Raw genomic sequence first — 70,253 nt, 5'->3', positions numbered from 1 at the left:
TGGGCGGGGCCGCGCTGTCAAAATTAGATAATAAAGCACCGCGGCGCTGGCGGATAAATGCGTGTGAGAGGGCATCCATCTTGCAAGCGTGTTGCTGAGGAGGATGCTGCTAAATGACAGGGAGATGCGTGTGTGTGTGTGTGTGTGTGTGCACAAAATGGCTCTGGGGAACCAATGAGAAACCAACTTCTCTTTGCAGCTCTCAACTTGACCCTCTATAAAATCTCTAATACGGAAAAATGATTTAAATATTCATGCAGAAAGGAAGGAGGACAATAAAGTGAAAGAGGGAGGAAAACATGTAGAATTAGAGGGCCGAAGAGGTGGAAGAGGAGGAAAGCGAGAAGAGTGACATAGAGAGAGAGAGCGAGGAAGGAAATTAAATGTCGGCCGGGCACTTAACCTTTCCCTAATAATGTGTGGCCTGCTGAACCAGCAGAGTCCCTGATGTTTTATCAATACTCCTAATTAATGTGCAGCTGCCATATTTTTGACAGTATTTACACAATATGGCCGAGTAACATGATCAATATTATCCATATTAATATTCTATGTACCTCTCCCTTTAAAATGTACATTTAAATTTTCTAAATTCCTTAAAAAGATCAAAACCAACAATAAACCGAGCCGTTGTAAGACATACTTGGTTCCCCAGAAGAAGATAATAATGATCGGGCGGTGGGTTTCCAGGTGTCTTTTCTATCTAACGGGCTTCAGACGGTCTGCCGGCAGTATTTTAGGACACACGCCGCCCTGGCTCTGTCTTGTTGGGGCGACCATGTTGCTTGTAAAGCGCAGGGACAGATACGCCTCGTCATAGTTGATGTGAACGTAGCTTTGGTGGATGAAGGACAGTGGACAGAGGGGTTTGAGGTAGGGCTGGGCGGTGTACCGGTCGATCTGGTATGAGAATTCCGTACGGTATGAATTTCTCACGTACCCTTCATACCGGCGTTACGCCATAACAACTGACGTTGCTCTTCGGCAGGCGGCAGAATGTATTTTTACACCTCAACGGTGGCAACACTAGCAGCCAAGACAAAGCTAACATGCTAACTCGCCGGCCAGTTGCGAGCGAGCGGCGAAGAGCTGCTCGGGTAGCCGGCGGTCCTTTTCGGGTCAATGAATTAATGTGTTTACTTGAAAAAGCAATACCGTGATATGGATTTTTGGCCATACCGCCCTAGATGGAGGTGTATTGATAAAGAGTCGATGTTTTACACGCTTACGTTGCGCAGCAAGTATAGTTGGAGGAGTTCTATAGCACCGATTAAAGAGACGGATTTGTGCATTGTTGTTGGGGGGTTTTGTAGTGAGAGGATAGAATTGCCCCTCAGTTAATTGGCTATGAAAGTACTACATTGGTATTATGTTTCTCTTTCACCAAATAAAAGTAACAAAACAGACTAGACTTTTTTTGGGCGTAATTAGATTGAAGAATCTGTAAAAGCAGATAATTGAGTCTATTAAATATGGCCATTATAGCGGTTTTATTACTTCTTTTTATGTTTTAAGGCTTTCAATCATTTGAACCCTTCGAAATTGTTACCTTAGCTGCTTTTGCTCTAGAATTACACCAACACTAGACTACAAGAGTGACAGTGCTCCAATACCCCTAGTGGTAGTGGTAACCATGTACACAGCATGTATTTGCCAAATAGGGCCAATCCAAGGTTGTTTTTTTTGTGTAAACTCATTCATTCATTCGTTCATTCATTGACGCCAAAAAGCAGCTGAACCGCTGTTCACCGCTCGCTGACCAACTCGCTCGCAACTGGCCAGCGAGTTAACAGCTTGTTTGCTGTTGTAGCTGCTAGTGTTGGTGCTTCTCTGGTCTCTGGTTGATCCTCCTGCATCGCTCTTTTCCGTGTTTTCACGTAGCGACGGAGTTCCTTCTTGTTCTGATAGCGAGCTGTACCCAGCATGCACTTCGGCGGTGTAATTCTATAAAGGTACAATTATTGGTGTTACAAATTGTCTATGTGCCACAAACTGCTGTGTCGTGGTGTTTTACTCTGTTAAAGAGCGTTGGTTGTGGGTTATTCGTTGTTGCTATAAAGACAAGTAGCTCCGACCGCTGCGCCCTCAGCGGTGAACAATAGATAACAGTTGTTACGGCTATTCACCGGTGTGACGGTGTGTGAAAAATTCATATCGCAGGGAGATTTGATATCGGAACACCGGTTGAGCCCACCTGCTCTTGGCTTTTGTGGCGGTGCAAAGAAATACACATGCCCGTAGGGGCACGCACAAACACACACACAGCTAGAAACCTTATTAGCTTGCGTGTTTGTGCGTGTGCAAATGTGTGAGGGGATGGGTGGATGAAGTTGTGTGCATGTGTGAGGCACACACTGACAGGCGGAGGGGGAGAAAGATGGTACAGAGAATTGGGATTTCAAGTTTAAAAAAAAGCTAATTTCTTCACACACAAAACGCATACCTGTCGTCGACCAACTCTTTCTCTATTGGCTGTGTGTGTGTGTCCTCATCTGTGTGTGTTATTTAAATAACATATGGCTTGTTTAAGAAAATAACCTAGAAAAGAAAACCTTAAAAAGGACTTCTGTTGGGATCTGGCGCTATATGGAGAAAAAAAAAAACCTATTCTATGGCTCCTTCCTCCAATATAATCGTAGGGGAAATATTGGTTTACTCGAGTAGATACTAATAACTCTTGCTGTAGCAAATGCAATATTTCACAACTTTTGTCGACCAAGCAAAAAGGTAAATCTGCAGCCAGCCATCCTCGTCCACTGCAGGTAAGCAAACAAATAGGCTAGTAAACAAGAGCTATTTGCAAATGTATTTTTACGATTTTGTAACATCCTTTTTGAGAGAATACTAGCAGACGTACAAAAAATAAAGCAATGTTGATTATTTCCTTATACTTGAGAAGACCAACTTCAGTTAAACATTTCATTTTAGTGGTCCCAAAATCCCGATAAAGATGTATGCTTGATTACATTTGTCGAAATTGGAGACCGCTCCGTTGGACTGCTCCCCAGATTTCCTTCCCTGTGTAAATAGACCCCGTCCTTATGGTGCTACGCAGAGAGACACTTAGCGCACAAATAGCGATATCTCTCATCTAATCATACGTCGCTCCCTCTTCTCGGTGCGCACGCCGGCGCGAGCCGCGCCGCTGGTCCTTGATTAATGGCTTTTTCAGATAGGTAGTGCTAATGGCTCTTTAATTTGTTGCACTTCCTCTCCCGAGCTTCCCCGTGTTTCTGCCTCCTCACTGCAGGAAACAGGCGGTTTGTCCGGCTCGGTCGGGGAAAATCATTTTCCGCGGTGCCTCTGTCGGCCGGGTGTCCTCTCGTATTGCATGGAAGCGTTAAATAGCTCGTAAAGAGGCTCGTCGGGGGACATCGCACCGGAACCGGTCATCCCGGGCGAAGAGATCGCCGAATCGTACAGCTTTATGTAACACGGCCTCGCCGGAGAAGCACAGATGTATGTTTTTGTCAAACAATGAATGCCCCATTTGCACAGTGGAGGGATTCCTTTGGAGCGCTGCCCGTAGCCAGTGGGAACCCTCCACCTGTGCCCATGTTTAGGGGGGAATATGCCTTTATTTGTTTATCTTATCAGCTAAGTCCATTGCGGTCATAAAGCGGGGAGCACAGAGAATGCATCGCAGGGCATGGCGGCTATCTATCACCGCTACGCAGGCTTCATCTGAGGCCACCACCAAAGAAGTGACTGCAACAATGGAACCTGCCGGAACTGAGATGCACTGGTAACAAAGGGGTTACTAGAATGCACGGCGCTCAACATGCGGCATGCAGGCAGCAACAAAGAGGCAGGCGAAGAGCTACCAACAGGGGAGATCTGCTAAACTGATGTGGAATCAGGGGAGAATATAACGCAGCATGCTAATCTGCAGCTTTTGCGGCACGTGTAGCGGCGCGATTCGCCCTCGGCCTTCTGGTATCGATTGCCGCGTGGGGAAGTATTGGAAATCATTTTTATTGAGGCTTGCCGTAACAGGTGTATGAACAGGTTCTGCAAACAAGCTCAGCGAGCAATCCGACACGCGAGGGGCTCCGCGGTAATCTGGACAGAACTAATTAATAATGTTGTACCTTGTAAACCAAAGACAACATTTTATATTCCATGTCCAAGGACTCTTGATGCACTCACCCTCACAAATTCAGTCTTATTAACTTTTCCCTTCTGCTTCCACTATTACACTCATTTATTAAAAAAGATGTGCGACATTGTGTGTCAGGAAAACAGAGGACAGGCATGCTCATAATCTGAAATGATTTACGTGTCCATCTATGCATGTAAACATGTGTATAAATAAAAAAGATAAAACCCGGAGGTCCAGGCGGGCTGAATGGCTCCATAAGTGAGGAAACAAGTGAGCTGTGGTCCCGACTGGAACAGAGTCACACTAAAAGGAAAATAACTAATGGGTTATTCCCATATTCCTGTTGGCCTCGTCACCATTGATGAGAAGGCCAGTGTACCTGTATACAAGTACAAGTAGTACATCAAACTTAAAAAAACGTAAAAGCTCACATACTAAATGTTATCTTTATTAGAACAGAATTTCAGCAATGAAATACGGAATACAGCATGCAGACGCACACTTTCCAGGTAGGACACTCGTAATAGTACGGTTTACCACATAATTGTCCCGCTGGGGATGAAATGATTGTTGTTGGATTAATTTGAGTTGTAATATTCTACTTGACAGTATTCTAAACCACTGTGCACCTCACTGACGAATCAGTCAAACTGAACTTCCTAGGTTGTATTTTAAAGTCTCATACTTAGTAACACATCCTTTACAATATGGATGCTGACTTTAACAACACAATAATGAGAAATATTTACTGTTGATTAGGAATGACATCCAACGCCGGTTGGCACAAATCCACTGGAATAAGTGATACTAAATAGTTGTAAAAGATTTAAGTTTAAACAAAATAATATTTGTATGCATTTAGATATTGTGTGTTAGTAACACCTAAGCCCTATATCTCTTATTCGTGCAACATTTAAAAAGCAGTTTTGATCATCTGTTTTTAAAATATGTTTTTAAACCACCATCTGGAAGCCATAAGCAACAAACCCGTACTCTGTGTCCGACCTATACCTTGTAGAATAAGCAGAGCGGCCAATAAATCCTCTATTTTTCTACGGCTACGATGCCGGTGGTCGCTCATTTCTCCATTTCCATCTCTCTCTTTTTTTTTTAAACAGGGAAGGTTCGGGTGGGCATATCGTTAATAACGGAATAGTGATTCATCATTTAATTATGATTTGACAAATGCTCGCGCCTTCCCCGTTCTCGGCATCCTCCTCCCTTTCAATTCTCCGCTCTGCCAAACTGTCACGCACTCCCCCCGTGGGATTAATTCGAGCTGTCTGTCTTTGTGAGGCTGCCGGCGCTCTCGGGGCGGCGGGTGCACGACACTGTCAATGAACAGAGAGCCTGACACTTCCAGGGAGCCGCACACAGACGCACGCTCCCCGCTCCCCTTGTTATTGTTTTCACCTTAACCCCTTCCTGCCTGCATGCCTGCCTGCCCGGGTGTATGTGCGTGCACCTTCCTCCCCTCCCGTCTCGTCTCCTTCTCCTGCTTTTCTCGCCTGGTTTTCTTTGACCCCCCCAACCCCCCTCCTGCTCCTCCCGTCTCCCTTTTTTTCTTTCTATCTTCTCTCTCCTGTCTATCGCTCCCCATTCACCCTCCCGCCCAGGCGCTCTCCTCCTCTCGCAACCCTCGCAGAGAAGACGGCGGCATAGGGAGGGGAATATCACACAAAGGAAGCGGTGGTTGTAGCACCAGTGGAGAGGTGGTGTGAACGAAGATGGGGGGGAAGTAAAATCGATCATTTCAAACCTTCTCCTGCGTCAATGTAAAAGTTCAGAGAGAGGTGACACATTTGTAAAGACTTAATAACGAGCCACAGCGTGAAACTAAAAGCTCAATAGGGCGATTTTAAGCCTCGTCCGGACGCCTGGTGGCAGGGGATGCTAATGGGTGGCCATTAAGAAAAAAAGGAATTTGAGTTGAACCGGAGCGCCTGGGCAGCCAAATCCAGAGGGCCTTCGCTGGAGAGATAAGGTTTAATACCAGGCACAGGGCCCAGCCTTATCTCCCTTACTGATAGAGAGAGCACGGGGAAGAGGGGAGGGCAGGCGGGGGAGAAAACAAGAGGGACAAAAACAAGTGTCTTGCAGGGTCCCTGGCTGGCTGCCTTGCTGGCTGGCTGTGCGTCCTCCCACCGTTGGCATAGAAACTAATCCACATTCACATTTAGCACCTGACTTTTTTTTTCCCCCCACCTGTCTCTCCCCTCGACACTGGTGCAGTGGGAGTTGGGGGAGTAGAGGGGTTTTCCGAGAGCTTTCGCCCCCCTCATAATGATGCCCGTAGGAGGGAGGGATGGCGGGTGGAGGGGAGGAGGTACAGTGAGGGAGGGAAAGGGGAGCCGGCTGCCTGGCTGACACCCTCGGCCTGGAGGATCCAGCTGTGTCTCTCTGTGGGACACAAATATGCAGACAGACACACACGCGCGCGAGCGCGCAAATCCTCACTGCTGCCGTGGTTCCATGTCCTCTCGTTGCACCTGAAGGAGCGCAGACGTTATTGGAGACGCCATTGATTGAGCGGGCCAAACACACAGCGAGTAGCTGCGGGGAATCGTGAATTGGTTCTGTCCAGCGTTTGATTGTTCCGCGGCGGTTTGTAAAGCCGGACATGTCTCACAGTCATTACGACACTCAGCGGATGTTGTTACCTTAAAGCAGTCTGTCCTCAAAATCCTCACACGCACAAATAAACGGCTTCATTGTGAATAGCCAAAGTGTTTGCACTGTTCAAAGAAGCTGGGTTGTTCCAGTAAGCCGGGTTACAGATTAATGGAGGGATATCTGGTGCGTCTCAATGGCACCATAAAGAAACCATGAGTGGAATGGGGCGACTTCTTGGTCAAAGTTTCTCATCTTGATTTAAATGACAAGGCCACACGATAGCGTTGGTTGGAATATAAAACGCCCTTTCACCTTTCAGGCATGAAAACGGTTCCGGGGTGAAAAAGGTGAGAAGGGTATTACCCCTCTAGGGCAGGGGTTTTCAACTGGTTTTGTCCCAGAGTTTTTTTCCCGAGTCATTCGTTGACTGACTGATTGATTGATTGATTGATTGATAGAACGGTGGACCACTCTACCTTCTGCCTCGTCAGTCCCCTCACCTCAAAAACGACCTCCTCAAAAACGGAAGTGTTAGCTAATCATTTTCCACCCCAAAAATAAAACTCATCGAATCTACACGATTCACGTAGGTCACCTATTTTGGTTTCAAAACGGCGAATTTCGCCGAAAGGTGAGGGATTTTTATGCCTGACCTTTACGCTGACACAACTGGTGGTGGCGCTTCATTTTTCAAAACGGCACACTTGGCGCCTCGCTTACTTCCTCATCTTTGTGGAGTGGGCAGGCCCAGAATCAAGAAACATCTAGTTAAACCGGCTCAGACGGAGGCCTGCGCTCGAATAATTGATGTGTGCCGTCCTGAGAGTGAAAGATTTAGCAGCCATAAATAACATTGATCGACTCACAATGGACAATAGAAAAAAAAAAGAAACTAGAATTACCAACTGCGCCAACCGTTCTGGCCACGTCCGTCATCACTTTACAGCCTATTAGACGTTTCAAGTCGTCACCAACATATTCATCCTTGAATACTTCTCTTGCACGGCCACAGTGACCTTGAACTTTTGACTACAAAAATCCATTCTGTCCACACATTGGGCCGAGACATTGAGGAAGTGAGTTAGTAGGTATCTTGACCTTTGGCCCCCAACATCTAATCAGATCATCCTTGAGTGCTGTTGGAGATTTTAGCTAAATTTGAGGAGATAGCCTGCAGGCGCTCCTGGGATCTGGCGTTCAGGGGAGACGGATGAGACGGATGGACGGATGCATAAAAAAGAAAAAAAAAAGATAAAAATGGATCGAGTTGCAATTGATTTTGCCATTTTCAAGCTTGTGGTCTTCAGCCGCGACCAACTCCGATTTAAGTGACATCACTAGAGTGCTTTCTTCACCTTTAATCTTAAACACACCTGGCACATGCAATTAAATTGTGTCTGGGGATCTTAATTTATCTATTCATCTATCTCGTGCATCTAGAGAGGTTTCAGCTGGGAGGTCGTTTTTTTTACATTTTTTTTCCCAAATGTAAAAAACACATGGCAACTTTAATTTGTTTCCCATTTATTGTTTTGATAGTCCGTCACAGAGACAAATGAACCCGTCCGGAGCGCAACCTGACAAACAAAACAGCCGCACGTGACATTCGCGTAAACGGACCAATTTCCTGTTGTGCATTTATACAACCGCGAGCAGGCTCTCGTAAACACGCCGCCGCAGCCTGATGGGCTTAGCGAGGTGTTTATTTTCTTCCCCTGACGTTGGTTGGCTCTCTCACGTCACTCAGTTTTTTCTCCCCCCACTGGTGCAGCTCCCCCTCCCCCGTCTCTCCCTGTGACATCAGTCAATGAGCTGGAAGACGGAAGAGACGAGAAGAAAGAAAAAAAAAAGAGGCTGCCGGAGCGCCATCTCCCTTCTACCCCCTGCTCCACCCACCTCGATTTCATATTTGTGCGCGCGTGAGTGTGTGCGTGCGCATGTGCGCTCGAACGATCGCTCAATAGTCTCTTAAGGCTTTTGGAGGACGCCGTATGAGAGGAGGCTGAGAAGCTTTCCCGCGGCCGTCCTTCAACTCCCCCACTTACCTCTCAGAAGAGCTCCCTGCCTCAGCGCTGCCCGTGTCACAGCCATTGTCCCTAATTAGGGATTCTGGAGCGGAGCCCGTTCGATTAACGGGCAGCTACAATGCACTACAGATTCACCCTGCTCTTCACCCTTTCACCCCCCCTAACCCTAAAACCCCAACCCTTCCCAACCGCTTTCAGCACAGAAGCACAGTTTAGAGGGGCTGAAAAGGACATCAGACTACAGGAATGATTTCTTGTGAATTCGGAGGAACACAGTAGAGCGAGTTTAGCAAAAATCTGATGTTAAATCAGATGAAAAACTAATAATAGTAAATATACACGTCGTTATTGGTGCTCAAAAGGGTTACAGAGTAAATCACTAAATATCCTACTCCACCTGAAGGATAATGGCTTTTTTTGCATTCCTCAGACTACATCATGATACAATAATGAAGAGGTCATACTGTGTTTGCATAATGGCGACAACAGGACACGCTGGTAGTGCAAAAGTTGAAGACAAAGGGGCTCGTTTCCAACATTCCCAGTTTATTTCCAGGGCGATGAGGAGGAGAAAGTGTCTGAGCATTTGGGGCTTATGGCAAGACCTTCAGCAGCTCAGGGGCCGACAGACAAACGTGTTTTGAAGGAGGCAGCACAAGACTATGGACGTGAACTCGTCCTTCCCCTCTAGATATCCAGGTGAAGAAAATTCAAATATGAAAGTAGAAACTCATAAAAAAATTCCCTTTAACAGTAAACAGGACCCTAACTCTCTAACTTAAAGTTGCAAGCGCAACCACAAGCAGCAGGGGCTGAAGTACGGATATTCACAGAGCTGTGTCCCTGTTCATATTTAATTGACGTTTCAAAACCGAGGCTGAGCGATAAGGATGTCTGTCGCTTCTCTGTCGCCTCCTTGTCTCCTCCTTTGTCGGCTCTGGACGGAAAGCACGAGGCGAGGAAAGTAAACTGGGAGATGGGAAAGGCTCCCGGTGAAATGTTCACCATCTCCTTATCGCATGCGAAGACGCTAAAATGTACACACAAAGTAAAGCCGAGGCTGGTGGTTCAGACCATCTGACCACTTCGCTCTGCTCCTCCCAATCAGCCTGCTGCTCCTGTAATACCAGTGGGGCCGAGCTACAGCTCCACTCAGGTGGGCCGACACCAAGACAACGCTGCACGTCTTGGATCACCGAGTGGAACCTCTTCGGTTTAGACTGCACCCTGGCCGCGAAAATGTACACAAGAATGCATTACAAAATAAAAGTGCTTTCTTCATCTCCTACTACTACGGTTTCAGCTATGAGAGAAAGCCTTTTTTATATATTTAATACCATTAATCTGTATCAGAACACGCATGTGTGAGTAACTGCAGGAGGGATTCATGGAAATCAACCGTCACCAGACGGAGAACCTAATAATGGAGTTATTAAAAAAAGCCAGGAGAATACTAAAGTCAGCCCACATAACCCTTCGGAGAACGCTAATGTCTTCACAAATAAATGGCAATCCGCCAAATAGTTTTGGACATTTCAGCCGGGACCAAAGTGTTGGACTAGCGGACCAACGCCGCAGCCTCAGGCGTAGATGTAATACAATGGAGAAGCCTTCAGGAGGAGAAACTCCTCTTCCAGGACAAACAGCAGTGGATAGAATTACAACAAAGGGTACGTTTAATGCCCTCGTGAATTCCCAACAGGTGAAACTAAACATAAACATCCCCCAGAATCTCCCGTACACACACTCAAATGTGTGGCCTGCAGAGGCTGAGAGGACTCCTCCAACTGGATGATTCTGATCTATTCTTCTCTGTCAAATGATTCAATTATTCACACTCACCCAGACAGGAAATTAGGGATTTCATGTATGAAGTATTTTGAGGGGGAAGGAGGCGTGGACAGGCTTTTTAATGAAGCAAGCCTGCCTCATAATGAAGATATCCGAGGAAAGGGGGAATTATTGCCTGACCTGTAGACCCTTTAACACACACACACACACGCACGCACGCACGCACACACGCGATCGCGCCATTGGGCAAAGGTGGGAACATTTCGTTCATATTCAAACAAGAACAGAGCTAATATTAATACGAATGGTTTGTAAAAAAGAAAAAAAAATTAAAAAGATGATTTGAATCTTGGGTCACTTATAAACCATCTATTTAACCGCAATCCTTCTCTTCTTGACCGTGTCGTATCTTTACGGCTTACATGTCTTCTGACCTGCCTTATAGTGACAAAGCATTGAGTATGAGCGACCAGAGTTGTGCGATAAAACCAAACTAAAGAGCAATATTCAGGATCAGTTGACATCTTTGATGCAAACATCAAATAAGGAACTATTATTACAGCTGTTAATTCTCTAAACTGCGGCCAAAGCGCAACATGAAACTATTGAGTAAACTGGTAACGAGGGTCCCACGTTTGCCTCAGCGTGTACAAACATTTAGACAGGTGTCAAAATACACAATACACACAAGTAATGTCTTTATCCCGTCAAATACGCAAACAAATAAACATAAAGTGCATGTGTGGGTATGTTTAAACAAGATACATATTTAAATGTGGCCAATAGAGCGATAAAATTGTATGAGACTAGATGTCATATTGGATTTTGTAAAAAAGAATAAGAGAAAAAAATAAAGAAACACCATAATGAGAAATGAATAATGAAAAACAGCAAAGGGTGTAGTTGTCCAGTGCTCAGCAGTGAATGCAGCGACAGGCTGACCACACAGTCTCATTCCAACAATCGCTGGAGCCGCTGTCATTAAACGCTTCCGCTCTCGTATTCATTTTCACCACAACTAGTGAAGGGCGGCGGCGGCGTCCTAAGTGGAATGTGTTTATCCTTCACAAATGTCAAACTGTTGTTGTCACAGTGGCGTTGCTACAACAGCCATGGTGTGTGGGGCTGGTGTGCGGCTGCCCCATGGGCATATCACACAAACACACGGACATGCATGCATGCCCCCCCCCACACACACACACCTGTAAACATACAGCGTGCACCGCTATGTCACACGCGGTCTCCTACGCCCATCGCACACACACAGCGCCCTCAGATCCACACAGCGAGCCTCCTCCCATGTTGTGGCCCGCCGCGACAGTAATTGAGGGAAGCTGGCCGGAACAGAGCGAAGATGGTGGAGGAAGAAAAAAAAAATGGGGGGAGGGACGGATAGGAGGAGAGTGAGAGATGAGTAGTGCAAGGGAGGGGAGGGGGGGCATTCATCTGAGACCCATGGATGTGGAATGGCATATTACAGGTTTAATGTGTAATTAGATAGATAGGGAAGAAGGTCAGCGTGCTCTGCGAGGGGGGAAATTGCTGTAGACACAGTGCCATCTAGTGGTGGAGACGCCTCGTCCTCCGGTGCACAGCTGTGGAACGGATGATCCTCGGGTTAACGATGACTTATGACGTCTTCCGCTGCGCGCAAGGCTGGCCGTCACGCGCGCCGCCAGACACGTGGCACTTGGTTCACCATCGTCACGTCACCTCTGCACTGCAGCGGCCGGGGCGAATTTAAATTATATCGAACCTCATTTTTATTGGTATTAAGTACAACCGGGCAGATTGAGATTTCAGCCAACATTTACTGTGTCGAAGGCTTGTGTGGCAGACGGAGACGTGGAAAACGAGCGTAGGCGTGGTGGTCTTTGCACTGGGGATCATTCTGCCTGCGTTCATGCCTGCGATTACATGTTTGCTTTGGTATTGCTGCAGTTGCTACCCCCCCGCCTCCAGGCCTGCCCGCCCGGTTTCCTGCTGACAGGTGTTTTGGTCCAGACCTCTTGGAGACAGAGATCTGATCACATGACAGGAAGCTGCTAAAGCTGCTGAGCAACTTGTAAACAGACAAATTGCCGTCCTGGGGACAGGGAAATATTCGCATCCGGCATTTACTGAGTTCATTCATTCATTTCTGTTCGCTTTGAGTAGCTTGCCTCAAAACTAAAGATGTGCGTTGATAAAAGTTACTATTACCATAAATATCATGGAGTTGAAATGATCTTTAGTATGTATAGCGTTGCCGTGTAGCATTCAGGTGTACTTTTTTAATGCTTTACACTTTGCTTTTCATACTGAAAAGGGGATTTTTTTCATTTGAGCCTTTCAAGACATCATAGATGTTTTTGGTAAATTGTTGTTCGAAATTTTTTTTCTATTTTTAGGACTCAACAGCCATGTGTCAGATGTGAACATTTGATGCATTTATGAACTTACGGTTAAACATCACAGCCTCAGTACTAAAACATGTAAAAATACATCTTTTAGGAAATCTACAAAACAGTAATCTTCGTTTCACCAAAAGTTTTAAAAGGAAAAACAACCTTTAACTAAGAACCTTTTCTACAAGGATTTTTCACCACTTTTCCTAAACCGACTGTCGAAAGCTTCACCGGTCCGGTTCGCTAGTAAACGGATCTCGTCACTCTCATCCAACTCAAGTGGATCCCGGCCTTTCCATCCAAATGACTCCCTTAACAGAATAAGGCGGAGGACTTTGAAAGAGTCCAAGACTCCCTGAGCAGTTTCACGCTGGAAGTGCCAATTACGCTAGAAACATTCTTGCAATGTGCTCGCTCTGTGTGAAAGAGCTTCTGTCCTCCAAGTGATACTGACCAAGGTCAAACGTTATTGCAGGTTTTCCAACAATCATCCATCGGATAGACAGATTTTCTTACAGGAAAACAGAAAAAAGACATTGCCAACAGTGTTGACCAATATTCTTTCTCAATGTCAATGATACTTGATGGTTAATGAATCCTTAGTCATTGGTCAGGCCAAACGGGACAATTTTAGTCTTGTTTTGTGGAGTAAATTGGTAGCAACCAGAAATCAAGTCGCGAATGAAGTGGCCCCACTTGCTTGAATCCTTTAAGTCTAACCTGTATTTAATGTTGAGCAGTTTATACGCCAAAAAGGAACAAAAATACCCCCTGAGTTTTAAAAAGGAAACTAAGAACTAAAACAAAATAAGAATAACTCAATTCCTGACTAAATGCCGTTCCCCTGGTTCCTCTGCTGTCCAAACACTCCAAAAATCAATCTGCTCAGCATATTCACATGTAACTTACAAATATGTGCGTGTGTGCGTTTGTGCGTGTGCGTGTGTGTGTGTGTGCATGAGTGTGTTCACGCCGTCACAATCCTCTATCGTTCTATTACACGGGCCAGTGACTGCGCCTTCTCTCCGGTTTCACCCCTGTGCTCTCCCAGACGTCTCCTATTGCCCAGAGGGATGGAGTGGATGTGGGAGGCAGAGGGAGGTGGGTCTGGGGGGGATGAAGGGGGGACATAGGGGGGAGAGACAGCGGAGGACTACACACATTATCTGTCTGAGCCTCCTCTGTTTAAAGCTCCTTTCTGATGACATCAACGTCCAATATTTGGTCCCAATAATCTTACACTTCCTTTGTTCACCAGCCACTGTTCATTTTGAGGAGCAACGAGCATTTATTCAGCAAGAAAAAAAGAGTGAAGACGCAGAGGAAATAGATGCAAATGTGAGAAGTATCTTCAGAGCTTAAAGTCAGATAATAGTGCTGAATAATTTAGATTTTTTATTACTTTGCTGTCCAAAGTAAGCTTAAGCTCAAAAAGGTATTTTACTTCTATTAGAAATGTATTAGGCTTGATTTTATTAGAAATAATACAATCTTTCTATTTAACACATGATAATTGGTCCTTAGCGACAATAGAGCTCGGAGTTCAGGTAGAAGAATAAAAGCATTCCACTACAGATCCTTCAGACTGGTTATGTATTAGAATCGCTCTGCCCCCTGCTGGTGACATAATCAATAATCCACAAATTCAAGGGTGAGCCAAGGCAAAATAAGAACAGGTGAGGGCGATGGTAAAATGATAACCATAAAGACGATTGCCATTTATTACGTAGTGACCGTCAGGTTGAGGACAAGTTATACTCAAAGGTCTGGCATTAAAGCGATGAAACTTTATACGCAACCCCTGGACTAATAAATGGGCTCATTGTGGGCTCATCGTGTCATTCTGATTGGACTAAAATTAGATAGCAAACAACCCATGGTGTGTGTTCAGCCTCGGCATGAATCCATTGTCTTCACTTCCTGCGCCTACATTGCACACATTTAAGGGTGTAGACCGTCCACTGTATCTCACCCAAATAATTGTCTCAAATACATTCAATAACCCCATCAGCTCGCCCACCCACACACAGGAAGTCTGCGTGCAGCGGTGTGAGTAGAGCTGGATTTCGTGATTTTCTTATGTGGTTGCAACATACAGAATGAAGAGAAGTAAATTAAAATATCATGTTTAAATCAGCGACTTCCCAAACCAACACATTTGTCTTTTCTAAAACCTGTAATTTTGCAAACTCGACCGCTGCTTGGACGGACCCATGTTGGAAGCTGGGAATGACTCAAACACAATTCCATAATTTCGCGTAAGGACCATTAACGACCCGTCAGCGTGAGAGCAGAGTGCAAGAAAGACAACAGGGCGGAGACGGCCGGCCAACCCGGGCCGCAGCGCACACACGCGCTGCTGCCGAGGCGCACACGCTGCTTTTCTCTGTCCGCTGGGTTTTGCAAAGACTAAAACACACCGGGTGTTCTTTCTTTTATCGATCTAATAAAAAAGGTGGGAATGCCGTCAGAAATAACAAGCACTGCAGGAAAGCGTAAACCGCCCAGTTGTGTACTTGAATTTCCTCACAAGTCTCGTGGGGATTTCTAATGTCAGACATCTCTAGATCAGGTGGCGTCTCCGCTGAGCATGACGGCGTTTTCGGGCCAAGTGTTTTTTGGTTTTGTTTTGTTTTTTAAATCAACATATTATATTTCATGGATATTGTTCTGCAAAGAAGAGTGAAAGAGAAAACAAAAGATGATATCAAGATCTGATGATAGTGAAGTGAAACTAGCAACAACCCTCCCTCTCTAGTTGGCTCACCGTAACCACGTGGTTCTGCCCGCCGTGAATAATGACCCAAAGCGAGGCTGCTTTGTGACAACTCTGCACCTTGAGGGGGTCGTTTAGCTGACGGTTGTGTCATCACGAGTAAAGCACAAAACAAAAGGAGTTTTCCCTTTTCGAAAAATACAAGAACGTTAACGCGTATATGCTGACAGATTATAAAAAACACTCATGACTCCTGCTTCTCCCATTAGGTCATAAACAGGTCATAAAGCAGCTGGTGGTTTGTGTAATCAGAACCTCGGGTGCTGCCTGTAATCATCATCACAATCAGGAGCAGGGGTGTCTTTATTAGTCATTATCCGACCCACGCTGGAGGAGTGAGTTTAGACCCTGTCCACATCCTGGAAAGTCAGTTAGCATGTCCTCGAACTTTGACCCGCCGGCAGGCAGCGTAGAGCAAAATACTTCTTCTCTAGGATTGTGAGAGTTTGGTTTTAGCATTTGGACAGTTAAATAGATTCATCTGACTATCGACGGTGGCCCAGTGGGTGCAGCACCATCACGCTCCGCCTCCGAAACTATGCGGCCTCGTCGGCCTCTGACACACTCGCTAGTAGCTTATTCAACAGGAGACCTGGAAAAATCCCGGGATGTGTTCAGCGTGTTAGATAAGCAGACACCACACAGACGGTGGAAGCTCTGAATATGTGCTTGAGAGTGTAATAAAGTATTGAGGAGAAAGAGACAAGAAGCCATTTCACAAGACACCAATATCTTTCATGTTTATGTGAATACGGTAATAAAAGCCCTTTTTTAAATATAAATTATTAAATATAAATTATCGGTGAAATTAGGAAGAAATGTGTCACACCATCATCTAGCACCAGATTATGGGAACATGTTGTGAAGTTCAAATACGAAAACATCTTCACTACAGAAAGAGTATGACATTCACAAAGAGGAACGGATCATCTTTCTATTGACATTTGATGCCGAGTTTCTGTTTATTTATTAAACTTTATTCAACCAAATAAAACCAATGGAGATAAAACCTATTTCAAGAGCAATCTGGATAAGTAGTTGAACGCTGGGTAAACATGAAAACATGAAATTTGAAAGCCGTTTTTAGTCGATGAGAACTACCTAAACATATCAGAAAATGATTAGTAACGAAAATGAATATCCCCAAAAAAATATACAAAGAAATTTGTAAATTTGAATGTCAAATTAAACAACCCTAACTAAATATACAATAGTGCTTTTAATCAAAAAGACAATGTAACTGTGCTACTTTAGTGGCAATTATTTGATCAGAGGTGATCTATTGTCTTAAATATATGATTAGAGTGTCACTGTTGTATTCACCATCATATACAACTTCAAATCTTCAAATCCAAAAGCACCATTGTAAACCGTATGGCATTGTCATGGTAACATGATATGTGGAAGCAAAGTGCCTTGTGGGTTAGGCCACTTCTTCAACTGATGAGTTTGCCCAAGTAAAGCCATTGGGTGATTGAGAAGTGAAACTATTTGAATCAACAATTCAGCTCTTTTGTATTTTTTTGTAAACAGGCAAAAATGGCACAGAACGAAGAATTTAAGATGAACTGCATACTGGGACTGAATTAATTTGATCGATTAGGTTTAAGTATTAGAAATTAAGCTTGGGTCAAAAATAACCCCCTAAATCCCCCACCGTCCCAGTCCGGCTTTCATCCCTCTACTCCTGGAAAGGGTTCTGACAGGAGGACTTCAAAGCAGAAATACCAACATCACAAAGGTTTTATCTACAATGCAGTGTGCTGCAGTGCGTTTGTATGTTTTTAACGTCAATCCCATTTCACGATGTGCCTTTGATGTGATGGGGCCACCCCGTCCTCCTCTGTTTGCCCCGTATCAAGTTTGTCTTATCAGCACACGAGTGGTACTAAAGCTTAACAGAGAACCCCATTGAAATGTTGTACAATTCGACATCTGCGTGAAGATCACCAATACACACCTGGCCCGATAACAGTAACCGTTTTTCTGTCAAGTGTTTTGATTCTCTGGGACGTGTCAGAGCCGGTTGAGACAAACATTGAGCTGATGCAATAAGAATAAAAGAACACTGAAAGGCCGGTGTGTGAGTAGGACAGAGCCTCAACTCACCACTGCATTGTGAAATACCACATATTGTGCAGAATCGCCTAGAAGCAATAAGAGACTGTCAGCAGGAGTGTGTCCCTGCATGGCTCATTGAGAGCGATCAGCTGATACCACTGGGTGCCGACCAAAACTGAAGTATGACACTTACTGCCTTAATAAACAAATACGTGTCACATTTGCTGACATTGAGCCGAACTGGAAGAGGCAGAAATATAACATTTTCAATCATACTATTTGACATTAACTATTTTGTTTCTTCTGAAAGCACAAAACAAGCCCACACGTTGATGTGGAAATAACACAGGAGGAAAAAGATCTGGAGAAAAATTCAGTAGGATGTTCCCAGCTGCGTTCTAATACGTAGAAATAGTGTGAGTACACGAGATTAGAAAAGTTGTTTTATCCGTATGAATAGTTGTCAAATTCCTCACTTGAGTCAGTGTCGAGCAATCAAAGGCCAGACAATAAAAGCATTTAAAAGACGCAATAAAAAGGGGGTTTGCGCAGTGAGGAGGTGACTCGTGGGGATGAGAGTGCAGGTATTCCCCTCCTCGTCTGTCTGGCCTCGTGCTTCGGAGCGCACGGCAGTGTTAGCATGCAAAACATGCAATGATATAGCAAAGTGTGAACCGTAATAAATAAATTCAGAACAAAAACTAAGCAAGCAAATAAAGACACATTTTTAAGAATCAAATCTCAGGGGCCACATGCTGTCACATCCAAATCTCCAGTGCCCGACTTTTGCTAAATTTAGCAAAGAAGAGGAGAGCTTTCTTCCTCGAGCATTTTTTCCGCTGACCGAAGGAACATTCCAAAAGCACTGATGTCACGAAGCCAAGCCCTCCAAAGAAAAGACTCTTCGGCATGTTTGAAGATGGCTTCGGTGGTCATTAAAAGCAAGCTTTAATTGTCCCCTACAAAGTCCCTTTCTTTCCCCACTACAAACTGTTGATCTGTTTATTCATTCATACTTTTAAAACAGACCATCCAAGGCATGAGCCATAACGCCTGTAATCATTCACAGTGCCCTTTTATTTCACACGAGACGCAGACAGGGGACTTCCAGACTAACACACCTCCACCCACACTCACCCTCCATCGCTACAGGCTGTGAACCCCAAGGCAAAACACACATTCCACACACGTCGGCCCGCTCACATTTGCTCAGATAAACTGAGTATTAAGGTTACGTTCACACACACACACACACACACACACACACACACACACACACACACACACACACACACACACACACACACACACACACACACACACACACACACACACACACACACCACCCTACATGACTGCTGGCTTCTGCCAGCACATCCCACAGCGAGTGGTACATCGAGTGGACACACTGCCGAGGGGCTGGTCACGTGATAATTAATAATCATTTGCACTATTTTCATTCCTCACTTACGCGGACGTTTACGTCCACTCCGCTGATATTTCTTGTGGTGCTACTGCAGTAAACTGTGGCTGATTACTGTTGCTCATTAGCTACTTAACAGGAGTACAGAAATGTGACTTTAAATGTACTTTTCTTTTTGGATTTGTCCGAGAGTGAAATCAGGAAGAACTCACAAGAGAGACCCACAACCACGCTGACATATCAACGTCTCAAAACCCACATAATAATAATGATGATACTGGTAATTATAAGACTCGCAGTGCGTTTGGGTCCTCGGTGCACTTTGTGACGACAAAGGCAGGTATGACAGACACAGACGCCACACTAGCACAGGCTGGCCACATGTGCAGGTTTGAATAAACAAGGGACATCATGGTCTCAAATGAATCCTGAACCACGTGGCAAGGCTACTTCCTCAGCACTGTCACCCGTCACTGAATCTGACGACACACGTGACGTATACTGGTCTGACACAGAGGACCAGTGAGCACCCATTATTCCACGGATGACAAACAATGAATCTTTCAATCCTCATCTCAGCCAACACACGTGTCATTTATTGATAATTTAACAGACCAGACAGTGGGCCCGTGGTTGTCTCCTCTTGCATTCAAAAAGAAAATACTTAATTCACAGCAGTGGTTTTTCAGGTTAGACAATGGAGAAGCATGACATTGTAGTTTCACTATGACTTGTCCAACAGTTTCAGTAATTACAGCTTTACTGTGCTACCCGGGAGCTGCTTTTTCTTCCATGGTGGACACAGAACGCCATTGTGGTCCTTTCCTGAAAGGCCTCCATTCAGATGATGCATTTAGTCCCCTTCTATTAAACAATATATAGTTGCATAAACGGTGCCCTGTTAAAGTCTATTTCTGTCAGATAGACACAAAACGTGACCCATAAGAGTACCTTATTAACCTAAAAAATAAATATATATTTATTTTTTTTAAAGGTCGGGTTTAATTTTTTTTTCTCAGCCAAGAAAGATAGTCTGGATTACTACTCAAGCAAACTATGTGGAAATGTACAAAATCAACAACACTGCTGCCTCGTGAGCGCCTGATTGACATTAAGCTCTAACGTTCAATAGCAGACTGACAGCTGAGATGAACAGGCGATAAATAGGTCAACACACAGGCCAAAAGTAAACCAACCAGACATTAACAGTAAACCGCCAAGCAGGTTAAAAAAAAACGCATCATCCTGCCAGAAAATGAATCCGACTACAAAGCCAACACATGATGACACATCATTAAATCATCTTAAATTGGCATTAGAGTAGAGACTAACCCTACCTTGGCTGGCTTGTCAGGAGGCTGCAACACTTGACTAAGAAGAAGATTTCAGCAGTTAAATGACTCGTGGCCGCAGAAGCACTTTTCGAAGATTCTCTCCAAGGCTGAAATGTCATTGCAATGACCCGTAGGAATTAATTCATTTTCAGGAAATGACCAGAAAACGGTCAAGTGGATCCACGATGGAAGAGCAGGTGATTTTCTTCCATTTTTAAGCAAAGGAGTTGGCTTCTGGCTCAGATTGGCTGGCGATAGAGTCGAGTGCGTCTGAGTTGCTGCTGCCACGATGGCGGCGGTTCCTTCCCCTGCTGGTTAAACGTTAGCTTCATTCTAGCTAACGCTAGTTAGCCAAGTCCTCACTTCCTTTGTTCCTTTTGGTCACCAAACCTCAGTTTCTGGAAATATCTCGCTATTGGCTTTGACAACTTAATTATACAAGTCAGTAAGTTAGTCGACAGTTTTTTTTATGAAACCAAAGAGTCTGAAAATATCCAACCGTGACTCTACAGTAGCTCTGCTATGCTCACTTACTGCTCCCGCTTAAGGGTCATAGTTCAACCCCGCCCACACACATCATCCGGACGTTTGATTGGCCATGAAATTACATTACGCTACATAGTTTTCTGACGCTTTAATCAGAAGCGACTTTAAATACGTGCTTTCAACCATACGGATACAAACCCAGAAGAACAAGAAAGTGCAATTTTATCAAATAAGGCGATTTACAACTTGCTATAGATAAGAGCCATTATAAGTACAATTAAAGTGCTGCAATTTGTTTTGTTGTTTTTTAGTCAAGGTATAGCCTGAGGAGGTGTGTCTTTAGTTTGCGGCGATGTAATACCAATCACGTCTCAGCCCAAGAACAAAATAGCCGTCCTGGAGCTTTTGCTCATATTGTAAAGCGATGCAAGAGAGCCTTTAATGGATCACTGTGTGTCTCCTTTACAGGCATAACATCAACCCGTATCACCCACCCATATATTTAAACTATTATTATATTACTATGTAATATAATAATAGTTCCAATACAACTCATGTTGAGCTGCTGTTATTTGGCTCTATGCTGAGAATGTATCGTCAACTTCTATGGTCAGGTCCAGAATACAGCAGGAGAAACAGCAGCTTTTGTTTTAGTTGATATCTTGTCACATGCGTCGGAAGGAGTCGATCTCCATCACTGGTTGATTTGCATACATTTACAACGCGGCGGTCGTAGCAGAGCGCAGGGGCGTGATCGCACCACTGCGGCAACGCACACTGACGTCACCCGTTCAACAACAAAAAAAAAAAAAGGAAAGGAAAAACGAAGCGAGCCCGGACGCGTACATCGCTGGACCGGCGATGCACACCCTAACTCATCCGAACCCAGACCAACTGCGGACGGGACGGACCGGACGGGGCACACGGGGATAAACCGTCGAAACATCAACGACGAGCGACAGGACTATTCCACTCGCGCTTCTCTGGCTTCCTCAAACATTCCTCGCACCTGTCAACAGGCCACGAAGTGACAGGCTCCCGGACGCGGACGCCGCGGGACCTCTGGACATGACTCTGGAGGATGAACTAGCAACAGCCGCCGCGACGGGAAACACGGCCGATGTGGAGGATCTCCTGCAGGCGGGGGCCTCTGTTAACGGGGCGAACCGCTTTGGGCGAACCGCTTTACAGGTCGGTGTCAGACGCGCTCCGCCGACCGACGACCGAACGCGTGTTTTCGTACTTCAATGTGTCTCGGTACCTTTTTTTTTTTTTTTTAAATGACCACATAAATTGCGAACATGGGAGACATGTCAAACTGGCTATTGTTTCTTTATTTAGCCGGCTGGAAAAAAGAAGAAAGAAGAAGCAATGTACCCCGAAATGACGCCGTTGCGTAAATGGAATGTGGATTTGTAGATCTAACCTTAATACAAACTTGTATGGAGGAAACAACACTATTGATGTTTCCTATTAATATAATATTACTCATCGTCAGGTTAAATGAAACGAAACTAAAAGTCGAGTTTCAACATTCATACATGTTGTTACTTTGGATTGTTCGTTATCAGGACAGCTTTTACAACCGATTTATGGAGCGTTAGTATTGCGTTAAAAGTAGATAGTACGTAATAGTTGTATCAAAAAAACGTTAATGTCCTATATAACTTGCTCACCAATTCCAAACGAAAATTAGCACCTGTAGTTTGAAGAGGTAGGGATTTTAAAAAAACAGGCTATTATACAACAAATACGGCAGAATTAACATGTGACACCCTCCATTCAGCAGTATTAAACTATTCAATGTTAAATTCATTACGCCTCTCAATATGCAGACTTATGTAACAACACAACAGCCGTCAACTGCCCCACAATCACTACTTAGTTTCATAGAATACAACTTGCACTCAAGACCTAAGAAAACGAAAACAAAACAAGTGCAGAGCTTTTAAAAAGGGCTGCTCATAATGGATTGTGTGATTTTTATTCTCGCATTGTTTTGTTGCGTTAAACCCGCTTTCAGTGGCTCATATTTCCATACAATAATCTGAATGCAGGTTACATTGTGACTATTATCTAGAGCTTCAGTTGGTTGATAAAAATCCGAATGAAAATTGGTCGGTGAGATTTTATGGTCCCTACACGATTTCCTAATAACTTTACAGCCACATAAAATCAAAACAAGATGCCCCGAATAACTCACGGTTATTTATCCATGTCTAAAGGTGATGATGATGGGCAGCACGCCGGTGGCTCTGCTCTTACTGAAGCACGGAGCGGATCCCAACGCGGCGGACAGAAGCACCGGGGCCACGCCGCTGCACGACGCCGCCAGGGCGGGCTTTCTGGACACCGTGCGGCTGCTGGTGCAATATCGGGCCGAGCCGCAGGCCAGAGACAATAGAGCGCGTCAGCCGGTGGATTTGGCCGGAGAGAATAACCACGTCGATGTTGTGAATTTTCTGCAGTCTCTGCCAAACTAGTCGGTGACGAAATGATATTTATGTTTAGAACAGAGACTGGAAACAGGCCCCGACGAGGCCTGCAGCCTTACATGATGCAAACACTGTTCTGGTGTAAAACACTTTATTTATACGTCATATTTTTAGCTGATAGGCGTCGTTATTTTATTTGTTAACGAAGGCATGGTTGTCTAAAGCAAACTATTGGAGATATTTGGTTTATGGGGACATTAACACCAATGTGTGCATCTTGATTCATCTTCCCCTGTAAAAAAGAAATAAGACCATTTGCCTTAAAGGAATCTCACTTTATACATTTTTACTAATGTTCAGTAATTTGTATTTTTTAAAATAGGGTTAATTCTGGTTTGCTTTGTAAATCATATGAGGCATTTTGAACATCTTTCCATGTGTAATATTTAACGAAAGCCATTCAAATGTTTTGCTCATTGAATATTAGCCTCTAAAGGACACGCTGTTCTATAAACACTATCGTTAATGTGCAGAAAAAAGTTGGAGCTCCTGTTTATATTAAGAACTCGGTCGTTATGCACTTTAATTAAATTAAATATTTAATGTTTTAATGTATGCACAGAAGAGATGCACGAGTATTGGAAAGACAAATCAAATTGAAAACATGGGATTACTGTTTGAATACAGGTTAAATGAAGTTTTAACTAATAAAGATATACTATACTAATAAAGTTTGACTGAACATGAAGTAGGTTTTTGTGTAAACTGATTAGAGGGTGAATATTACGCTGATAGAATTGACATTGAAGAGGCGGAGGATGTAAAAGCAGCTCAAGAAAGAGGGAAGAGGAGCTCGCTCTGTGGTTGAATAGTTCAGAGATCCACATGGCCTCTCTTCCTGCACCGTTAGACGCTTGACGTCCTAAGACCATCCCTGTGAAGCTGTGCACTCAGCACATGGGAGGAATAGACCATCCGATGGATGCAGAAAAACTGTTTTTTAAAAAGTCCTGACTGTGGTTGAAAAGAATGAGAGAGATAAAACACATATGACTTTATATACACTGTTCAAAGTTACACATTAGCTCGTTTTGGTTCTGGCTATGAAGGTGGAGGTTAGACAAACGTATACAGAAAAGACCCCAGTGACCACGACTGGCATGGAATTGGATCAACTATCCTATGGAACGCTTTTATCTTAATGAATCCTGTTCACAAAATGTTAAAAAAGAAGCGGTCTTTCACAGTTCATTTATTTAATAAAATCATCGATCTAATCGCATCATGACCACATATTCAAAACTGAACTTGACAATTCATGCAGCACTTACCTTTGTCTCTTTTATTGCTGACTTTTTTGGCACAGATACAAGACTATTGCACTCTGCATGCTGTGGCATATTTTATGAATCTGTGATACAAACAAATACTGACATTGAAAAGATTCATTTGGATCAGTTTTAATGTTTTTCAAACAATGTTAAAGCACTAATCACGGTAGTTTTTATTGAGCTAACGTCTGCAGAATGCGTTCATATTGTAAAGACAAGCCAACAGAAAGTAAAAAAACAAGCTATTAATAAGTATTTGAAGATACTTTTGATTGTGATGAAATCCAGCTGAGCAAATGCCGTATTGCAGATAAGAACATGGAAGTGACAAAGAGCGGTAACAGATGGCCTGGCGCATTACAGAAGACGCCCTCTTCATTATGCTGATGATTCGTAGGTTGTATCAAACATTTTAAGCGTAGAAAAAGTTTCAGTTTCAAATATTTCAGTCGATATGGGAAATGAGAATCCATTTTCCTGAAATGGATACAGGCATTTAAACAATTTTACTTCAGATTCGACATAGAGAACATATTTGTTGCAACTAAGGCAGTAACAAAGTAGCATTAGCTACTAGCAAAGTCTTTTTTTTTGTATCCTGCACAAACAGCAACAAAGACACCAATGGATTACATTACAAATATATAACTTCGAATGTTTACAGAAAACAGAAAATATGAACCCACAAATAATATCTAGTATAATGATGTTTTAATCGCGGTGGGATGCTGACTGAACTGTGTGGATGCTTATACGAGTATTTTCAGTCAAGAAGGGACTGTGAGACTCCAGCTAAAGCGCGCATGCTTTCTTCACGCGAGGCACTTGTTTGTGATTCACTGATGATCGATCCACAGCCGGAGTTGGGTGTGTTGTCCGTGCGTTGGTGCCTCGGGTCTTTTTTCACTCCGGGGGTTTTCTCCAAGCTTAATGTTTAGGTAACATTACAGACGACTGTGCCATTGACTGTAACAGAAGAAAGAGGACTGTGGGGGTTTTTTTCTGCCATGAATAACTGAACGACACTAAGCAACAGTAACTACGTATCAACCACGTGAAAGAAGCATTTGTTTTAGAGTTACCCGAGTTTTGAATAGAAATTTTAACGATTTACTTTCCTGCAACCTACATCAAGCACATACGAAGATATTGTTGCAGATAAATAAAAAAGAATTTAATGAGGGACAATTAACATGGTCGGCTTATCAACCATGTGCACTCTTCTTTACACATTTACTATATTTATTAGCACATATATTGGGTGAAGATTGTAATATGTATTAGACTGGTGTGTTTTCATATTCAGTGTTTCCATTCCAAGTTAAATCAGCTGACTTGTATTTGGTCCAACACTATAAACAAAAGGTGCAGCACAGCACGATGACAGTGTTTGAGCCTCGCAGATGAAGCGACCTTCATGAGCGGCATGTGTTTTGAGAAGGTGTAAAGCTCCGGATGCTTTGATCACTCTTTTGAAACAGTTACACAGTTTAAAGTATCCAGCTGTAAAAGGGTAAACAGACCTTAGTTCACAACCTCTACCGAGTCCTTGTGAATGGATATGAGTCACCGTAAAGTTGACAACTTACTTTCAAGGTCTTCATTGTCTGAGCCCAGTCCATCTGACTAATCTGGGGTATCGCAGTCAGCAGGATGCTGCTGGCTTTGTTGGCGTTCTCCTTCATCGTTTTCATTACGTTGTCAACACAGACCTTCAGGACAAGGGACAACAAACAGCTGGCGTGTGATATCAATCACTTACAGAAATGCTCATTTCAATTCCTTCATTTTGTATATACCTAAAAATGTAATTTTTTTCCCCCGATTCAACATACAATTTTCACTCAATAATCTTCAATTGACACCATATGGGGGCCATTAGGATAAGACATTTTAAAGATCAGCTGAAATCTGACTACTGGCGGAAATCTATGTCAACTGTTTGTTGACATAGATTTGTTTCCCCATGGTTTACAACTTTAGGGGAGGATGTAGTATTTGGGGAAATGGTGAGGCCGGGGCGGCGTGGATGTATTATTCGGGCCGACCGGGGGGGCGAACGGAGCGCCACACGGACTTATTCACAACATACATTAATGTCAGTGTGGAACTGTCGTGCGAGGAAAAATAACAGCAACCATTTTTAAAAAATCATTTAAAATAGGGAGGGGGGGCGCCCCCCAGTTATAATGGTAGGGATAAAACCGTGCTCATAATGCAAAGGAGAGGTACTGCAGGTCCTTCCTTCCGTCGGGCTGCACAACCAACTGTGCACCCAAGTAAACCACAGGGCATTTCATCTTTTTTGTATGTGCAAGAAAGACGGCAATAATCCCTGTGGTATGTGTACATGCACATATATATATTTGGTACTTAGTAAATATATGTAATAATTTTATTCTTGTCATTTTTTTAATCATTATTATGATCCTGCTGCTCTTGTTTTTATCTTGGTTTTTTTACCATGCATCTTGTGTGCACTGTCCACTTTGCTTCCGCGATATGTGAATTTCCCCATTGTGGGACTAATAAAGGAATATCTTATCTTAAAATCAGGTGTATTTTACTGTTGTTACAAATGAGAATAACTTCTGACTTCTGTTAGCTAATAAAAAAAAAACAAAGTGGAATATTATGAGGGCCTATGTTTATTTTTCAGCAGAACATAAACAACAGCAGGCTGTTAGAAGTGAAATGATTCCAAATATAAATGAGTCAGACAAAGAGATGGCCGTTGATATGAGAAACCTGTTGCATCAGAGCGGACAGAGATCAGTCATCAAGACTCATTATATTATATATATTATTATTATGTTAATGATGCACTTGAGTCTTAACCCATTTCACCGGTCGGGTCCGTGACACTGGCAATTATCACATCATTTCCTCTGCAACATTGGCACAGGAAGAGGAGACGTAAAAATCATAACAATAAGTACACTTTTTCTTCTGCGGCCATTACGTAAATAAATAAAGGATTCACTCACAGGATCAAACATTGAAGTTTGCCTGCATGAAAATAGGTGATAATATCGTCATTGCTCCGGCAGACGCGCACTGTAAGTGACAACATTGTTTCCTTCCTGTGTCCCGAACTAACCCTTCGCTTTGAAAGTGTGGTTTTCATGTCACGATCAATGAAGGATTCATGTTTTCGTGGCGTTTGCCCGGGTGAAGACAGTGAAGCCGATGACTCAGTGTGACTCAACCTCCTCTGGCAGGGCTTCCACCGGAGGCTGGCAGGCGAGCTGAAGTTAAGTGGGGGCGGGAGTCAGGAGGTAGTGTGGGCCTGAGAGGGAGGGAGTGTGGGGGCGCGGAAGGATGTGGTGAACGTTCTGCAACAGGAGGGGGAAGAGGTCAGCTGCAGGAACCGGAGATGTGAGTTTTTGGTTAAATCGGGGACAAATAAGCGCTAACTCGCCCACGCGCTGTAAATCATTATAAAAGAGCGCCGGACGTAGGGAAGGCTAATCGGAAACCAAAAGAAGCCACAATACTCTCGTCTACTTACAGAGCACAGACGGCAAAAACCTTTGTCTAAGACAGGAAGTCCATAAAAAGGGACCAATTGGCTATGACAAAAAAAAAAGATTGGTATTGCGTTGCACCTACAACGTGTAACATTCTGGAAAAGTGTTACTTTAAAAATAAAAGAAATTGCACTCCAGCCCGCCACTCACCGCCTCCTCGTGCTCCATCCAACAGTCATAGTCAGTCGCCATGGCAATGCTGGCATAGCACAAGCCCGCCTCCTTGGCGAGGACCACCTCTGGCACCGTGGTCATGTTGATGACGTCGGCGCCCCACTGGCGGAACATCAGGCTTTCGGCCCGCGAGGAAAAGCGCGGCCCCTCGATACTCAGCATCGTGCCTCGAACGTGACACTTAACACCAAGGCTCCGCGCCACCTCCACCAGCACCTGCAGCGGGAGTAAAGAGGTGGTGACGGGGTCGACCAGGCCGACGGGAGAGCAGGGGGAGGCTGTTGACAGTTTGTTCATCTCCTTCTCTTGTTACAACGTTTGCGACGTATTGTTTTCAACAACACTTTTTTTGTCTTTCCTACAACTCAATACAATATCAGTGTAGAATATTACATTTTGACATGGCGTGATAGTTTTAGACATGTTAAAAGTTCACATTCGTATTTTTAATCACAGAATCATTTACAGGAAGCGACATCTCTGAGGCGCCTGAGGACTCACCTCTCTGGTTTTGTTGCAGAAAGGCTCAGCCATAGGGATGTGGCTCACTCCGGTTGGACTAGTGGGCTGTCCGTCATACAGCGTCTGAGCTCTCTTGGTAGTCCTGGCCAAAAGGAAGCACACAGGACCAACTTGAGTTAGGCTCAAGGCAACCCGAGACATTGGAATATACTGAGTGAGATTTGATTATTTGCATTAAAAATGTATTTGCCAAAGAAATTAAAGTATAACCTCCCCACCCCCCGGAAGCGATGGAAAAAAACATTCCATAACATTAAAAAAGAGAGAATACTGCATGTCAAGCGGTGATAAAACAGTGACAAGGAACACTATGATATCGCCATCCAAAAGTTATCCGTGTGCAGATCATAATTCTGAAGCAGCCACAGTTAGTTATAAACTTCCAGTTTATTAAATTGGTTTATTGGCTTATTTGTTCCAGTTTATTGAATTGGTTTATTTGTTCCAGTTTATTGTCCACTATTCAACATTTTATGAACACTACTCTGACAGCCACTGAGGACCGTGAAAGCAGCGGCCGGGTCAGGCAGGGTTTCCAACAGGCGTCCTGCCACCTTCAGCTCTTCGTGGAGCCGGTCAGCAGTGTTTACAAACGGCTGACTCACTTAGCACAGCGGCCTGAGAACATCGGTGATTTTTAGTCTGCATGTATCCCTTCAGCTTGTCTATTAGCAAGTACCCAATTATTTTTAATATCATGGGGTGATAAAACAGAAAAAGAATTGTGGTGTTTTAATTTACTTGCATCTTCCCAGAGATGGCTACGCCCTATCACAATTATCTCAGACAGCCAACGTATTTACTGACTGTATAGACGAACATATTGAAGTTGATGCCCTACCGCTTACTCATAACTCTGACATTGGGCGACTACAGTCATTGCTAGAATAGAGTTTGAAAGCTGCAGCTCTACCCGGCCGAAAATCAGTTAGCATGAGGGATAAACTATGAGCACGGAGTACAATGCCCGATTATGCTATAGAGATCTAATTATCCCGGCTTGGCATTTCATTAGGAATGTCATTTCAGAATCATTGTTGTAATGAATGGCTTCTACCGTCTATAATTATCGAATATTTCAATCATTCCTGAAATGCGAGAAGGATGAGGTATGGACTGCTAAGCATTAAGTACATTCAGTCCGTTTCCAACACAGCTGGACAGAGCTTTGACACCCCAGCGTTTTTATTATTCAGGGACTATTAATAATGATATAAAACCCTGTTTCAGTTTGTAAAAATATACATCCTCGCATTACATTCTTGCACACATGTGGGATTGATCAGGGTTTTGGTTTCGGGGAAAAACAAGAGAATCTGAATCAAGGGTCACACTGGGACAGAGCTCAAGTGTCACGCATTGTGCGTGACGGTCACTCATTTCGCTATTTAGTCACGCACTCCCGCCACACATCCAATTTCTCATGCTAAAAAAGGTCGGACTTCGGTCTGAGCCGCGTTGGTTCCTCTTCAACCTTCCCGTCAGCTGTAGCGATAGCGTCCACCCCCCCACACCCGTGTCGGCTTTATGTTCACCCCCGACAAAATCTCACTCCGGGGTTTTTTGAGAGCTCTGCACTAGGAGGACCGGGGTGTGCAGAAGGTGATTTAATGACGGACAGTAGTGCTTCCAACTTGACAAAGCCTGCCGCACCAACCCATAGAAAACCAGTGTCTGCTTAGAAAACAAATAAGCAGAGGTGACTTAATCGCACGAATCTTTCAGAAACACGCGGCCACATGCCGCTGAACAAGTCTGAACAAGCAACTTCCTCATTTCCGATAAATAGATCAGGTCTGGGCTTAATAATGCTGTTAGTGAAGGCGGCCCTACGCGAAACTGCAGGGGAAACACAGCAACCCAGCTGTGAGAAGGAAGAATCTCCAAAACAGCTGACAGCTTGCCAGCCTTACAGAAGAGTGTTCTAAGGTCAATAATAATTATTATAAGAATACTTTTTATTTATAACTCACTCTTCATCAACAGATCTCAAAGTTAGACAGAGATGGCAAAACATAGTTAAGCATGTTAACTAGAAACAAAATAGAAACTAAATAAATATGCATCTCTATGACGGATCTGGACAAACAGGAATCAACAAACTTGTTTTATTAGTGTTCAACCCTGCAGGCCCAACCACCTGAAGTCAATACAGGTTATGCAGTCCCTCAAACTCAAGTGCATCTTTTTGTGAACAAATCCTTTTCATGACAGTCACTACAACACAATGGTGGGTATTATTAGCGCGTTAGATTGAAGGAGAGCTTGAGGCTGAAATTCTCACAACTCAGGTGATACGGACAGGAAGCAGCCATGGCGGTTTACAAAAAGATCTGTTGATTATCTTATCTTCTTCTCCGGCACTCCTCCTAATCCTCACTGGCTGTGAGAAGACTATTTACGCTCGAGTTCAACCGGACATTGGGCAGGAGTTAACAAATACTTCCAGCTGAACTACATAGTAAACAAATATTGGCTTTGTTAAACGTGTCTAACATGGGGAGTCAAGAAACTCACCCTTTCTTACTCAGCGATCTGACTGTTGAACCACAGAAACATGAATCCTGCCAGTGAGATGCGTGGGAAGATTTTTCAACTGTTGTGCAATACCTTTCATCTACAGTCGTTGCAGGATGACGCACAATGGAATAGAATTTCGAGGTATGCATGAAGACAGTTAATTTATTCATAAAACATCAAAAAACTATTTTGCCACTATTCCCATAAACGTCACACTGCATTATATTGTGGTTCTTTCTGGATTCCTCCACACTGCTGCTTATGCATCCAGATGACAAATAGTTCAGATTCAAACACGAGAAAAAAAAAAAAAAAAAAAAAAGACCTGCGCGCTACTTGTTAATGCAATGGTTTGATTTTTAAAGCTTGTGTGTTGAGCTCTTGCTTGACGTTGGAATATCAGAACTTTTTAACATTCGGTCTGATAACAAATCAGAACAAAACTGAAGATGAACATATTTAACTGAACGTGTCTTTTACATTCTCAATGTGATATATGAAGAATCCAATTATCAACACGCTCTGACATTCTGTTTCACTACTTCCTACAGAGTGTGTTCTGACCGAGTAAAGAAACGTCTGAACCATAACCTGCTCGTGTTTACATTCCACTCACCGGTCAATGAACTGATCTATGATGACAATGTCTCCCGGCTGAATCTCATCTCGGAGTGAGCCACAGGCTGTGGTGGCCAGCAGATGTGTGCAGCCTTCTTCTCTCAGTGCCCAGATGTTGGCCTGGTAGTTCACATTGGACGGCATTATGGTGTGTTGTCTCCCATGCCTAAAAATAGGAAAAAAATACATCAATCAATCAAGAAACACATTGTTCGTTTACATCTGTGTCAAGACACCGTAACCTCAGGATTGCAGAAATCTAGGTAAAAACTAAATTTACACAAACATGTTAAATCAATGAATTAATCTGGCTTTCATCATCTTGGAAATATTTCAAGGGTTAGACCATCTCTCTAAATTTCTTAATAATCTAAAAACTGTCATTGCGCAGGTAGCAGATCGGTGCAAGGTCACTGCTTGATCTCCGGCCTCCAACTCATCAAACAACTCAACTCTTCTGCCTGGATTTCTCCTTACTGGCTATTTTACAGCTCTTTTATTGATTATTGTGAAGATATTATTCATTGCAAAACCCCTCACTTTTTTTCTTTTGTTTTATGGTATTTTACTTTGTTTTACTCCATGCCTTGTGGTTTTGGTCTTTTAGTTAATTTTATTCTCTTTGGGTTTTAAATGTATCGTTTTAATTGCAAAGCGAAGTGTAGCAGAGTCTGTAAAGGTACTATATAATTCTATTATTTTTAGTAGAAGTATCAGTATTAGACGCTTGTCTCCTAATTAATATTAATGTGGTGAAACATTGTAAAGATGGAGTACAAGCAAGAATCCACTAGATGGTGGTAGTAGAATACATTTTCAGAATTGATATTTAAAGGTTAAAGTAAAACACGCTCTTACCTTGCAAGGAGAACACACTCCACATTTTTTATCTTCCCCAGAATCAGAGCATCGGACGGCTGTTCAGGGGGAGCAGAAAAATGTAACTATAAAACATACTAATCTATTGATTAATGTATAGGAAACACAGCCTAGCATGTCAGTAGAGCTTATAGGTTGCACTTCTCCATTTAACGAGAAACATCTTTGGACCACAAAAAGAACAACAAACCTTTCCATACGGTGTGTCAACATAGCGTTCAGTCCTCCCCTCCAAGATATCTGGATCATCGAGGCCTGAACCCCCAATTATTCCGATCTAAACATCAAATCATCAACAATTACGTCAGAATTAATATTTGACAAATACAATTTTATTTTAGACCTTTCAAATTAAAATGTTCCCAATGTGTTTTAATATACACTACATGGGATAAGAGCAGGAGAAGAAACGCAAAATATGTATTTAAAAAGTGTTTAAATGCATATGAGCAAATATTTAAATTAGGCAGGGCTGTGTTTGGACATATTTTAACTGTACCGTAATGAACTAATAAATGAAAATATTGACTTCAGATACTTGTGTTTTGTGTTGGACATTTTACCCAGACATTACATTTGTTTTTACATTTTGTTCATGTTAGATACGCGTAACCCTTAATTTATAAATTAACAGGGAACTAGAAAAGGCCGCAACATAAGAGCTGTACAGCTAAAATGTTCAATACTTCCTTCTGAAATGTGGGAGTAAAAGTACAAAGAATACCCTGAGAAGCAAATACTCGACCAATTGTTATACTTAACGTAACGTTGTTAAATTATAGTCCATCAGCTGTTTAAGCGCCCAGCGTGCAGAACCACCTAACGTTACGTCTAAGACGGTTGACCTTTAACCTTAGTGCCCCATTGAGCCGCAGTTAGCAGACTGCAGTTAGCATGCAAACGTTAGCCTGCGGGATTTACCTTAGCCGTGGCTGTTTGGGGGGTTAAGTACAGCGTTTCCAATACAGCACGATGCTAACAGTTAGCGTTATTTAAGGGAATTTCCCGCACTTCCATGTTTGTCACGACAGCACATCTGGCACGAAACAACATCAAATAGCTAACGTTACGTTCATCGATTGCCTTGTGTCGCTGTGTTCAAACACAACATTCGTTCGGTTTGTACGAATCACTGTGACAATAATTCTCGGTCACTACCTTGATTGGCACCATGGAAAACATCCCGAGAGTGTTGTTGTTTTTCAAATAAAGTTGTGAGGATTTACAAAATGTAGTGTGTATCCGCGACCGTTACCGTCCCTTAGCACAGCGGATGTCACACACGTCTTTTCCGGTTTGCTTTCTTTGCCTTCAAAATAATGGTATGGCGAATCACTAACATATTAGATTAAGTAATAGCCTATTAATTTTAGGCTACTTATCGAGGCTTTCAGACCGTGTTCTTAAAGCACTTCGTATTCCAATGTAAATATTATTATACTTTGGTGTTTTTCTTCAGCTAGTGAAAATGACTATGTTTCAACCTAATATTCACTTTCAGCGTTGTTTACCACAACATTATACGTTTCAAAACTGACCCATTTCTACCACGATGATAACCAAAATGAATTTCATAATAGTACAAAAAAAATGAATGTGTACTGTATAGTGAAACAGGAGGAGCAGCCGATGTAGGTTTATTTCGAGTACAGGAACCAATTAAGAGGTTTGGGGTCAGAATCCGTGCAGGATTATGATCACTCTTATTTAGGCTTCAAATTTATGCAAATAAATGTACTATAACAGCACACAAAGTTCCTAATTACAATTTATTTTAAATAAAATTCACTACAAATGAGATCATTAGAAATCCAAACACCATCTGCGCATAAGTGCTACTCTAGTATGTGTGTAGCATTCTATCTGTAGCAGATAGAGATTTTGTCTCAAGAAGTAAGCAGAATTATGATCACAAAAAAAAAACTGTAATCAATATCATCCCTGAGAGCACCGTAGAAATGAAATACATCTATTGGAGAAAATTACTTTCCTGAATGAGAATTGACACTTAAAATATGTGCAAACCACAATAGCAGTCCATCCAGCTTTGTTCATAGTGGCATGTGGCACTTTGCACATTAAATAAAATTTTATTTTAGGTGTTAGCAAAGTCATGTTTTCCACGATGCAAAGTCACCATCGAAACCATTTGCGTGGCATTTCAAGATTTGTTTATTTACCCTCCCAGGTCTGCTGACATCCAACATATTGACCATTGTTTCCGGACTATCAGGAATCTAAAATTCCATAAAACTAATCCATAGAATGTGGGGGGGCGGGGCCAGCTGGGTCCTCAGTGGTACTATGGACAGGGTCGTCCTTCTCAGTGCTGCAGGCCTGGTTGCCATTGTCATCTGCAGAATAATCGCCGTCACTCTCGATGGTGATGACGGAGGGCGAGTGCTGCCCCGTGCGTTCGCTACTCTTGTGCCTTTTGCTTTTCTTCTTGTGTTTTTTCTTTTTCTTGTGGTGACGCTTGCTTCGCTCATGACCGTTTTCATCATTGACGAGCTCCACGCTGAGGCTCCTGCTCGTCTTCATCGACCTGTCTTTGGACCTTTTCCGGCTCTTCTTCTTGTGTTTTGTAGATAAAATGGGGGCGTCGCCGTCGGCATTTGAATTAGCGTTTTTGGACGTTTCCTCCAAATGTCTTGTTTTGTATTTCCTTTTCCCGCCAGGCTTGTTGTGAGATCGCCGTTTCGTCGAAGGGGAGCGACTGCTGGAATAAGTCCGAGAAGGAGAAGGCCTCGTGTCGCGGTTACGCCGGTCCCTGCTGCGGCTCCGGGAGCGAGGGCGACGGTCGGGGTACTCGCGGCTGCTGTAATAGTAAGACCGCGTCTCTGTGTAATGCATCCCGCTATCACTTCTCTCTGGGCTGTAACGCCTGTATGAGTGATGGGTATTAACGCTGTACCGCCTGCTGTAATCAGCGCCACATTTGGAGTCGTTTCTGCCACTGGAGTAGGAATGACTTCTTTCTCTGGACAGTTTGCTGACGCTGCTGTGAGAGATCACCGGGCTCCTGCTGGAGTGTGCGCGCTCTGCACTTCTTGACCTCCTCTTTCTCCTACGGTCTTTGTCCTCCCTGGATCTTTCTTTTCGGTCCGACTTGCCGGATCTCTTGTGTCTGCTAGATGTCAAAGAGCTACACCTTGTTTGTGAATCCAACTTATGATATAGGTCTGTTTCTACATTTTGGGACTGTCCTGCGCCACTTGGATCACTACTCTGGGAAGCCACTGGACTGAGGCTAGAGAAGCGGATGTGTTGAGGTAGAAGAGGCACTGCCTTAATATCTTCACTGGCAGACTCGTCAGAGTCGGAGGACAGCTGAACCAGCTCAGGGGTCCTGTCAGCTGTCGGCTTAACGACACTTATAATGACACAGTCATCGCTGTCATACGGCGGAGACTCTTCGTTTTCAAACGGACCCAGAGTCTCCTCTGTGAGGTTATGGGGACTCATTTCTTGCGGAGAGGCCCCAAACTCACGCGTCTCCTCCTCCAAACTGCTGTCGGAGTCCAAGTCAAGGACTGAGAGGCACTCTGCCCTGGCCTGCTCTGCCGTCGTAGAATACGATGGCCCCGGCGTCTCATCATCCCACAAAGAGTGGCTGAGCGAAGACGCGGGGTCTCCGGGAGGGTTTGACTCCGCCGAGTATTCCTCATCCTCTGAGATGGCGATCACAGACGAACTGGCACTGCTGTCTTCGTTGGAGGACGCGGCTGGGCAGTCATAGACGGCATGCTGGTCGTAGGCCTCCATATTGAAAGGACACTTTGCAAAGCTGATGAATTCGTGCAGGAAGTGCTCTGTGCGCCCCTGGAGGAACGGCCTCAGCTCCTCCTGAATAGCTCCATCCTCCATATCGTAACGTGTGATGCGCGACATGATGATGTGTTGAACGATGTTGACCAAAGAGCCGTGGGCGCCGTACAACACAACCAGTTCTCTTTTCAGCCAGGGGATCAGTCTGTGCAGGCAGGCAGGATTTCTTTGGAAGAACTCAGCCGAGGTGTCGCGGGAGCGGCCACCATCCCGGACACTCCGAATCTTCACGCCCTGTCGGTACAGTTCCCTCCTGAAGTTGACCATTTCCTGCTCTCTGAGGCTGTTCACTGCCCTGCCTTCACTCGCGGCCCTCCTCTTGGCCGCCAACCTCATCATCACCCGCCGGATGTAGCGGTCCTGCGGTTGTTGTGGAGGGTTTGAGGAGGCTTCAAACATGACTCCATTGTCTGGAGGTGGAGAGGTCCGACCCCGCATCTGTCGATGGACTCCGGTAAGAGTTGTGCGGTATCTAAACCGCACGCCACCAAAAGTCCCAAAGGAGGCATTCTCCACCGGTTGCAGGTCGTACTTCTTAAAATCCTGCTCTGAATTTATACTGTGATAGATAGAATTAAAGGACTGTTTGCATAGGGGACACTCGGCTTTGTTTTTGGACCACTCGTGAATACACCTGAAACAGAACTTGTGAAGGCAGACGTCCAGGTAGGAAATGTTGTTGAATTGGTCCAAACAGATAGGACATTTGGAGTCGGGTGACACATCTGCAGACATTTCTTCAGAGGGTTTCCTTTTGCCCTTCTTCTGGCTCTGCTGCAGGGCAACCTTGATCGCTGACATAATCTGACATGATGAGAAAAAAAGGGTTAAATTATTGCACGTACAAAACAGCAACCGGCGTGTCTTTTTTCACATATTGAGAAGGTACCACATTTGCAGAGGATTCATTACAGGGGAATATGACCTGCTACGTTTTCTTCACCATTCACTATAGCGAAGATAATAATGTTCTATGGTTATTCTAGGACTACGGTTTAACTATTATGACATATCAGTTGTGTTTGACATAACTGTCAGCACTCAATTGTCTTCTTACTGTTACATAAATAACCTTAAAGCCCTACACGGTCCTACTCGATCGATTAAAACACGGTTTGAAAGTGTCATTGTGTCATGATCATCGTGTAGTAACAAGCTAGTAGTGTTATAACAACTACTATGTATCATAATGAGAAACGGAACAATATATAGCGCTTCAAACCAAAAGACCATAACGTCACGCTAATGCTGCGTCTATGATACAGAACATCTGCCATGATCCTAATAATAAATCGGCTGTATTTAACGTTAAATGTCTTACTCATCTATTGCTAACTTTGATGTACATGGCACCAGGGAAAAGGACACGTCGAATCAAGCCTACAATTGAATAGACATTCGTGTGTTCCTTCGATCGCAGTGTTGTTTTTCGGGTAGCGTTAACGATGGTTAGCCTAGCATGTTAGCCTGTGTCGAGCACCGTCAGGGGTTTCATGAGTAGCTAGCAGTGAGTTTCGGTAACGTTAAACAGAGATATAGAGGTGCTGACGGTCCTGACATCCACACAGGCGATCGTGTCAGAGTTACATAATTAATACTACCGATGGAAGCTTCAAGCTCTGACGTCAGTTGACGAACGGATGAACTTGGTTCGCTAACGTTAGCATGCTAGTTAAAACGGCTAGGGCGTTAGAGCTATTAACGTTAGCTATGTAGCATTAGCTAGAGCGGCTAGTGCCACTACGGCTAGTTAGGACGTTCGGAAAAAAAAGTTGTGCAATAATTACTTTTGTCTTTCCCAGACACGTATGGTGTTGGTAACTGATCAGCCTGCCCCGTCTTGTAGAAACTCCTTCATTTATAGGTACCCATCATCTAGCCTGGCTTCATAACACTCCTTCTAAATCCTGCCGAACATTCAGAGTATTTTTTTCCCCCCAGTTCGAACTACGACCCACTTCCGCCCTTCAGAATAAAAGCGACTTGTTCCCAGGCAAAATAAAATAAAGAGAAATCTTTGACATGACTTCCTATTAAAAGTTAAGTGACAATAGCTATTCTAGTTTGAAAACTGTAACCCGCATAAAGCCCACTTCCAACCGATAGCCAACAGAATAGCAGCCATTAAAGCCTATATTTAATGGCTGCTTAGATGATACTACATAATATTGTTCTCAGTCAACATTTTCAGATTCAATTTCAGCTCCATTTAAAAGTTTGACTATGTCTTGCAAACAACATCTTATGCTCATTAGGCTACATCTGTGATTGGGAAAAACGGTGTATCTAAAGATTGTACGTTTTTAACTTATGTTGCATCAGAGCTTGAATGAATCTCAAATTTTGATAACAGTAAAATGTCTCATTTAAGTCCCATCTATTATATTCTCCATAAAATTAATTTACTTACGAACTGATATCTGTTGTAAGATTATTGCGTTTAGAGGCTTTCCCCTTATAACATCTCCTCCCATTATCCTTTTTCAAAAGGAAAAGTATCAAACAAGTTAAGCTCCCCGTTATGAAATTGAAATCTACAGTTATCTCTAAAATATTAAAGATGTACGTCAGCCCCTCACTCATGGAAGCATACATACATATACACAAATTTGCAGTGTAATATGTCAGTATTTACACAATACAGTTTTTATAGTACTCAGAAATGATTTTATAATATTTTATTGGCATATACACAGTTTTTACAACAGAAAATTACTGAACTATTCCAACTTCAGTGATGGCCATGGGTCTCGGGGAGATCTGGAACAATTTCACCCGTTTCCAGAATGGTGTCACCCTTAACACAAAAACAAGGACAAAGTTCAGATTTACTCTTTTCCCCCAATAAGACATCTCACATTACAGCTCTCCTAGGCCATTGTCAGGGCTCTCGCCTGTTAACACGTAATCAGACTTTGGGACAAAAACATCTTACTATGGCTGGTCAATCAAGACAATATGCAGCTGTATGTACAAAACTTAATAAATAAATTAGTCACACTTACGGGATACAGCTTGGGTTTCACTTCCACAATGCCATATGGTCTTTGCTGTAGGGGACAATGAAATTAGTATTCGGTATGCTGAAATATGCATGCATTTAATGTGTAGCGATGTATGGTACCATTGTGCAAATGCAAGAGAGAAGGAAAGAATTAAAGTCTTTAAAGGATTAAAGTCATTGCTGCGTGTGTTACTCTAAAGTAGTCCTACTTTCTGTATAAGTTACCCAACTTGTATGCTACCCAAAGAATTAAATAACAGTTAAGCACGTATGTTATTGTATGGGAACATTTGCAAAGCTGATGACATGACAACAATAAAAATAACATCAGCAAATCGGTTGCCAAAGAGAAACCATCAGTTTACTCATAACTGGCTTACAAGCATTACAAATTAATGTAAAACATTTCCGTTTACTTACAGCAATATGGTATTTCACACAGTAGTGAGCAATCCAAGCTGGTATCAACAACCGTGTTAATGCAAAAACTCCACCGTTGTATGCTTTGTAGGTCTGCAAGAAGACACACATAAGAGACAGCTTATATAGCAGGAAAGTACATAGTAGACCACTGCTTATTTTGACTGCTCAAAGCAGAAAATGCACACTTAAACACAGACTGGTGCTTTCTCTATAATTTTAATTATACCAGTTTATGAATGTAAAATATATTACCATAGTGTGTATAATTTAGGTAGAAAAAATACATTTCTATTGACATTTTTCAAATGATCACTTCACCATCAAAGTTTCAAGCCTCCACTCTCAGGTTCTTTGAAAGTCATCAGCTATTTATCTACTGCCATTTCTCCTAATTCAACCATATATTGAATGAATATATGCTGATACGACCCTCCATAAAATGATTCATGTTGTACAATAAGCACAATTCATCGCTTTAACACTCGAAATAAAAACAAGCCTGTCACGTTAAGAGATGAGAAGGTTGACATCACGTTAAGCTGTTAACGTATACTACGCCAGCGTAACGTTTTATACATTACAGTGTTATATGTTAGCTTACAAAATAGCAGTGGTCATATATCTAGTTAATTTGAAACACCAGTTTGTTATCCGATAGCTCGCATAAGTCGAGTTAGCATCGGTGGTTGTTTGGCTAGCTAGCTAGCTAGCTTTAGCTAGCTGTGCACCGGGACTCACGTAAAGTCTCCACAGGCTCTTGGGCTCCAGAAAGCCAGCCCAGAACTTAGCAACGGCGCCGGAGGGTTTAGCTTGTATTGCGGACTCCCTCGGGCTGAGCTCCTGGTCCTTCAGCCACCTTCTCCGCAGCGTCCTAATCTGCTCGACGCGGAGCTTCTCGTCCGGTGTGTATCCAGACATTGTTTTTTTTTAACCTTTTGGATATTCAACCTACAATGACACCACGGAGGACACTTCCCCGTGCGGGCGAACGAAGAAGAACAAGCGGAAATGACGCACCAGTAGGAGAGTACACACATTTTACAGCGACACCCACTGGCCCGGAAGAGCACATGTGACACATTTTTATTTTCCTTTATTTTATTTTTTTGTATTGCTATGCAAACGCATTTTATTAGCGGCATTTGTCATGGTTGGGATTACAATCCCTGATGGTGATAGCATCTTGACCAATAGGGCCTAGCAGTAAGGATATCTCTTCCTAATAATATCCAAATCGGGTGTCAGGATATACGATGTGCCACATAGGCCAAAAATAGTTGATTTGTGATATTGGATCGATGCTATCAATAAGCAGGGGTAAAGTCCATTCATACACATTTATCTTATTTCAAGATGAAAAGAATACGAGAATAATAGTGTGGCTTTGTTGGATGACATCATTTTTTTTTAATAACGCAGCAGGGAAACGACAATGTGGTTATAATAACCTTTCTAAAGCTAAAGTAGTTTCGAATAATTAATCATTTATTTGACAAATGTTAAGATAACGTACAATTGAAATAATTTCATTTGAAAGTCAGTTGCTGACTACATACATATGCTGAGCCACGTGACCATGTCCACGTTCGAATTAAACACCCCTGAAACCTTCTCATCGAAGGCCACGACTCTCCGGTACACTAGATGGCGGCCTCCGCCTTCCACGCTGGTTTGTTGCCGGATATGAACGAGGAGGAAAAGCAAAGTACGAAACAGTCTGTGGTCCGTAGTCCGAGCCGCCTGCACCGGCTCCCCGCTGGCTCTGTCCGTCCCACGAAGGATGAAGCATGCGATCCGCTAACAGGCCACTAGCAAGCAGGAGGACACTTTGCGGACGTCCAGTAACCTGCTATTTCCTCCGCTGTGACTTCCGGTAAGATTCCTCTCACAAGGTTGACGTTAGCTACGACTCAACGCAGTTAACCTTGGTTGTGCTGCTGTTGTTGTGGTAACTCAACAATAAATAGCATGCCGACTGTCACGGTAAACCCACTCAAGCTAGCTAGCTGTTAGCTATCGGAGGAAGCACCCTTATATACAGTCAATGTTAGCCACCGAGCTAATAAGAACAAGTCTCGTTACCTCAGCTGCTGGAAAGTTGTGTGTTAGCTGTTGTGGCCTGTGTGGCAACCGGCTCAGAAGCAGCAACCTATGGAGGTGCACAACACCCAAAGTAGATACGACACCCAAATGTGTAACTGAAGACCAGATCAGAGAGCGTGGGCAGAGCAAGGAGGCGCTTTTGTGGAGCCCTCACCTCCATCCAGCTGCTCTCCATCACTCACCAGGGAGCTGCACCTGGAAGTCATGACACGGAACACGCATATGCACACAGATGCAACCATTCATAGGAGGACATGCGATTATATGCAACACCTGACCTACCAAGACGTGCTAATAGAAATCTATGTCGTCATCTGTGACGCACACTGTGAAAATGTAACTATATTTAGTTTGTAAGTATATTTGATCTGTAATAGCCCTTTTATTTGACAGAGGATTGATCCCTTTCCCTTCTCCTTTTACAGGACGGTGGCAGATTTTGAATGGAGTCAGCACACACGTTTTCATTGTCTTGTTTATCCAGGGAACTCAGGGCTCCAGATCCAGGACATCCTGTGCAAAGAGTGAAAAATGGTCAAGTATTTTAGTAATAACATAGACATCGGGAGCACCTGGGACCACGTTGTCTCTGCTTTTTGGCAGAGGTATCCCAACCCATTCAGGTAATGATTTCAATCGTGGTATTTTGTCAGAGAAGCTTATTGTAAACAATTGAGCGGTTGAGAAAAGCTTTGAAAAGCTGAGAATTGTATATATTTTTTTAAAGGTATAGTACTTGAAAAATAATAACCCACAATCATACTTGCACATGTTTGTTTAGTTGTAGAAAGGGCGACACAAGACTCATTGGGAACATTTATCTCTTATTAATACTTTAATTAGATGTTTCACCAGCTGTTTACATTCTCAGATCACTGTTGATTGATTAGAATTTAATTTTTTGATTAGAATAATTGTCCCTTTTGTGATCCGGCTTCAGATCATCACCGACCGTTTCTCCATTCAAATGCTAAGTGACAAATGGAACAACTATATACCTTCCTTTTTTCTTTGGGTGTTTTAAAAGGGGGCCACATGTTTTAAACAGACGTGAAATTATAACTTGGATGTGAAAGGAGATGTTCACATTTCTTTCCATGTCTGTGTTTAAACCAGCGCACACTCACTCAGATGTACGTTGAGACGTTTTCGCCTGCAGGTCACTCAAACCATTCGACTATCCTCAGTCTATTGACTTTGTTTTGTTATATCAATCAGCACCCATGTTCTCACAGAGGACGTTGTGTACCGGGAGGTGACTGCGGACCACCGGCTTCTCTCCAGACGCCTCCTGATGAAGACCAATCGGCTGCCTCGCTGGGCCGAGCGTCTGTTCCCCGCCGGCATCTCTCGCTCTGTGTACATCATCGAGGACTCCATCGTGGACCCTGTCAACAGGAGTTTGACCATCTACACCTGGAACCTCAACCACACAACACTCATGGTGAGGTGTCTGATTTTCTGTGGTTTATTTCTCTTGGTGTAACATTTCCCTTTCAACTATTTTTCGCAGAACATTTCTCACAAGCCTTTGAAAAGAACAAGCATAGTTATAAGTGTCGAGCTGGTTAAAAAAAATGCAGCATTTAGCCTGCAAAAGAGTCCATTATATGGTTTGTACCTCAGAAGAAGGTGGCGATTAAGCTATGTGAGAGTTATAGTTGCACAGAAACACAACTGCAAATTTATTATAGCTTATTATTGCTATATTGGTGGTGTTGTGTTCACAGCTGCTCCCAAGTGACCAAAAGAAGTGACTGCCGATATCAGGTGGTTAAAGTTCACAATAACTGAACTGACCTCTCTTTTAGAGGTCGGTAGAGGTGCAGCACTGCAGATCTCTGGCCACACTCACTCAACGTTATGCAGTGCGCTCACTTCTCATTCGTGCTCGTATTCCTAAAGATCTCGTTGATGTGTTTCTTCTCGCGTGACACTGTAAACTATGTAGACCGAGTAGAAAAGACTGAACTCTGTGCAGGTGAGTTCAGTCCAAGCGAGGAGGAAACATTAATTCAAGCAGCCTGATCTTCAAAGGGGGCGAGTGTTTGAAGGCTGGTGGGATGTATTCATCTCGAGGGGACGAGGGACCTTGAAGAGACTGGTACATTATGCGGCTTTAGGATGTGCTACTTTCACACACCCGCCGCTGTACGCTTACACACTAATGCAGCGTGGAGTTAAGCTACTCTGTTTGATCTGCCGCAAGACGTTCAGCTAAATAACGCGCTGTAATCGAAGACATCGGCTGATCAAAGCGTAACACTCTCCACAAATCCCACCTGGGAGTTTTGCTACTGTTATGTTTGATATATTGTGAATTAAAATGCACTTGCATTCAACCTAAACAAAGAAGCTTGCAACATAAAGTGGTGGAGATCATGCAGGTAAAGTGTGTTCATTTATTAATCTGCATTGAAATCAGCTTCCGTTCCTGACGGCTTGCGTCATGCGCGACAAACTATAAAAGTCACACAGCTTTGTCCATTGCCTCATCTGGTGTCTCTTTGCTCCCCCCCCCACACCCGGTGTTAGTCAGTTGAAGAGCGCTGTATTTTCCGGGACTCGGAGGAGCAGCCGGCCACCACCCAGCTGAAGCGAGAGGCGTGGATATCCTCAAATGTTTATGGACTTTCCAGACCGATTCAGGTACTTTCCCCCTGTTTGTGAAGTTAGTAAATACCCAGGCGTCATTCTGCACTTCCCAGAAGAATGTATATTTTCATCATAGTCTTATTTTGTTACTAAAAAAGTCGTCATTTTCTGTACATAAATGACATATGAATTGATCAGCTTGGAGAGATTAATAGTAGGCTTCTTGACAATCATCCACTACTTGTGTTCATTCAATAGTGTACAACGATATATGTTTTTGCTCTAGAGTTTTAGTAAATACATTTCTTTTCATAATGTCGGTAAGTTATAGAATCCATTTTTACTGCTTAAAGGGGTAATATGAAGGCGTGGGATCCTACGTCCAAATGGCAGAATAAAGAAGTGTGAGATTTGATGGGAGAGCTGAAAACTGTGCCAAAAATATGTCAAGTAGTAAGTAATGGTAATTATTAAATATGGAATATGCCAGACTTTGATGTCTCGAGTGAAAGAGGGAGAGAGAGAGAGGACTTGTTGGCTAAGTGCTGTTTGTTTTCACATGTCCCCCTGATGTAAAGTCATTTCCTGTTCTGTCTTTTCCCAGGAGTTTGGATTGGCCCGCTTCAAGAGCAATCAGGTGAAGGCCATGAAAGGGCTGGAATACGCGCTGTCAAACTTGCAGGGTACGTACGTACGCACGCTTGTGCAGCATAACGGGGAGAAAGGGCAAAGGGAAAGCGGAGAGGGAAACAAAACAGGTTATTTTTAACTGCTGCTATTTCTGAATAGGAGAAGCTCTTATGAGAAGTATGGCTTTCTGTCCTCAACGTTGGCCTGTGATGCTTTTTATACAATTTATTTGACTTGTTTATGATTTAATTTATGCATTCACTTTGCTTTTGTGGTGAAAGTACAGAGTGATGCTTTCATACAAATGCCAGCGTTGACTACGACATCGGAAAACTGGTTAATTTGAGAAGCCTAAAGGTCCCTGTTTTGGCTCAGAAAGAGCATGCGACTGCAGGGGGATGTGAAACCATGGCAACTAGGGTGACAAATAGCTTGGATTTCTGAATTTAGACTAAGACCAAAGTTCTGTGGACAAGGTCAAATGAGAGACTGTTCAGTGAGGGCGCAGTCTGTAAAATCTGTCTTCAGAAGCGAATGGTGGCAGCTGCAACATCTGTGTCCATCCCGACGTCCATTATTGATCCATCTGTTGATTATTTTTAGTTTCTTCCAAAATGTCATTTAAATCTCCGAAAGCTTAAGGTGAAACATTCCAATTGTTCTATCCAGCAGAGTCCAAAACAAAATAATATATTGGTTGAAAATAAACAATACAAATATTAAAATGGCTGGAAAAAGAACATTTTTGAAATTTGAATCTCAACTGTTAGTTGTTCATGAACAAAAGCTTTATTCATCATCACTCTGAGATTTCTACACCGTGTTTGGCTGACTTGAATTTACTAGACTCCATTATGAAGGCCAATGCACTACGGACCATTTCTATTGATCAGAGAGTGGACTGGAGGCCTTTATACGAGGACAGTCTCTGTGTTGTCTGAAAGGACGTCCTCCCATTGGTTCTGTCCCACTGCCCCTTTGTTGCCCCGCAGACATTCGGATCGGGCCGCGCGTCGTGGTGAGTATGTTAGCGCTGAGTCTCAGTAGACTTGTGTAGCTGAGTGAACAGTGACTTAAAAGTCAAACTAGCGTTGGTGTAGAATTAAATCGTGCATAGTTTAGTTGAATGTGATAAACTGAAATCTACGCTGAATATTGTGGTGCATTTTTCTTTCCCATCTTTTTAATTCTTAGCCTGCAGCTACCAGTCTGCTTCATAATTCCATTGATATTAAACGCATCACGTGTTACAGATAAGAGTCACACCCTCATGACTTTGAATATAGGTTCAATTACCTCATTTTGCCATTGTATGGCAGTGTAGTCAATAATATGTGCTGTAAGACAGAGAGGACCGCCGCAGTCATTATTTCCCGGCTTTTATATCGTTGATTTTGAACCATCCGTTTTAAAATCATCCTTTGCTGCCGGGACAGAACCGAGTGTGTGAGGAAGAGGAAGGGCTGCGTGCGTCTTCGGCCGTCTGATGAGGATGTTTGTTCTTTTTATCGTCTGTTGAAACACACTTTAGTGGATTCAGCTAATTAGCCCAGCGGCTGTATTTTCAGGGCCAGAGAAAGAGCTGATTCAAAAGGATGAAATGTTCCTTCAAGTTTTCAGAGAAACTGGTGCTCATAATTCACACGCAGATTAAAAATCCGGTCAAATGTTTTGGTGTGTGTGTGTGTGTTTTTAGAATGACGAATTAAATCTTCCTCTGGGAATATTGTGAATAATATGAAACTATCAACCATCCCTATGTACAAATACAAGCAGTCTTTGTATTTCCAGATTCGGCTTCTCGAGTTCATGTCATGACGTTTGTCACTTCTTCCTCATATTCAACACTTTATCAGGAAGTTAGGAGAAAGAGTTCCACACAACAAATGTAAATAAAAACAAATAAGTCCTCCGCTCCCCTTGTTCCTTTAGGCTGTTGTACTAAGCGACAGAGATCCTTTCTAAACAATCCTGCCGTTCTGTGTGCAGAAGAGACCAGTATCACTCATTTAACTTTAGCGCCGCTGAACTCACTCGTGGTTTATACGCTGTAATTAAGTGATTTACAGTCCGGTGGTTAATGAGAAATGAGATGAGATCCCACTATACTGCTTCTCTTGTAAGACTGCCATCTCCATTTTCTTTTTTAGACGCTTCCTTTCGGAAGGAACATAAACACTCAAAACTCCCAACAGACCTCTGGCGTGGAGAAAGTACCCCAGGGTGGTTTTGGACTATTTTGCTGTTATTGAAGCGGTGAATTCAGTTGCCTTTTACTTTCAGCAGAGTCTGCGTCTGCATCTCACTGTGTGAGGCAGTCAGGGATCAGATAATACGCCTGAAGTAAACTCGACTTTATCGGGGCAGAGGCAGCATGTTGAAACCAGTTTGTTGGTCTCTGGGTAGATCTGCCGCTATTGGGTCACTGCTCAGCCAATTCTGTTAATAGTTATTACAGATTGATATCAGATCAATCTGCATTCACAATAATCATTAATAAATCGGTTTCAATCACTGGGGCAGCATTTTAGAAATCGTCTATTATAGCTTCACTATTTTTGAGCAGTATAGTGTTTCCTCTTGTGCACCAAAGATCTCCCACGGGGGGCCTTTTTTCTGCAAATCACCCGTCATGCCTGAACAAAGCCGTCAAAGTCGCATACTGAGCACCAAAAAGGCCTCACTTTAACAGCTCAATGAAGCCAGTAATGCTGCATATTCCATGTCTGAAAATGGCCAAAGAAAACACATTGTCCTCACTGCGTCTGGTTCTCTCTCTCTGTCTGAACGCTCCCACAGGAGAGACGCCCCAGCGGCCGCTCAGGGACACGGTGAAGGGCGCGTCGGAGAAGGCCAAGGAGACGGCCAAGAGCCTGGCTTCGGCCGCCGCCGGCCCACAGAAGCCCCCGCAGTACGTCTGAAGGGGACGGTTACGTAAACACAATGACTTGTTGATCGTCTCGACTGGACCGAAAGTTTGACCGGAGCTCGCCAGTTTTTGTTTTTTTCTCTGCGGGTGGGCTTTTGTCTTTTTTCTTTCTCTCATTTTCAGCTTTCTGTCCTCGTCGAATCTCAGGTCCTGAACTTTTGTCCGGAACACTTTACCTTTTGGGGAGTAAAAGTTCATATTGGGACACCAGAAACCTTGTTCGTGCTACGTGGGGTACAAATGCACATTCACACATTTTGCCAAATGTTATTTACCCATTCATTTAGCATTCATATCTATTTAGGGAGTACATTTTCATGCAAAATAACTACTTTCTATCAGTGATTATCATCGGACCAGCCTGATATCCTCATTATAACAATGTGACTGAAGTTGTAATCAACCATGAAGAAGGAAAGACGTATTGATTATTATATTTTTATATATCGATTATATATTGTCTTATTACATTCAATAATTTCCTCTTTTGTTGACATTTTTCCCACAATGTCAACAAAAGAGTGTGTGTGTGTGTGTGTGTGTGTGTGTGTGTGTGTGTGTGTGTGTGTGTGTGTGTGTGTGTGTGTGTGTGTGTGTGTGTGTGTGTGTCAGTGTTGTTGCCACAAAATGCATTCTGTCACACTGTGTGCATTGATAAGGTTTTTAGTAGAACTGATCTGGTCAGGAACCACCAGATGAGCTTGAACTGGAGCTTTGATGATGGATTCATGGGGGGAAAAAAAGTCAGATTTAGGAATGTTTTGAAATCTCTGTGCTCAGATCTACTCTGTAACTGTATAACAGTTTCACTGCGTTGGTTAAAATATCTGTAGTTTAATTCAACCTGTGTGTTGATTTGAGGCTTGGTCAGCGATAAAGATGATATGTTTGTTTAGATTTCAGTGATTTCGTTCCTTTTTAGATGGAATTGTCTGGATTTCTCTGCTCTGAGAGTACTGAGGACTATTGAGCATTAAGCCTCGTGATATGGTTTATAATTGTAGACGTAAACAGGATCCACTTGAAATGAAATTTTATTGGGGGTTTTTTGAGTGAAAAACATTTTTCAACCAACCAACTCAAGAGTCCAATGTGTGTTGTCTTGTGTTCGTTCATGGTCAAACTAAGCTTTAATTAAATGTGATTAAGTTATTGAGTTAATTTAGCCTCTTTGTGATTTCACCAGTTCACTTTATTCTTTGTTACACCAGAGACCAAAACAACCTTTCTGAAAACTGCTTAATATTCTGTTCTACAGATGACTTTCACAGCTGCACAAACCAAACAGGAAGCCTGTTAACATCTGTATCTGCATATTCCTTCTGCCTGTTTCCAGTTGCAGCTCGCCACAACAAGTCTCATGCATACTAATGTATTATGAATCCTTCACCCGGGCAATGACGAGGCTGCGGCAACTTTATGTATAAAACATTTTAATTATATTACAATGAGAATACACAATACCTTTCAAAGTGTCTGCTAAAGTGTAAGCCAGCACCAGGTCGCCATGTGCGTACACTCACACAAAACAACAAAAAAAAGGAACTTGTATAACATTTTCTGAATGCATATTACACATCTGCTAAAAAGGAACGTTTTCACAGGACTCTGGCACAGAACTCTCCCCGGTCTGCACAGTACGTCGGCCAACACAAACTCTGCACGACACCCATTTGACTGTGGAGATGCAAAATAAGGAGGAAACACACAAAGCCTGCGGGTTCAGAAAGCGGGACGCTGACCTAAAGCATACTGGTAGTTAAAGCTACTTGTCCGGAGTCATAAAATCCAGCATAGAAGGTTTAAAAGTGACTATTTGGCAGGAATAATATTTAATGGGAGTCATTGCGTTGGCTTCTACATAATCACCGGTACTCAGCAAGCCTCGGAAAAGGTCTCCTTTTGTTTCTGATTTCATCTGAGTGAGCAGACCGGTTTGTTCTTCACACCGATTTCATCTCTGTCTGTCTGCTGACCTTCCCCCGAACATCAAACTGTGCTTCTGCACTCTTCCAGTACCCAACGCACCAAAGCAAATCTCTGCGCAACCGCAACATAAAAAGCGAATCTCAAATCTTGTCTGTGGAGGTTCTGATGATCTCTTGTATTACACTTACACACTATAATCTCGATGGGACTTTGATGTGTTAACCAACCAAATGTTACCGCGTTCATTCAGCTGCCGAAAGCCATTACAAGTCTGTTCCAAGTCCATTCTTCCACGACGACAGTGAATATTTTAATAATCTCATATCTGCCCCCTCCCCCCCTCGCGTTTCGCTGCGTCTCTATTCCGCCAGGAGGTTCTGTGCAAGGGAACACCTTCATGCCATTAATCTGGTTTGCCATGTCGTTCCTTTCGTCCAACAAACTAAGAAAGGACGTTTCTTATACAGTCACGTACAAATCCATTGACATTGATGTAAACTCTAGAATAGAAAACAGCGTTTTCATTGTCCTCCTGCAGTGTGGGGAGAGAGTGCCGATAGGAGGTCACCAAAGAGTAAAAAGTAAAACCACCCGCTTGGTTTTCCCACCCTGCCCGCCCAGCCTCCCTCGGAAAGCATGAGATGGTCATATTGCTGTGTGTCGAGAGGTCCTCTGGTCAATGGGGGGGGGGGGAACACTATTTTTGGGACTGACCACTGGGAGCGCGGAGGATTACACCTGTAAGCTGCCATTTGATTGGATTATTCTTTTATCGCTCCGATCCCAGTGACGCCATTGAACAAACACATAGTCAACATAACAATAACAAGTCAAGTGACAAACAATTAAAAAAGAAGATCAACACGCTTCAAGCCCAGAAGGTTTAGAGCCCCGTCGGTGACCATTCGGGGGGCGACTGGAAGCTGCCATGGGAGTTTACCAGTGTGCGGTTTCTTTTGCTTTTCTGTGACGGCCGGGCGTGGAGGGGGAGGGGGAGGTGGAGGGGGAGGGGGGGGGGGGTGCTGGACAGGGTGCTGCTCAGTGGAGACCAAAAGGGGGCCTTTTCTTTTTCTGCCAAATGTATTTCATCATGAAGTCTTCTCTCGGTGCGCCCCTCGCTGGCGGAAATGTTTTGGCACGGTGAGGGTGGGAAATCAAAGCTTTCAGGAGAGGAGGGAGGATGCGATCAGGAGGGGGGGGGGGGGGGGGAGTGTGACCTGAGTAGGGCCGGGGGGCGAGGAGGTGGGAGGGTGGGAGGGTCATAGGCTCACCAAGGCACAGAATGACAGCAGGAAAGTCACCCAAAAGGGGGAGGGGCCAGTGTTCCCCCGCCCCCACTCTCTGACCTCATGTCTGTCTGTCTCTCATATATTTATATAGATTTATATTTATACATAGATAGATATACTCGCTGTTTTTGTCCTTTTTGTTACAAGAGAACGTTTAGGAAAATATAATACAAAATTGAATAAGAAATATAGATTACACTGGTAGCTTGTTTTGTTTTTTGTGTCCTTGAGTCTTTTGTCGTTTGAATTTTTTTTGGTCAGACCTGCCATGGTAGACTGGCCCTTTTTTTATTTTATTCTTTAAGTGTTGGAACGCCAAGCTCTAAAGCCCGAAACTGGAGGCCTAATGATTATTAAACAGTCAGAGAGCGACAGAAGCAACTCCTCCGTCAATAGTGATCATTGCGTATAAGTTAAAGACAAATTAGAGGAAAAGATTTCATCTACAGCGAACTTCAGCACTGCTCCGAAGCTCCAGAAGTTAATAACAGATAGCAGAGAGAAAATAAGATTATTGACCTGGTTATAGAAATTAAAAGTTGAACTGAATGTGATTAGTTTGCTAAATTAGCTAAAACGAACGCCTCTACACATCATTAGAGCTGGCCTTTTTTTTTCTTTTCTTTTTTTAAAATACATTTTTCTTCACCTTTACATCTTTGACTTGCTAATCAGAACAAAAATCCACACACACACACAAATACGGCTTGAAAAAGTAACAAAGCCGTAGAGGACTGCAAACTCTGGTTTGATTGACGGCCTTGCGAGCGAAGAGAAGGATCCATTAGTGAAAGAGAAAAGAAGGTACAAGAAAAGGTCTCCCTCGAAACCTCATGGTCCACCAGAATCATCTAAACCCTCCGAGGAAGCACCCGCCTCTCGTATTTATTGCTACATCAATTCGCTACTGAGAGAGAAAATCTTTAAGGAATAGTTTTTAGTTATGAGGCAACTCCTTTTTTTTTTTTTTTTTTTTAAATTGACATAGTAGTCCATCCACACCATAGGGTGGTATAGTGTAGTGGTCAGTAGTGTGGAGTAGTGGTTAGGCGACCCAACCAGAGGGAGACGTGAGGGTTTGGACAGTAACTGTACATCTATATACATTCTCTCCTGTCTGCTGCTGCTCTGTAACTTTTTCTGTTTCACATTTGGTAATGAAGACGGGACTCCGTGTGCAGAAGCACATCCTAAAAAAAAAGTGGAAAGATGTTAAATAAGGGTCTGACATTTTGAGAGAGTTGGATGAGAAGATCGATTTCCCTCCCAACTGTTAAACGTGAAGCTTCAGCCAGGTCGGTTAGAGCATCCAGGCGGGAAACGACCCGGGCTCAGAAGTATTATTTCCTCAAATGTCAATATTCCTTAAATAGTCCATTTTTCTCGCTGTCATTTGTTTTTTCTACAATAGCTACCCTTGTAAATCTTATTGTGTGAAGGGAAGATAATGTGCGATGTACATAACTTTTAATGCTTTACCTTTTACTCGATGAAAGCCTCGCCTGCGTATTACCGCCTCAGGGAGAACAGACACTAAGCTTTTGTTTTCAACCTCTCTAACTCCCCCGCTTGTTCTTTCTCTCTTGCATACACACACACACACACACACACACACACACACACACACACACACACACACGCACGCACAATTCCTGATTAACAAGTCAAAGATGTCCATCGCACCACAGAGGTCCACATAAAAAACCCCCACAAATTTCCCTCTATGAGCCTGTGGAGACACTAAGTCGAGGGGCTGTGAGGGCGGCGGGAGGGCGGGGCGTGTCTGGAGGGGCGTGTTCAGGCAGGATACAGTAGGTGAGGTAGGGTCAGTGGTCGGGGCGGAGGGAGTCACAGGAAGGCTTGAGTGGCATTTCAGCCCCATCTACTTCCTGGAGAGCCGGGGGCTGGCAAAAGGGACATGTTCAGGGTGCAGCACCACCGTGGCCCGGTCCGGTGTAAGTGGCGGGCGGCGGCGGGAGAAGGCGAAGCTGAGGGGAGCGCGGAAGCCGGTCTGAGGGCGGAGGGCCGCGCGCCGTCTAGCAGTGGTGCGGCTGCAGTCTGTGGGAATGTGTGGCTGTGTAGCTGGTGTCGCTGGAGCTGCTCTGGAGGCTGTAGTGGTCCTCCTCCTCCTCCTCTTCCTCATCCTCCTCCTCCTCCTCCTCCTCTACGTCGCTGATGCTGTCCACGCTGTCCGCCGCCACGGGAGTGAACTCTATGCCCTCGATGTCCACCTCTGCAGGCAGAAAAAAAAAACATGCACATGGTTATTTTTGGCGCTGTTCACTAAGGGAAGAAGTGAGGAGGATACGGAGGGAGTGTGCAGCGCCGGCGGATTGAACCCAGGTTTAAGCAGCCGTTAAACTCCGAGCAAACAGGCAGATCTCTGTGCTCTCACAGCTAATCCCCCGCCCGCTAATAAACAACTGCTTGTGTGTTTACCAGGATTAACATACAAACTGTTAACAGTCCAAACGGAGCATTCCAGGGCAGCGTGTGACACTAAACTCAGGTTATTATTGGAAAGAACTGGGTCGTGCGAAAACTGAAAGGAACCTCTGTGCGACCATTCGCAGAGAGGCGTTACGCGCTGAATCGCTTTATGGCGCCACGCGTATCCGAACATCGTCTCCCAGAAGAACTTTGGCAGGGCTGCACCTTTTGTGCAACATAAAGTGACGGGGTAGCTCTGCACCCTTCGGTGCCGCGGGTCTGCGTACCTTGCTCGGAGTCGGTGGAGATGGTGGAGCCCAGGCTGTCGGTGCGGATGCGCTCCACGGATCCGGAGACCGAGAGCTGCTCCAGGCGGCGTTTGAGGTAGCGGTGCTCTCTCTGCAGCTGCTCCTTGGTGTTTAAAGCCTTCTTGTCTTGCTCCTCCAGCTTCTGCAGCGACACATAAATGCCAAGAATCAAGAATCTTACTATTTATTGATATCGGATGCCTTATATCTTTGCAAGAACATGGACTGACGCAATTTAACCACAACAATAAGCAGGTGGCTGAATGCCTGCTTGCAGGCTGTCGATCAGAAAGAGTCAAGAGAATCCGACTCCTGTAATCGTTCTCCTCAACCTGGGATCAGATTTCTTCACCTATTTGCATTTGTGAACTCTCTCGGTGGTGAATCAAAGCCAAGTCAAATGCGCGCCGCGTCTCGTGGAACGAGAAGACGCAACACTGACGAGAACCGGCGCACATCGTCTGAGCCGAGAGGACGTGCACCATAAACAGGAAGTGAAGGGTTAAAACTGGCCCCGTCTGGATTTTCCACCAACCACAGTGTTGCATGCTCGATCGGTACAGCTCGGCCTACGATGTACAGCTCACCGTCTGCACGGCAACGAACCGTATTTTGCCGACACTGTGTGTATTTTTAGCACTCCTGGAGCTACACGGTCACGGCTCCTGCTGCATGCTTTGATTTTTAAACATCTCGGATGCAACAGCTAATGAACTCCGGAGGGGAGGTTGCCCTCAAACGAATCAACATCCAATTATGTCCTCTGTCGTATCTAAACATCAGCCGACAAATGTCTTGAATATTCCCCTTTGCTGACGGATTAGTTTTCCTTTTTAGTCTCGGGAGGCGTTTTTTTTTTGCTTACAGTCGAACTGCTCTGATTGAGAGATTAGAAAACAATACAACCCTTAAAGAATGCGGGGGAGTAAAAACAAACACCTCAAAGACGAGTAAGAAGTAGGGCATGAGTTGGGAGCTCAACGATACGAGTTTTATCTAGTTTGACTACTTGTAACTCACAAGTATGTGCCTCTTACAATTTGTTTTTGGGGGGGGGGGGGATTAACTGATTATTTAGTCTAAGAATGTCTAAAAAAAAGTAGACAATTGCTGTGATAATTCACCAGAACCCACAGTAATGTTTATATATAGGTTATCAGAAACCAAATATATAGAACGGCCTTTTCGCTTGATAAATAGTTAAACAAATAGTTTTCTGACAGAAAAACGAAAGATGACTACGACGTGTGCCGATCTTCGTTGTGTTTGTTGTATTTGAATTTTTTTAATACCTTGATGTGCATCTTGGCCCTTTTCAGCAAGCTCAGTGTGGTGTGCCTGGTGCTGTCAGGACCCAAAGGCACCAGCTTCTTCAACTGCTCCAAGTACAGTCGAAGTTTGGCACGTCTGCAAACACACACACACACACACACACACACACAAGCACAGGGTGAGTCAGCAGACACCCACCAGCCGAAGAGTGAGCGGGCACCCACCCCACAGACACACTGACAAGCGTTCGCCCACATGTCCCCAGAAACAGATTCCGCCGCCACCTCCTTCTTCTCCTGCGCTGGGAAAGGTGCTCTGCAGCGATGGCCCCGATAGCGCGCGAGCGCTTCCAGTTGCTTAAACGAACCCGTTCAGATCCCACCGCGAGGAATCCCATCGGCCCGGCACGACAGAGCAGGAAGTGTCACACGCTGTTATAGTTGCGAAATACTTTTTCATCTCATGTCACGCAGCCAAGTGGCTCAACATTTAGCTTTCTTTCGCCTGACACACACTCAAGGAGCCAAATGGACCCTTAGCTGTGAGATTAGCCCCCCGTTTTTAAGGCAAATGTGTATTCTACTACTGGACCACAGTTGGGTTTCGCCTGCCTGTTTGACTGATTGTGGGTTTTGCTTCAGTTTGTTGGTGTACAACCTTGCATTGGACTCACTGGCACTAATGGTTTTTTTTTAACTCAGGGCAACAAATTGACCTCAATACAACTGCACCATGTGTAGCGATGCATTACCTCTGTCCATCTGCGCTGCGTATTTTACTTTTTACAAACCGTGTGTTGGACCCTGACCCCTCACCCTGCAGAACCCCCGGAGCCGGTGGGGAGACCCAAAGATCCAAAGTCACAGAATCAATTATTATTGAGCCAAGTGACGGCCATGAGAAGTGTCTCATCTGCTCCGGTCGCTCTGTCGCTTGAACTCAAGGCAGCAACCGCGGCCCCCGGAAAACCCTCCATCGCTGCCAAAACGCCTGCAGGCCAACGACCCCGGAGCCACTAGGAAACAGCTCACTGGGCCCTGCATGCTATTGACGACGGGGCAGAACTAATGACTGTGTGGACATTGAATGACTTGGAGCAGATATTGTATATATCCTCACAATTTCCTTTTTTTTTTTTTAAATCAGCAGATTATCTCCAGTGCCTGTCCTTGGACATTCAATTTTCCTCATGAAGGCCTTTCAACCCTCCATTAGTCATGCTAGTCCATGAACCGTTTCTTTGTTCTGATCCAGCCTTCCCCCTTCTCCCTCGTTCCTTTGGCCAACTCGACCCGAACGGTAAACAAACTCCAACAATGCAAGGTCTCCGCTGGCCGGTGCCGCAACCACAATAAACCTAATCAGAGAAATGAAGCTCTGCAGGGCCGGAGAACACACTCACAGTCTTTCCCTCTTTCCCCTTTTTCTTGTTTTTCAGGAAGGGCGTCGCCTGTGTTTTTCACATGAAGTAAGACCCTCTGACTGGCCTCCTCTATCTCACTTGGAGGTCAGCTGGAGGCCTGTGGGCAGCGAGAAAGTCTCCGGGCTGAACAAAGTAATCCAAAGTCATAAATGAAGGTTGCATGAATTTTTTATTTGATTTGATTGTAGTTATAAAAAAATTGCACCTGATTTAAATACATTAAAAAAAGGATTAGCGAGATGCCCTTTAAAACATCTCCACCTCACTACAGGTGCATACAGCCCCCCCCACCCAAAAGGGCGTGTGAAAGTGCTCTCTTTCTTTTATTTCCTTCTCTCCCAGGGGGGCCGTCCCCCACCCGGAGCCCTCCACCCCACTGCTCCACCCTGCCAATACCAACACACCCTCGTCCCACTGGAAAACAAGTGTCTTCTGAGGCCGAGGGGCGGGGGCCCACCTCCAACCTGCCCCGGTCCAGCCACATGAAGCAGTTGGACCGCGGCCAGGGGAAGCAGGCAGGAAGGAGCTGGGGGTCTGCAGCGGGGGGGGGGGTCTGGAAGGGAGCGGGGTCCGAGCTGGTGGGTTAAAAAAAGGGCCCTTTGAGTATGCAGTGTGCTCAGCTGCACCAGGCAGCGCTCCGCACACATCATCCGACGGGTAACTTGAGCCAACGGGCCTCTCTCTCTCTCTCGCTCGCTCTCTTTTATGATGAAAAAAGAAAAAACAAGGCGTTCCCCGGAATGCTCTGCCTGACTACCCACCTCCCTCAAAAAAAACCTATTTTTGATGAAAGAAATTCAGCACAGGCCCCACCTGTAGGCCCACCAGATATTTTACCTGGCATGCAGATGTAAGAAATACGCACAGATGCACTTTCACCACCTTGATGTGTGGAGATCTTTCAGTTCTCACATTAGATTCCGACGAAGTCGAACTGGGAACTTTTCAAACTACTTCTTTCAAAGAATATTTGCCCTTTGTTGTGTTGTTTTTGAATGTCACATTACACCAGTTTCTATTCAGAACAACCAAGCTGCAGCTTTCAGTGGCGCTAAATCCTACATGTGTCTCCTGGCTATAGCTTTCTTTATCGTGACTCTGTGCACATAAAACAGCTTCGTGTTTCTGATGCATAGTAAGACAGGACCTAAATTAACCCGGCAGTGTGTGTGTGTGTGTGTGCCTGCATGCTCCAGCCAAGATGCACATGTTCTCCCCGCCATGAGACGGGCTATTTATCTTCAAGAGCACACAGCCAATTAGGAGCAGGCTTGAGACCCTCCCTCACTCACGTTTGTTATTCCTAAACCAAGCCCCGGTCACGCTATGTTTATCAGATTGCCTCGAAAAGCCAAGCAAAGTGTGGCACCAGAGGGACGGGAATGTTTTGTCCACAAAGGAGAGCAGACATTTCGCACAGCTCCACGTGGTTCGGAATCAAATCAATTTTCCAATTTGTCTAGAAAATTTGATAAAGTTTGATTTATTCAGTCACAAATCACAATGTGACTGAGGTGTTGTCATACAAGAGTTTGAATTTTCGAGTTGGAAAGTTAGGATTCTAATATCCACAATATTGTTGGCATATTTTTGTTAATTCAATCAGTCTTGTTTAAAAGCGACAAAAAAAACACCCAGCAATTTCCTGCAGCTGAACCCGCAAGTCACGTCTGCGGGGAAATGACCACCTGACCGCTCTCACGTGCAGATAACCACGGGATGTCTGTCTGTCTGTCTGTCTGATCCGTGCCCCTCCTCTCCCCTCTCCATCCAGTGGCTCGGTGCCAAAGCAAAGCAAAGGCAGAGGAGAGAAAAAAACAAAAAGAAGCGTTTGCTCAGAAAGCGGCGCGCTAACTGGAATGAGTTCGTACCGAATCTTGACCAAGCTCCCATGATACATACAATACAATGCAATGTGTCCACACACAGATATCCTGGTAACAGCAGTGTCCCAGGACCGCCCCCCCCCGTGGCCCCTGGGGCCTGGAGATCTATGGGTACATTGGGAGCTGCGGAGCCTGAGAAGGCAGACTAGTGCAAACAGCGGACCCCCCTCACTCGCTGCTCTGTTTAATAAGCTCGCTGCAGCCCGGCGCATTCCTCAACCCATACGCACGGGGGCCGAGTGGCCTGCCTGGCGAGAAGCCAAACCCTGCTAAACGAAGGTCAAAGGTCATCAGAAACACCAGCGCACGGTTTCCTCTCACTGCAAGAATTGGTGTACCCCCCCCTCCTACCCCCCCAAAATGCGACACCAGGCCTCTGGTGTTGTTATGACTTGAGCCGGCAAGACTCCAGCACGAAGACTTCCCTGCTGGGTCTGTTTATCTTGTCAGCGCAATAATGCAATTTAATCTCAAAATGCGGTGTGAACATTCGGGGGGTCTAAATGAGTGGAGGTCGTTACAATGCATTCTTATATTTTTGGCCGTCTCTCAAATCTGGAGACGCAACAAAAAGAGGAGTCCGACTGTATTCTGTATGCTGCCTGCTGTTTTCCTCGGGCATCATGGATAATCGCCAACATTCTGGGTTGTTCTCACTTACAGTTTCACCCCCGAATAAAAGTGGTTTAATTGAACCTTCAAAAAACCCTCACAAACTCCGGAGTCCGGCTCCTTTGTTTACCGCAAGGCTTCGTCATGTGAAGTAAGAGTGGGGCAGGGGTTGCGTGTCTGGATCCCTATTGTTGCCGTAGTGGAATTTGGGGGTTGCTAGGGAAGGGGCTGCACATCTGGCTGGCAGGTTCCTGGGGGAGTGCGAGGCCAGATGGGAGGGATTGTTTAGGTGATGAGGGACCGTACTCTCGGCCTCGTCCTACAAACACTGGCCACGTCACCCCGGCATAAAACCTCCGTTGTCGAGTCTGGGACGAGCCGTATATTGTATTTTTTTCTGCCAGAGAGGATGCCACGCCCACCAACTGTGTGTGCAGTGACAACAGCGGGGAGAGACGGACAACGCGAGTCTCCCCCCTCCCCGTAAACACGTTCTCCCGGCGGCAGGAACCTGGACCTCGCCCTCTCCCGTGACTCCTGTCTCACACGCGAGCTGCAAACAGAAACTGGAACGCACGGCGACAGCAGCGCAGACGAAGGGAGGGGCCTGGTTGCTTCACTACTTGTGTCATTGCGCTATTTGTTAAGAGACTCCGCGTGCTTTACTGGTGATTAAACAACAGGAAACTGCAGAATTAGGCAGACTGTCGTAGTATTTCCACAAAACTGAAACAACCACTGGGCGGGACTAAGGAATGCCTTGTCGTTAGATTCACTCGACCTTTTTTTCGGGCACTAAAACGATCCCCTGTGGGAGCGTGGACCGCTACAAAGTTCCTTCCTCAGCATCGTTTGAAGAAAAACAGACGGCACATAAGAGTTTGCGCAGGGGAGCAGAAAGAAGAAGGGTGGAATTAAAGATCCGCCGTGCATCACTCACTCATTTAAACGCAATGGGAAATTACAGAGATTTAACAGGCCTTCCGCCGTGTGCGTTGAACAGTGCATCTGCAAACGTTGGGACGGACTAGCAGAGACAAGTTCAGCGAGCTCTGCTTTTATAAAGCGTCCTCCCCAGCGATCAACGCGCGGGGATCTGGTGGCGCGAGAGACGATCGCAGCGTCCATGTTTACTGTGGACGTTTGTCTGTTTATTTCTGCGAGGAGGCCGTGGAACAGTTGGGCGGGGTCCTACTCGAGGAGATAGTAAACAGAAACAAGAAATGTCTCATACACAAACTGATTCTTATTTATTCAGGACCTTTTTTTTCCCCTTGTGAATTGAAATAGATTGTTTCCTTTCAGTTTAAAGCCAGAGGAGGCCACAATGCGAGGGATCGACCCCAGGCTTACTCCTGTTGTTGAACATGGAGGAACAAAACCAGAGACACACATTGATGAATAACACACCTAATCCGCTCCATCGATGCGTCAAATCAAACAAATATTTGCCCCGCGACTCCGTGCTTGCCAAAAATAACATTCTCTGCAGCGGCATCGCGCATCGGACGCCACGCCAAAGCATTCAAGTAATACACGACCTGCAAGTTTTTGTGACCCCCCCCCCCCCCCCCCCCATCGAACCCGCTCGGCCTAAAACCGAGTCTGTTACTTAACCGCATTCCAGCACATGTGTCCACACTCCGCCACTCCGCCGACCTGAATTCCAGGCCGCCTGCTCGACCCACAAAGCAGCCACATCGTACGCCGCCTCGCGCTCCCTCTCTCCGGCAACGCTCAAAAATGCCGTAGTCTCCTCTCTCCCTCGGTGGAGGGGAGGCGGGGGGGGGGCAGAGGCCGAACCATGAATGGTTCAGTCAACTCACCCTCCTCCCTCTTCTACGCCTTTTCACGTCTTTCTTTAATAGTTTTTTTGTTGTTGTTTCTTTTGCCCGTGAAACCCCCCAAAAAGCTAAGCCCCTCCTCGTTAAAGGGCATCCTTTTGCTTTTGCGGCGGCGAAACCCGTTTACTGACACAGAAAACGCGCTGGTGCCTCCAGCGACGACACCTGAGAGGGAGCGCGCCTAAATGTCAGCCTCCAACATTCAAGTTCACCCACTCAGATTTCTGCGTGAATTGATCTACACACTGCTGGCAGCCGACCAATAGCGCATTTTTCTTGCTGTTTGTCACAAAACGGCCTCACAACGGTTACGTCATCGACTGTCACACAGTTATGTTCTCTTACTTCAGCAAATGTGGAACAACTTGGACAAAGCCGGTGTGTCGTGGTGTGGGGCGAAATGGCGAAATGCATCCGGTGGGGAAAGGTTTGCCTAACAGTTGATCTGAGTTGTTGTCTTTAAAATAAATTTCTCCACAGTCGGACTACTTTGAATAAATAATTCCAACTGATTTTTTATGATTTTATTTAATAGATTGGCGAGACGCAGAAATCCCAATCTGATTATTTTATCTGTAAATATATGTATCCACATAAATACAATTATTAAATTACATTACAGGTCATTTAGCTGACGCTTTTTTATCCAAAGCGACTTACATTACACTTTAAACCCCTGGCTTTTTCACATTTTGCCCGGGGAGCAATTGGGGGTTAGGTGTCTTGCTCAGGGACACTTCGACTTGAGACATGGTGCAGCTGGGACTTGAACCACCAACCTCGCGGTTCCCAGCGGACCCGCTCTACCCCCTGCGCCACAACAACCCTAAATCTTTTAACTATTCTGACAATGAATAATCAATCAATCTTACTACGTTGATGTTCCCTTGCCTTGAGGTATTTGACACTTTATTGACATAACAAATTTGATTTGATTTGAATTTGATAATTAACGGACCTCGTTGCTACAAATTGCTTGTGTGGTCTACACGTACCTTTAGATTGGACCGCGTACAGCACATGTCACGCAGACAGAATTACTCCAGGTTTTCACACTCACATGAGGAATGTACGTGAGTTACATTTGAGGAAGTTAAGTTCAAAAGCCACATGCAATCATGTGAGCATGTGAATTCCACACCGAATGCAAAACAGGGAGGAATAAAGGGTTCCACTTTTGTCAATGTACCTGCCCTATAACTCGCCCTATAGGATTATTATTCATTTTTAAAGGCGGGATGCTGACATGTTATGAACTTAACTTCAACTGTATTCACAGAAGCTGCGTCTTCTGCAGTGCACATTCAGATGCAGATGAACAGACAAAGACCTTGCTATCTTCCTTATAAATGCACGATCACGAAAGAAGAGTTATGCCTCTAAAAAGGAGGGAAAGGGTGATAAAGGCCCTCTGTGAGAAGGGAGCTCTGCCTTTCTCGTCCTTGCTGCCTCGGGTTTCTGCTGACTCAAACACTCTGCGGAGTGAAAAAAAGCACAGAGCCAGAATGAGGAGGAAAAAAAAAAACATAACAGAAAAACCAGATGCCGTCTCTGGAGAAAGAAGGAGACGAAGAGCTGTGGGACGGCTCTCCCCCTCCCCATCGAGACAACGCCATAACTCTCTCACACACACACACACACACACACACACACACACACACACACACACACACACACACACACACACACAGGAGCTTCACTCCAAGGGGCAGAGTTCCTCAAAGCCAAATAAGTCATTTATCACAGCAGGGAGTAGAAGACACCGGGAGAGTGAATTTAATTAGAGAGAAGAATAACCGTGACCAACTGAGGGCCGGCTCCTGTGTCCACGAGGCGCATGTTCATTTGGAGCCACGTTAGGTGTCGCCCAGTCGCTGTGCATCAGCTCGGTGTGCAATGCATCGTAAGAGAATACTGTTTGTTGAAATCTATTTCCTGTAAATAGGTGATGTGCGGGAAAGCGAAACATCAGTAGTTTCACATTTTGCTGGCTTTTTTTTTTTTTTTCATTCTAGAAAAGGAAACTTGTGCCGAAGGCGTGACGAAGAGCGGTGGAATTCAGAAATGGGAAGGAAGCAGTGCCAGCGGGGAGACCGACCGCACGGCGGCATTCGGTTTCCCCGAAACGTCTGAGGCCGCCGCACTCTGCAGCTCCGGCCTGTGCAAAAGGCAATGACGAGAGAGAGAGAGAGAGAGAGAGAGAGAGAGAGAGACAGCAGAGTCACCCTGGAGACGGTCTATCCTGAGCTGTCACGGCTGCACTCCGGCTGCAGCAGATAAGCAGGCGACCCCGCGAGGAGTGGCTGGCTCCCGCCCAGACGTCTCGCTCTGATAGGAGGACACAAATATATGCACGGTGCCGCTTGGCGGTTCTGTGAGAGACACCTAGCACGCAGGAGACCACTGAGCGGCCTGTATGCTTTTTTTTTTGAGCGGAAAAAAATTCTTTATCTAGAAGTTGGCCCTCTGGACCCTCGACGAATGGCTCCAAAGTAGGCCCGAGCCGCCAACCTCTAATGACCTCAATATTTGAGGTCACGCACAATATTTGCGCTTTTTCCGATACAGTCAAAGGGGCTCTGTGGTGTGGCGGGTTTGCTTGTTCTCCTCGTTTTCTCTGGGTACCCTGGCTTCCTCCCACAGTCCAAAGACATAGCTTGAATGGTGACTCTATATATACTGTATATATAAAACAGATGACTGACGGACAATATGGTCAATACCTCCGGTGTACATTTGATCGCTCACTCTGCCTGCCACGAAGACACACAGTACGAGGACGCGCTGTGAGGCGAACGTGATCAAACAAAGACGGTGAGTCAGTGCTCAAGCAGCAGCTTTCCGAGCAAACACTGGGATTGTCGAAGATGAACCGTGTATGATTCCTTTGAATGGCATACCAGCAGGGTTGGAACGGGTGGAATTTCGGCTTTCGGTTCCACTCGTGATCATTTGTTTTAGATAACCGATCGCTCGGAAGTAAGAGGACTTTGTATCAAAGTGTTTGTTATTTGGGTCAAAAGCCCCCGACCCAACAGATAGTTGTGATGCCAAAATAAGAAGATCTGCAAAAATCTTCAGCAGCTGAAACCAGCACATTTTGCTCACGTGAGCATCAAAATGTTCATTTAATTTCTGTTTCTGTTCACAACACCAGCACCACAGCTGGTTTGAACGCAGCACGTACACATTTACTGTAAATGACGTGCCAGCTTCCACCTGTAACACCTGCATGTCCGGAGTAATGACCGTGTAATTTGAAGGTGCGTCACGTTGCCGAGGATCACAAAGATACCCGGTCACCGCACAGGACGTCATTTCAAATAAGCGGGTGGAACTTTTTTTTCCCTCACAAACATTACACTCAGTGATGTACAAAATAAACGTCTTTTTTAGAAACCCGTGGCCGCGGTGACGCCAAGGGAAGTGACTAAACCGATTATTGGAACACTTTACCGGCACTTGCATTTGGCAGTTTGACCGGTCACTTGGATTGGTAACCGACCGCACCCGTCGTCGGACGTGAGGTAACCGCCGTGTCTCAACACCTGCCGAGCGATCAGCCGGGCCCGTCTCCGTCTCCCAGGTCAGGGAGGAATATGTCCCAACCCGCCTCGGGCTTCTCTCGTCAGCGCTGCACACCCATTACTCACTCCTAGACACGTGACCGGCCAACCCCAATCCCTCCGCGGCGGGGGATTGACGGTGTGTCACGCACACGCGGGCCGACAACAACGACACACCCATCTCGGCCTCAGCTGGTTTTTTCGCGAATCCGCTCTGGCAGGCGTTATTTGGCGGGGGTTTTTGGTAGGAATCAGCTCGTGGTGACCTTGATGTAGCTGTTAGAAATAAGCAGAGCAAAACGTTTTGCTTCTTCCACCAACCACCTTCCCTGAAGTGGCTTTAAGCTTTGTAGTATCAAAGAGAAGTTGTGCCTCCTGACAAGAAACCCCATTGGATTTGTGAAACATAGAGACAAAAAACAGACAAGTCTAATGAGACCAGATATCACATCGCTGCAAGCACAGCGCTGTACCCCCGAGGGGGGGAAGGAAAGAGGTGGAGTGAGATGCATGCTGGGGGTAGCAGAGCGGGATATCCGTGTGTGTGTGTGTGTGTGTCTGTGGGCCTCTTAATTTTGGTCTAGATTCACCCCGCCTCCGTTCTCAGTATCAGCCTGTTCAGGATTATCACATTACTGACAGGACTCCCTCTCTCCGTACGACGGGTCTCATCCGTGAAGTGGAGACAGATCTAATCAACACGAATCTCGAAAACGAGGGATTAAATATCACTGTGCTTTTTACTGTGAGGACAAATATCTTGACCGTTTACCTGCGTCTCTTCGCTCAGGATGTCTGCAACTCAAGGCTGCTCGTAAAAAACAACAACAACACGCACATGCAAATCATTCAAACGCGACGGAGGGTCTCCGATGAGATCTTACCTGTGTTTCTCCAGCTCGTTGTGCGACGATCTGTGAGGATGAAAATAGGAAGAGGAGCGTCAAATCGGTGCCAAAATACCGTCAAAAAACCACACACACTCAAATCACATGACCAGAGAGGGAATGTGCGATGTAATGACAATCCAAAATGAACTCTTAATGTAAGACACACGAAAGCAACATGACTGAAAGACAGCGAAAGGAAAAATATCCAATGATGGAGTTGATTTCTTTCTGCTTTTTTCTTTTGCCTATTTGAGTTGCTTTGAAACAATTATTTTTGTAATAACAATACTTCAAAACAGGCCTCGAGCGAGCAGCACAACGGCTGGATCTCATATTCTGTCAATAGACATCCATGACAAATGTGCAAAAATGTAGTAGATCATTTTTTCCACGTCTGTGTGACGTCTGTCACAGAGTGTGCAGCTGAGCGCAGGGTTGACTCTGAGAGAGAGGGAGAGAGAGAGAGAGACCCCCCCCCCGGCTCTCACAGGCATACAAACAGCGTGCACGCACTGTTGTTGTTGCTGCACTCTGGCTGAAAAGCAGAGGGATACTTTAAAAAAAAACAAACACACGCACACCCGGACGCCTGGAGGCCCGAGACGCTGCAGAGTTTGTGTGTTCACGAGGCCGTCATGGATACCGCGGCGGTAAAAACAAAACAGCGACAACAAAAGGCCGGACACACAATTAGCCTTTTTAGGGTTTTTCTCGCTGTTCGAGAGCCCCTTGCGCTCGTGAAGCAGTGGTTCCCACAGCTGCAGGAGGCCAAGGCGGTGACACCGCCTGCTGCAGCAGAAAAGGGGTTACGGTTGAGCGTGTAAGTGCGAGTGCTGTGGCGCCGGCCCCAAAATCCTCCCATAAGGAGGACAGGATGTTTCCCCGCCGCTAGTAAAGCGATTGAAAAGGCCGTCACCGAGGAGGAAGTTGTGCTATTGAGGCTTGCACAAATTGGGGAAATGTCCCAGACAAAGCACAGGGCATGACCAGGAAATAATAAGAGCGACTTTCAGAGGAAGGGAATGCACGCAGACCTGCAACGGCAGCAGGTTAATACACACACCTTTACATGTTATGTAAAATAATGGTGTGTCATGCAAAGGACGGTGGTATGGTATAAACTTGGCCCTGACGATCAAAGGTACACAAAGCAGCCACACATATGCCTTTTTTTTAAATGGGATGAAACATGACAAAACACTGCCTTGTCTTCACAAGAAGACATTTAAGGGATGCAAAATAAGTCACTATTTATGTTATCGTTATATATAGCGTGACAGAGAGGTGAAGCAGGAAATACTCCTGATGTTTTATTTATTCAAACCATTTTGATTTGGAAAAGTCTATGAATTAAACAAGGAAAGTCCACCTGGGTTTTTTTCTTTCTGCGTTCAGAAACTCCCAACGTTTTTTTTCTTCTTTTTTTCACATCCTCAAATATTGCATCATTGCAAAACATGTGACATGGTGGTTTTGCCGATTTGTTAATGATTTCGAACCTTATGACAAACAGCTCATGGTTCTAACCAAGCGACGCTTTTAACAAACAGCCAAACACTTCAAGCATGTTTTTATGTTCCCCAACCCGGCATCCTGTTGATACTTCAAAAAAAAAAAAGAAACGGTAAGAGAGTATAAAGGGAAACGGGGAATTTGGCCCACAGTGCAGTTACAAGAAAAGGAGGGAGAAGCCGGTCTGGTGCGTAAAGCTTTGTGCGCTGGGGTTTGTCACAGTGTGTAGGTGTCTGTTTGAGCCGCCACACCCACATACATACACACACACACGCACGCACGCACCTAAACAATTGTGTTGCCGTGTCTGACTATGGGTCAACGCAATGCGGATGAGACTGCATTTTCATTTGTGACAAAAATAGAAATATATTCACAGAGCCATACGCCCTTAAAAGGCGTGAAGTTGTGTTACCATAGGTTGATATTCTGTACGTCCAATGATGAGTGTCTCACTACTGAGGAAACTACGCTTCCTTAAACTGATATTAGCCGATGGGAACGTTTTTCTGTTTCTCACCGGACCTTTATGTTCGAGTGTTCCTGGGAATATCACTTGTGAACTATAGATGTTTGTTTATGCATGTTGCATAAAGCCTGGGATGTAAATCAACACAATCATGTTATCCACAGGAGCCGATAGGATGAATCGATGATAAGAAAATGAAGCAGGATTACATTACAAATGCAAGCATTTTTCCCTCTTCAAATTACATTTTATCCGCAAAACTTCAATAATAAAAATCAGTAATCAATAAATAATTTGCCCATGGCGGATGCAGTGTTGGATAACAGGCCCATTAACTACACCAGATTACATTTTAACTTGCTGATGTCGGTTTGTACCTTTAACCAGCTGGTTGACTGGTCAAGAAAGAGCAACAGAACAGCACAGAACCGAAACTGAAACCTAAATGGATTCCCTCATGTGTTATTATTCTGTGCGATTCTATGTCGGTGCAGTATGTCAATGGAGTTGGAATGTGTGTGTGTGTGTGTGTGTGTGTGTCTGTAGGGAGGTGTGTGTGTGGGGGGGGGGGCGGAGGGGGTACTTCCAGGGGGCAAACGACACTTTAATGTAACATCAGACACACTCACACCCAAAGACACACCACATGAAAAACAAAACTTCATGCAGAAGCGAAAGGTTACGTGCATGTCGGCCGCGTTGTCTCTCACCACGGGTGTGTGTGTAGGGGGGGGGCGGCGCGGGCGCGCGCGTACGTATGTACGTGCGTGCGCGCGCGCGTGCGTGCTTGTAAAAGCGAAAGAGTGGGAGCAGCAGAGTTGACAGTGTACGCGTGGCAGTGTTTATCGGAGAGACCAAAACAGAGAGCCCAGCCCAGCGAAGGCAGTGCGCGTGAAAAACACCCCGCCCTCCTCTCTACTCCCACCCGATGCGTGCGCGTTCCCACACGCCAGGACTCACAAACAAGCAAACAAATACAGGGAAAGAAAATATATTTACCGATTGTTCAGAGGCTTTCTGGAGATTGCCGAGGCTTTCGTTTTCTTAGTGGAAAAGTCGCTCCTGTACGGTAAAACGGACGCGTAACCGTGTTCTGCCTCTGCACAGCAAACAGAACAACACATGTCAATATCACCGAGGCGTCTGCGAGGATCCACCATCATTAGAAAAATAAAGATGTCATTCATTCGGAGAAGGGGGGTGGGAGGGGGGGGGGGGGGGGGGGGGCATGAAATAGCTATAGATGCCATAAGGGGGGGAAAAAACAGAAAAAACACGTGATCGATCGTCAGTGCATACGGTGCTGTGGAGCCCTCAGCAAGGTGTTTTATTTGTGCATGTTACATGCTGGTTAATGTCCATCTGTCGCGGTGACACCGTCTGGACCTTCTCAATGTCACCGGTCACTCATTTCCAGAGAGCGAATAATAACACGGGAGCAGCCTTCCCTCTTGAGTACACACAACACGTGAGCGGTATCAGACACGTACACAGTTCAATAATACGCCACCTACTTTGAATAATAATAACAATACAAATAATAATATACAGCTACTCCTTTGCTCGCATGTAGGCTACTGGGTCCAGTTGTCGCCCAGCGTCCCATTGTCTGTGGAGTGACATCATACCTGCACTATGGCAAACTTTACGTATAAGATGCGTTAAGCTAGCCGCCGTCCACATGCGCGAATAAACACCAGCCTCGGAAATACTGTCACTTTGTCACTTTGGCTTAGAATACCTCTGTCTCTTCTTTCCAAGTACTCTGCAGCCTCCAGCAGAATTAAAAGAGAATTAAGTTCCATCTCGTTGTTGTCTTGTTATAAAAAAAAAATTTAAAAAATAAAAAAATAGAAGTTATCTTTTTACACAGATGTTGAAGTCATGAAGTAATGGGGTTGGAATCCTAAAAAACTGTTTCGGGACGGTGCGCGAGCGCAGCTATATTCAGTTGTGAGTCTTGGTGACTACAAACTACAGTATCAACAGCACCTAACTAAAACTCGGCAAAGTGAGTGATCGCACTCGCGTCCAATGAGAAGAGCCGGTTAGAGGGATGTCCCAGTCCGAGTGCAGGCTCACCCGGCGAGGTGCAATTTGATTGGCTTAAGGGCAAAACTCATCAGAGACATACCTTAGCAACAGCCTGGGTTGCCCGCCCCCTCCAAAGAGGATTGGTCTGAGACCGAGACAGTCAGCCTTTGATTGGCTGGAAGGAATCATGGTTGAACTTGCGCTGCCGATTTAGTTCCCAAGTTTAATAACTTCTCCAAGGTATGCGTTTGGATTTAGACCGTGAAGT

At 44.7% G+C, this 70,253-nt stretch overlaps 6 protein-coding genes across 8 annotated transcripts; 2 read left to right on the top strand and 4 right to left on the bottom strand.

Annotated features, from left to right (window-relative positions):
- The first annotated feature begins 21,703 nt into the window (after positions 1-21,703).
- On the top strand, positions 21,704-24,183 carry cdkn2a/b (cyclin-dependent kinase inhibitor 2A/B (p15, inhibits CDK4)). The gene is made up of 2 exons (XM_040187260.2): positions 21,704-22,191; positions 23,226-24,183. Exons 1-2 carry the CDS (start codon positions 22,069-22,071, stop codon positions 23,481-23,483), a joined length of 381 nt encoding a protein of 126 aa, XP_040043194.1. The 5' UTR covers positions 21,704-22,068; the 3' UTR covers positions 23,484-24,183.
- A 696-nt stretch (positions 24,184-24,879) lies between these two features.
- On the bottom strand, positions 24,880-34,344 carry mtap (methylthioadenosine phosphorylase). Of its 2 annotated transcripts, none has more exons than XR_013468801.1 (8): positions 34,168-34,323; positions 33,200-33,286; positions 32,989-33,047; positions 32,129-32,296; positions 28,972-29,074; positions 28,447-28,686; positions 26,356-28,101; positions 24,880-25,732 (listed from the first exon to the last, which is right to left on the bottom strand). XR_013468801.1 is itself a non-coding variant. In XM_040187256.2 (8 exons), exons 1-8 carry the CDS (start codon positions 34,189-34,191, stop codon positions 25,694-25,696), a joined length of 843 nt encoding a protein of 280 aa, XP_040043190.2. In that variant the 5' UTR covers positions 34,192-34,344; the 3' UTR covers positions 24,880-25,693. The 2 variants fall into 2 exon arrangements, 1 of the variants encoding a protein (XP_040043190.2); XM_040187256.2 differs by having other exon boundaries at positions 26,356-26,478; positions 34,168-34,344.
- A 415-nt stretch (positions 34,345-34,759) lies between these two features.
- On the bottom strand, positions 34,760-38,831 carry toporsa (topoisomerase I binding, arginine/serine-rich a). Of its 2 annotated transcripts, none has more exons than XM_040187254.2 (2): positions 38,625-38,831; positions 34,760-37,641 (listed from the first exon to the last, which is right to left on the bottom strand). In XM_040187254.2, the coding sequence occupies exon 2, from the start codon at positions 37,636-37,638 to the stop codon at positions 35,263-35,265; it is 2,376 nt and encodes a 791-aa protein (XP_040043188.2). In that variant the 5' UTR covers positions 37,639-37,641; positions 38,625-38,831; the 3' UTR covers positions 34,760-35,262. The 2 variants fall into 2 exon arrangements, with proteins under 2 accessions (XP_040043188.2, XP_077965199.1); XM_078109073.1 differs by lacking the exon at positions 38,625-38,831 and adding an exon at positions 38,174-38,312.
- A 669-nt stretch (positions 38,832-39,500) lies between these two features.
- Positions 39,501-41,304, bottom strand: ndufb6 (NADH:ubiquinone oxidoreductase subunit B). The gene is made up of 4 exons (XM_040187259.2): positions 41,003-41,304; positions 40,262-40,354; positions 39,843-39,887; positions 39,501-39,634 (listed from the first exon to the last, which is right to left on the bottom strand). The coding sequence occupies exons 1-4, from the start codon at positions 41,180-41,182 to the stop codon at positions 39,569-39,571; spliced, it is 384 nt and encodes a 127-aa protein (XP_040043193.1). The 5' UTR covers positions 41,183-41,304; the 3' UTR covers positions 39,501-39,568.
- Positions 41,305-41,312: 8 nt separating this feature from the next.
- Positions 41,313-49,682, top strand: LOC120825583 (PRELI domain-containing protein 1, mitochondrial). Its single transcript, XM_040187258.2, has 6 exons — positions 41,313-42,137; positions 42,793-42,990; positions 43,586-43,811; positions 44,903-45,016; positions 45,567-45,645; positions 48,392-49,682. Exons 2-6 carry the CDS (start codon positions 42,899-42,901, stop codon positions 48,511-48,513), a joined length of 633 nt encoding a protein of 210 aa, XP_040043192.2. The 5' UTR covers positions 41,313-42,137; positions 42,793-42,898; the 3' UTR covers positions 48,514-49,682.
- A 2,290-nt stretch (positions 49,683-51,972) lies between these two features.
- On the bottom strand, positions 51,973-69,993 carry mxd4 (MAX dimerization protein 4). Its single transcript, XM_040187257.2, has 6 exons — positions 69,693-69,993; positions 68,951-69,050; positions 65,965-65,994; positions 55,770-55,884; positions 54,457-54,619; positions 51,973-53,972 (listed from the first exon to the last, which is right to left on the bottom strand). Exons 1-6 carry the CDS (start codon positions 69,754-69,756, stop codon positions 53,776-53,778), a joined length of 669 nt encoding a protein of 222 aa, XP_040043191.2. The 5' UTR covers positions 69,757-69,993; the 3' UTR covers positions 51,973-53,775.
- Positions 69,994-70,253: the final 260 nt, after the last annotated feature.

This window comes from Gasterosteus aculeatus, chromosome 9 (genome assembly GCF_964276395.1).
Source record: "Gasterosteus aculeatus chromosome 9, fGasAcu3.hap1.1, whole genome shotgun sequence".
Taxonomy (NCBI): domain Eukaryota; kingdom Metazoa; phylum Chordata; class Actinopteri; order Perciformes; family Gasterosteidae; genus Gasterosteus; species Gasterosteus aculeatus.
The sequence above is the reverse complement of the archived record's forward strand: the minus strand, read 5'-3'. Positions and strand labels throughout refer to the sequence as shown.

Coding starts and splice junctions, on each gene's coding strand:
- cdkn2a/b (XM_040187260.2), top strand. CDS start 22,069: ATGACTCTGGAGGATGAACTAGCAACAGCCGCCGCGACGGGAAACACG. Junction 22,192..23,225: donor TTGGGCGAACCGCTTTACAG/GTCGGTGTCAGA, acceptor CCATGTCTAAAG/GTGATGATGATGGGCAGCAC.
- mtap (XM_040187256.2), bottom strand. CDS start 34,191: ATGTTTTCCATGGTGCCAATCAAG. Junction 29,075..32,128: donor ATAGATCAGTTCATTGACCG/GTGAGTGGAATG, acceptor CCTTTTGGCCAG/GACTACCAAGAGAGCTCAGA. Junction 28,687..28,971: donor TCTGCAACAAAACCAGAGAG/GTGAGTCCTCAG, acceptor CTCCCGCTGCAG/GTGCTGGTGGAGGTGGCGCG.
- ndufb6 (XM_040187259.2), bottom strand. CDS start 41,182: ATGTCTGGATACACACCGGACGAGAAGCTCCGCGTCGAGCAGATTAGG. Junction 40,355..41,002: donor AGAGCCTGTGGAGACTTTAC/GTGAGTCCCGGT, acceptor GTCTTCTTGCAG/ACCTACAAAGCATACAACGG. Junction 39,635..39,842: donor TGAAACCCAAGCTGTATCCC/GTAAGTGTGACT, acceptor TTTTGTGTTAAG/GGTGACACCATTCTGGAAAC.
- LOC120825583 (XM_040187258.2), top strand. CDS start 42,899: ATGGTCAAGTATTTTAGTAATAACATAGACATCGGGAGCACCTGGGAC. Junction 42,991..43,585: donor AGGTATCCCAACCCATTCAG/GTAATGATTTCA, acceptor TATATCAATCAG/CACCCATGTTCTCACAGAGG. Junction 43,812..44,902: donor TCAACCACACAACACTCATG/GTGAGGTGTCTG, acceptor ACCCGGTGTTAG/TCAGTTGAAGAGCGCTGTAT.
- mxd4 (XM_040187257.2), bottom strand. CDS start 69,756: ATGGAACTTAATTCTCTTTTAATTCTGCTGGAGGCTGCAGAGTACTTG. Junction 65,995..68,950: donor AGAAAGCCTCTGAACAATCG/GTAAATATATTT, acceptor TCATCCTCACAG/ATCGTCGCACAACGAGCTGG. Junction 53,973..54,456: donor CTCCACCGACTCCGAGCAAG/GTACGCAGACCC, acceptor TTCTGCCTGCAG/AGGTGGACATCGAGGGCATA.